General features: G+C 41.2%; 1 protein-coding gene across 2 annotated transcripts; it reads right to left on the bottom strand.

Annotated features, from left to right (window-relative positions):
• Positions 1–1812: 1812 nt before the first annotated feature.
• TAF1B (TATA-box binding protein associated factor, RNA polymerase I subunit B) lies at positions 1813–53319 on the bottom strand. 2 transcript variants are annotated; one of them, XM_044418282.1, is made up of 15 exons: positions 53262–53319; positions 52606–52704; positions 51992–52079; positions 49042–49139; positions 46094–46192; positions 44845–44977; positions 38657–38810; positions 30360–30459; positions 14353–14500; positions 13158–13335; positions 12512–12558; positions 10752–10842; positions 6101–6171; positions 4942–5116; positions 1813–2499 (listed from the first exon to the last, which is right to left on the bottom strand). In XM_044418282.1, the coding sequence occupies exons 1-15, from the start codon at positions 53277–53279 to the stop codon at positions 2298–2300; spliced, it is 1701 nt and encodes a 566-aa protein (XP_044274217.1). In that variant the 5' UTR covers positions 53280–53319; the 3' UTR covers positions 1813–2297. The 2 variants fall into 2 exon arrangements, with proteins under 2 accessions (XP_044274217.1, XP_044274209.1); XM_044418274.1 differs by having other exon boundaries at positions 4942–5167.
• Between the last annotated feature and the right edge of the window lie 18770 nt (positions 53320–72089).

A 72089-nucleotide genomic window follows, 5' to 3' on the forward strand; every position in this document is an offset into this window, starting at 1 on the left:
ATGTACAGCCATTTTTATTATTTATTTATACCACACCAATAATTCTGCAAAGAACTCAAGGTGGCTTACATACTCCTCTGTTTTATCCTCACAACCCTGTGAGGTAGGTTAACCTGAGCATCAGTGATTGGCCCTAAGTTGCCCATGGCAGAGAGGGACTAAACTCATTCTCATGAGTCCCAGTCCAAAAACCTAACCATTATACTACCCTGGCCAGAATGTTTAAGCTCATACTGCCCACAAATTTCCAGCTTTTCTCTGTACTTAACCTTTTACAAAGCTGGGATACTCAACCCTATACATGAGTTATCAGCTTCTGTGCTGAAGAAATATTAACTTGTTTGGTCTTTATGTTCAGATGTCCTAAACTTCTTGAGGACATCTAAGAATTCAAGAATTAATCTCCCTATTCTGGAAATGGGTATAGGATCATCAAATTGTAAATCTTAAAACAAATGATGGAACTCAAGGGTAAGCCAGGAGGAAAAATCCAAAGGGAGAAATGGTGAATTAGATAATTGGCTTTTAGGCTCTTCAGAGATTACCACACATGCACCCATTTATTCATTTACACTGTGGAAAACATCTAATCAAACTTCTGCCTTAAAAGCTCAGGCCAAAATCTTGATAGGTGTCTCACTTTTTAAAAGAATATTAAAGTTAAAGCATTGTTGATGCAGAAAGGCAAACAATCTCCAAAACCTTTTGTAAAAAAGAAGGAAAACACTGCTATAAAAGTACTGAAAATACAGTGGTACCTCAGCTCACAAACACCTCAGTTCACGACCAAATCAGGTTGTGAACAAAATGACAGGCATGATCGCGGTTGTGCTGGGGGGGCGGGGAGATGGCCACGCTTGTGCTCAGGGTGTGTGTGTGGGGGAAGATGGCCATGATCTTTGTTGTTCTTTGTCACTTTGCTTCACATTTTTCTTACAGAACGGATTAACCTTATTTACATTGATCCTTATGGGGAAATTTAACTTGGCTCACAACCAATTTGGGTCATGACCAGAGTCCTGGAACAGATTAAGTTCGTGAGCTGAGGTACCACTGTATATTAAAAATTCTTTTATTCAGTAGTGTTATGCAGCAATCTTCTGCCATTACAGAAACAAGGAATTCTACAAAAGAGCAGCCTGAGGCATTTGAAAAATCTAAGTAGCTGAAAAATCTAAGTAGTTCTCTCCATAACCTATTCCCACCTTGGATTTAAAAAGTGTAGTATTAGCTTGCAACTGCCACATTTGAAGCAGGCAACTATGCCTTAAGTATCAGCCACTTTTTCTTAACAAAGAAATATATTTAAACGGCTTGGGTCCTGGTTACCTGAAGGAGCGCTTACATCCATATATGCCCGCCTGCCCCTTAAGATCAGAGGGAGAGGCCCTTCTCCGGGAACCCTCTGTGAAGGAAATTAGGAGGGTAGGTACTCGGAGGAGGGCTTTTTCTGCGGTGGCGCCCAATCTATGGAATGCGCTCCCCAGAGAGGTCCGCCTGGCGCCGTCGTTATTTGTTTTTCAGCGCCAGGCGAAGACCTTTTTATTTAAGCGTCATTTTAATTGTTAACAATATTTGTTTATTTATCTGGCCAGGGCAACTTCTTTTATATTGTTATTTATTTTATATTGTGAATTTTATATTGTTATTTTTGTATTTTATTGTATTTTATTTTGTGTGTGAGCCGCCCCGAGGCTTCGGCAAGGGGCGGCATAGAAATGTTTTAATAAATAAATAAATAAATAAATAAATATTGCCACCAAACTGTAAGATCACAACTTTAGAACACTGAACATGAACTTGACAATTTGGTTTGGAAAAAAAAAAACACTTTTATTTCAAATAGGTGACACTTTGATATATTAGCATCTATATATCTGACAGAAAAAAACAGAGTATATACAAACAGGTATGAACTGTAAGGTCCAATTCACATGTTGCATTTCCAGTCCCATAGATTTGATATTCTGGTTTGTTGTGTGGCATTCAAATCAGATTCATAGTCTGGGAGATACGGGAAAGTTTGGTTCAACAAACCATCTTCTTCTATGAAGTTAGAGGAGTAAAAGGAAAGGCAAAAGTGAGAGGTAAGAGGGAGTGCTCAAACACACAGTTTCCACTCCAACAAACTGTGCTGTGTTGGATCAGGATCGTGCCATCTGAGCCAAACCCAAATATAAACTAATTGCAGAATGGGCACAACTGTCTTGTCTTCTGAGTTCTGTTTAGGTAATTGAAAGTATGGATTAGCTTCATAGATTGCTTTAGTTGCTGTAAATCTTCACTCTTTCAAGCCTTTATGACTTTCCACTTTTATGAACTTTGAAAATTCTGTATTTCTTATGAAAGCGTGAGTGAAAGAGTTTATGTTCTATGGCACACACTTCTTCATGGATGAGGGAGGGCTTCACCCGCAGGAGGAAGGCAAAAAGATTTAACACAAACTGGTAGGTATGGGGAAAATCTGATTCTCTATAGTGTGCCAGATGGCCACACACCCTATAAAAAGAAGTGAGAAAAATATCAAATTGATTTTCAATTACAATATCCAGAAAAAAGGGCCTATCCTATGAATGTTAATTTAAACTTTCCTCATATCAATACAACTACAAACATTTAGACAGCACTCATGATCTTTGCTACACCTGCCTCCTAAATAACTCTGTTAAGTCTTAGTATCTGTCTTATACTCAGGACTTAGGCAAAGCCATATAATTAATCTGTTAATGCGTAATTTTCTTAACTCCATTCAAAAGTCCTAATCAAACAAATGGGGAATGGGTGGAGTAGAGGCTGCCTAACATAAATCACACGGCAAGCTGTGCTCAGTGGCTCTTGCGCAGATCTACCAGTTTTCACGCTCCTGTTGAAAACCACCCATGTTGGATGCTTATATCAGCATGATGAAACCACCACCACCACCCTCTGCCTGATCCATGTGGAAAGTTTCTTTGGATGCAGTGCGTTCAGCAGTCTCTGGGCCATCTAGATTTCAAGCAGGCAGCATGCTATTGTTTTCCTGAATTATAGACAGAATCTTTTCTGTAAGAGCGTCCAGATGATTAAAAACTTGCCCAGGGGAAATCTCTCTGCTTCATATTTCTGTTGCACTGAATTATGACTTGTGCTCTTGGTTTTATTTTCCCTCTCTCTGTGACATCAATACACACTCACAGCTGTCTGGATATGCTATTGTGTAGAAATTGTTTTATAGTGCCTTATTCAAGCATTAGGGCACTTTGTTTATTACTAATAAAACCAGAATTAATGCTTTGAAACAGATAAGCCTTCCTACAAAAAATCATGGTTGTGGATATATTTATCTTTAAAGGAAAAAAGAAGAGTTTTGTCTTGGCTCTTTTTCAAGAATGCAAAACCTGGCTACAAGCTATGGATTATATTGGGAAATAAGTTGCATAAAAATATCCTGATTTACAGTGACTACAATGGTTTGTTATTACTACAAAACACAACACTACATTTCCGTAACAAAGGAAATGGGCTCAGACCAACACATATTCAGTAAGCTAAGTCAGACAAAGGATTTTGCAGCCAGGCTATTACAGAATAATATACAAAACCCAGTTTTGTTACCAGCAAGAAATTAATAGTAGCTTGAATCATTCACTTCCCTACACGTCTTTTTCACTTGCTCACTACTGGTTGACAGAATTTAACAGCACTGTGAATAGCATGCTCCTACTTTCTCATACATAAACCATATTTTTATTTTTCAGTTCAAATAATAAATGATGGCTCCTTGTTATCCAATTATCCACTATCTGTAGTTTAAATATTTATGTAAGTCATGTATTAATAACTGAAAAGCCACATAGCACAAAGTAATGTCTTTACTACAAATAAACATTTTTCTTCCCTTTCTTTTGATGGTTTAGAAAGCAATCCTGTGGCCCCTAGACAGCATCCAGGGGGTTACAAGATTTGTTGGATTCTGAGATCCAAGGTCAGGTTAGGTGGGCTTTTTCTCCAAGGCTGTAAAAGTCATCTCAGTGATGAAAAAGGGGCCCATTCCAGGGGGCAGGGAGAAGACACAGGTCACCAGGATACAGCATATCCCAGTCTCCTTCTCTACCTGTCTGAAGTGTCGAAGCCTCACACTCCTCCTACTTTGCACAGAATGTTTGAAATACAGGCAGTCCCTGTGTTACGAACATGTTCAATTCCTGAGAAAACTGAAATTTGTCTTTAAGTCAAATTTGTATGCAAGTCAGATCATGTATAGTTCGCCCTCCACATTCACAGGGGTTAGGAGTGCAGGACTCTTGTGAAAGTGGAAAAATGCAAGTATTGCTAGCCCCCTCCCCACCCAAACTCACCAGTTCCTTGCAGAAAGGAAATGTGGAGATTGCCCTTTCTGGATGGGCGGGACAGGAAGGTGCGCTTTGGAGGCCTCCCTCTCTCTCCTTTCATCTACCCTCTCTCTATGATGATGCTTTGGAGGCTCTCCTTCTCTCACCTTCCAATTCTCCCCTCTCTATGGTGATGACGACTTACTGCAGTGTTTTTTTAGTTAATAGACTTTATGGAAGTTTGTTGTAAGTATGGGTTGTTTGTAACTTGGATGTTCGCAACTCAGGGACTGCCTGTGGTCCAAGTTCAGAGGCTTATAGGCATCCCCATTGGATTGCATGCTTAATCTAGAAAAAATAGCATCACAAGAGAAGAAGGAAATGTCTATCTCAACAGTGAATTCTATCACCAACATTTTCTTTTTAGCTTCACAATGTTGTTACCATTCTTCTAACTCAAGAAGGATCCAACAAAGATACAAACTATGAAACATAATTTAAAGGAAGGAAAGTGCTACTTTTATGTAGACTTTTTAGAGCCTACATAGTCTACAATTGCTTTTTTTCATAAAATGTCTTACTATAAAGTTGTTTTTAAAGCCTACATTTTCAACAGTTATCAAACACATACCTCTCTTTGCACAGTTTAGTTGTACACAACCAATAGTTTGTATTCAAAGTTGTAAATATACTGCCTTTTTGTTGCAAAACTCCAGCAAGACTGTGGCCATGAAAACAATTCTGTGCTGTGTTTTCGTTAGTCCAGTTCAGCTGGAAAATGGAAGGTGTCGGCTTCTCCGTAGGTTCTGTGGAGCCAGAAAGTGCACGGAATTGCCTTTGAAGGTCCACTACCATTTCTGTTAAAAGCAAAACACTACAACAATAAGCCACAAAATGTTTTTAAGATCCTTCCAGGAAGATAAAGCCTAAGCCATTTGTATGAGGAAAGCAATCTTCACATCACACATTTGAGTGCTGTCTAAAAGTTATTTCCGAAAGTTTAGAAGAGGTGGTGAAGGTAAAGTAATAACAAAACTTACACTCTTCTTGAAGAATCTGGCTGTCTCACATGAGGAACTTTTAAGTCAATATGTAAATATTCTACAACTCAAGCCCAAAGATGAGATGAACTGAAGACAAAGAACTGCAATCTCCTCTTTAGCTAGGAATGCCCTAACTCTGATACTGTCTGTGTGAACATGATAGGAGTATGGCAAGGTCTTTCCCTTCATGGAGTGCTGTAACCACCTATTTTCAGTGTAGGTAGCTGAGCCAGGAAGAATTCAAGGGGTAGAAGCCAAAGGTGTGGATATCTGCTCATACAATGGGACTTGATTCCTCCCCTCAGTCCCCCCCTCACCCTCCACAGCAGTTTTTGAAGGCTTGCAGGTGTTATTTATTCATTTAGTATTACACTTATATTCCACTATATTAGTCCAAGGGCTCTCTAAGTGGAAGGAGGGAGAATCACCCGTCCTCCAGGTTCTGCTGAGAGAAGTTCGGTCAACAAAAATACTTCACTAGATTTCACCCAATCCAGAATGATAATTCCATGGAAATGCTCAGCTACTACATATGCTGGTCAATGGGAAGGCCGCTGGCTACCCATTCCAATTTGTCTACTTACCTGTTTGGGAATTAATGCCCCAATTCCCCTATGTAAAATTGTCATGTCTCACACATTCTCGTAATCTGGTTCTAAAACCTAGTGAAGAGCAAGTTCAAATTGTCTGAGAAAAGGTGTCATGCTCATTGCCTTAGAACAGAAGGAATAAAATAATTATACTTACGCCTTTTCTTGAGAACAACAGACATTTCCCTTGCTGTATATAATAGTGGCTTCTCACATCTCCATAAATACCTACAGATGAAAAAAGGCAGGGTGCTTACATGTAACTGTTGTTCTTTGAGTGGTCATCTGTGCATTCACATATATGGGCTCTGAGTGCATGTAGAGGTAGCTGTTGCTTGTGTGGAGTGAGTGCGTCTCAGTCCTGAGGGATGGAGCCCGGAGAGCTCATAGGTGAGGGCAACAACCCATTTTGCCAGCCTCTGTGAGGAGATAGGGAACCCTGTATTTGCACAGCCGTAGGCAATGAAGAGCTGTTGTGAGCATTGGAGGGGGGCAGTTCTGTCCTTGTAAAAGGCCAGGGCCTGCTGGATGTTGGGGAAAGGAGCTCTGTCTCAATTGCATAGGCTGGTGTTGCAGGGAAAGCTGGCAGCACATTAAGATGGAAGGAGCAGACCACTTTGGATTGGAGACCCACTTTGTCCTTGTGGAAAGTGAGGTCCAGGGCATCAGACTGGTGGGTGGCCAGGCCACTTGTGCATCAGACTGGTGGGTGGCCAGGCCACTTGTGCATCAGGCTGAGATGATGACCACCAGGAAGGCGGTCTTCCACCACAGCAGGCACAGGACTGTGGTGGCCATGGGTTCGAAGGGATTTTTTGTAAGGGCTTGGAGGACTTAGATAGGCCTTATGGGTGTTGGTGGTCTGGCTGAGGCCTCTAAGGAACTGTTGAGAGAAGGTGAGAGAAGGTAGAGTGGCCCTGTATGAGGGCATGGAAGGCTGAGATAGCAGCCATGAACACACAGATGGAAGCTGTCTTGAGGCCCCATCAGAAGAAGGATTTCAGGAAAATGAGCACCTGGCATATGGAACAATTGGTGGGTTCGAAATTGTGTTGTGTGGCAAATGAGGTAAAGGCTTCCACTTTGTGTGGTACCAAGTGTCCTGTAGCAGACCACCTTCATGCTGTCCAAGATGATCTGCATGTGGTGACTCAGAACAAGTTTCTGGAATGTGATGAGGGTCTTTTGCACTGCCAGCATCTCCAAGTGGTGGATGTGCCTTGACACATTGTGGGGATCCCACTTGCCCTGGATTACTGAGGGACCCATATAGAGACAGAGGTCTCTCTAGTGATAATTAGGCTCAGGTCTGGAGGAGTAAAAGTGGAGCCAGTGCCAATATTCTGACAGATAGTCCACCACTGGAGGTCGTTAGGATGAGATGAGATGGGTGGCTTCTGACCTGATGTCATTGGCTAGGTGCTGTGATTTCCAGGGGTAGGCCTCACATAGAGGAACAATTCTGTTCGACATCATCAGATGGTACCTGGTCATGGTGGCCGGGTAATTCACCGTCTTGATGGTTAGGCTGACTGAAGAAAAGAAATGGCACCCCATAGCACCTGCCCAGCAACCCTCCTTATTGGCCAGCATGGAGTGCTCCATCCTGGATGGCCCCTCGGCAGACTCTACAATGATGGAGTTTGGAGACATTCCTGTGCTGAGACAGGAATGTTGCATCTTGTTCCTGCACTGGGTACATGTTCTCCAGCCTTTTGGGTGTTGGGGCTCCAGAGGGGCAGCTGACTCCCATTCCAGTCTCACCAGGATCATCAATGTTAGTAGGGCAGGTATAGTCACAGGGCCTGTTGGCTTGGTGTACACTGCCTCAAACACCAGGTCTTTGGCTCTTCCCAGTTCTTGTGGTTGGCCACCCGCAGGACTTGGTTAGAGAACAGTACTGGGTCTTCCAATGGAGAGGGAGTGTCATAAGGGGTCATCTGGCAATGCTTCGGAGGGCTGGTCTGGTAAGACTCCAAGTTTGATGGATAACTGTACAAGTCTAATGCTTGGGATTGAGGCCTGAAGATTGATGATTATGGGCCTAGTGCAGGGACTTAAGGCAGTTGGGTCTGCTGGAGGGTGGGTAGAGAGCATTGGGTCCTAGCTTCTCTGAGAGACCTGGACATGGATGGCCTTGGTGCAGCTTGGATTTTCATGGTATGTTTGAGGACTGTTGGAGTGTGCCGGACCCCAACACAGGCACTCTGGCCATCTTGAGTAGGAGGCCCAACACTCATGGTGGAACTCTGTATCATAGTCCCTTTTTGTGTGGAAGTGTTGGCCATTCAGGTCTACTGTTCCGGTGAGTGATGGGGGTGCAGGATCAAAAGCTGCACCTGTTGGGACCAATGGAGCAGGCCACACTTGGGATTGGTGAAGGAGGGGAGGTGTTCCTTGGTCCCAAGGTGATGGAAGCTAGCTGCCACCTAGGTGAGGAGGGTTCTTTAATCTTGTCCTCTGAGAAGGATGTGCTCATAGCCACTGGGTGCATTGGTGTCAAGGTCTTATGGACTAACCTCAGTACTGGTGAGGAGTGCCGAATGTTGGGCCCTGGCACTGCATCTCTATTACACAGGAGGCCAGAAGGGGGCATCTTATCATGGTGCTTTGTGCGCTTACTGCCACCTTTGCCCTTGTTTGAATTAGCCTTCACCCTTTTTGTTAGTTTCTTGGGTTTGGTGGTGTTGGCAGGTTTTTGGCTTGCTCCCTCTGCAAGGTGACCACAGGGGGTCCTGCTGCCAGTGCAGGCACGAAGGATGTTGTGGCTGCAGATGTTGATGGTTGCTCTGATAGCTGAGAGGAGCTATTCTCGTGGAAGGCTCTGCTCCAGCTTTCAGGCAGTCAGCCCTGTGCTTCTTCATCTGTTTGGTGAAAGCCTGGCTGCGGTAGCAGGCCTCTTACTATGTGACTCTCCCCCAGGCAGAAGAGGCACTGTGAGTGCCCACTGGTTGGGGGAAGTTTACTGCTGCAGTGTGAACAATTTCTAAATTGTTCTTTGAGTACCATGACAGGGGAAGGCGAAGCAAAGTTGGATAAAGAGAGGAATGTGACATGCGGTGCAGTGAGGAAAGCAGGTGAGTAAATGGTGTAGCAGAGAAGAACAAACAGATACAAACTTCTCTTTTTTCTCTCTCAGAAAGAAAGGCTGCAAGAAGGATTTGGAAGCAATATTGAGTGAGATGTAGTTGAAAAGCAAGGACTCATGCAGGAAAAAGTTAAGTGCATAGGTAGGAGCAGAAGAGGAACTTCCTGATGTACCCACAATGGTGGTCGATGAAGAACTGAGGACCAGGAGGGAGCCCCCCCTCTCACACCAAGGCAGGCCCAGGGAGGGGCTCCCACCAAATACTAATTAATTAGCCTTGGAATCTTCCTGCACAGGGAAAATGTATGCATGCAGAGCCCATATGTGTGATGCACAGAAACCGTGAAGAAATCGAAATACTGGTGGATAGTTACATATAAATAACTCCCCCGCCCCAGCCCCCAGCCATAAACTTAAGTAGGATCAAGACCTTAGGGAAAAGCCTAATACTCCTTCCTATTTAGTTTCAACAAATAGTTTAGTTTCTCTGACAAACTCTCCTCAATTAATATTATCGTGTTTACTTGTGATTAAATGAGAAAAAATTAATAGGTACCCTAACAGGTCAATTGCAGCACATGAAAAGAAGTTCTTTTGCAGTCTGCTTATATTGATCTGAAATTTTAAAACTGCCATTGCTCTGGTTTTTTTTTTTAATCTTTGCCAATTTGGACTGGATTTTTTAAAATGCTGCTATATGCATTTTCACATGCACATAGCATGTGAAAATGCACATATGCATTTTCATATGTGCTTTTAAATTGTCATTTTAAATAGTGTTTATGGTATTTATTGAGTTGGATCCAGATTTAGGCAGAACAGCAAGGATTGATGGCAGTGAACACCCCCTCCCCGGAACTGCCCTACTTCCCCCTCTGGGGCAAATGCCACACCAAGAGAAACCCTCTCATGGAAGGTACGTATCTATGCCACGTAGGGCTTCCCCAGTTTCCTTCCTCAACCTCCTGCATTGCATCTGTACAGAACTGGAAGGGCTGCTCAAGGGACAAGAAAGCAGGGAGGTCTGCTTCCACCAGCCCACTAGAATATACATGGCTAAATCTGGATCTAGATTTAGCCATGTATATTCTAGCCAGGCTAGAATACATTTTAAAATTGTTTTTAAAATGTATTCTAGCCTGATTGTACTGTGAGCTGTTTATTGGCTAATTGCTTCGAAAAATAGGATATAAATGTTTCACATAAAGAAGTAAATGAACAAAACAGCTGATAGTTAGGAAAAATCAGACTGCCTTCCCATCACAGCAATGGTTCTGACTCCTGACATAAATCACGACTCTCCCCCTTTGCTATGGCTACTTCTTCAAAAAAAGTCTAGAGAGGAAATGCAGCAGGGACCTCTGATCATCTCACCTAGATAAGGCCTGAGGCTCATTTTTGATTTTATCTCAAAATGATACAGATAACAAATCAGCACTTAATGTATTTTAAAATGTATTAATTATTTAAAAACATTTCTTCCATTCATTATTTTTACTTCTTTTTCAATAGCAGCAGTGGTAGTATAAGTGGAAAGAACCACCCACCAAAATATATTTAAAAAAATTTACACATAAAGAAACAGATTTCCCAACAAAACATATTTGGTGTACCAATTTTACTTCTCATTCTCAAGTATTACTCAGTATTATCAATAACTTCACATTTCTCCAAATCAAAAATAAAAACATAAAATAAAATAATCAATCTCTGAACATACCTGATTTTTTTTTCATTAAATTTCTTCTGCTCCAAATCTAAAGTGTTCTTTACAACAAAGTACCATTTTCTAATATTGAACACTGGTCTGCCTATAGTAAAAATAATTTGTTATTTGTTAATTTTTACCTCTCCCTTTGTTCAAGAAACTTAATAGCAACATTTCAACCTAATGAGAATTGTGCAAAGTAGAGTAGGCTGAAAGAGACTAGCTCAATGCCAAACTCAAACACTCCATATTATATTGATCCCCTTTAAATTGTGATTGAAAGTACTGTATTTTTTGATATTTTAGGGTAACTTACATCAATTTCAATTAATTCATAAGTGCAATTCAACTGGATGTTCTCTCTAAGAGAGGGATGTTCCGCATTGTGCCCTAAATCAAAACCATTTTATCTGCTTTGTTACCCAAAGAACAGATGTCCTTCTTCACTCTGTGATACCCCCCTGAGGGACAAGACCTACTGCTGACCTACAAAATCTGGAAGACTTAAGTATATGACTTAGTTCATGTAAGGTGAGGGTGGTTGGTGAGCTTCAGTGACTCATCACCAGCTGATTTCCCCTCACCGCTTGCAGGTTGTTGTAATGCCTGAACCTCATGAGGGTGGGTAGCTGCAGTGGCAGCGAGTGGTTGTTGGCCACCCCAGCTTCGCCAGGTCCGCATGCCATAACCAGGGTTGTGAAGACCTGGCCACAATCTGGCTCTCTTGCACTGCCAAGACTTCTTTCCTGTACTTCACCCTGGCCAGAAAGTGAGCCAAGCTAAGATCAAGTCTGTGAACACTTAGGGAAGCTAACAAACCCCTTCTCTGTGCAAAGTACAACATTATTTGGGAAAGTATGCAAAGTACGTAAGTTCATATGCATGAAAACAGAACGCTGCTCACACAGCAGGCATGCAGGTGGCATGTGTGCCCGGTAACTTTGCTTGGTCTTGTTTCCTGACAGATGTCCCTGGAAACATTTAGCATGAGGTGAACTTGGGGCAGAGAGAAAGTGGTTCAAGAGTCTGGGGAGCCACTTCAATCCAATCCAATCCGATGGATTCCCACCTTCAAACCAGATTCTTCACACATCACTAGCCATGAAACTTGAAGAAGGTAATTAGGGAACGCACCAGCAAGCAAGGGGTGTTAACAAGCCACTGGGGCCTATCAACCTTCTCCCTGTCATGTGGACTAGCTCTATTCACAGTTTGAACATTACTCATAGTTAAAACTAGCTCAGAAATGTGAGGAAAATTTGTATTGGGGAAGAGAGGGGAGAAGAGAAGGAAAAACATGATCCTGTACCTCAGCCTAGGCAACCAGGTGCTGCCTAGATGTTTTGAACTGCAACTCCTATAATCGCTGAGCACCAGTATGCTAGCCAGAGATGATGGGAATTGAAGCCCAAAGCATCTGGGGGATGCCAGGCTGCCTACACCTACTGTAGCCGGTCCCTGATCCTTTCACTACCTTTAAGAAATAGGGTAAGTTTCATATGCATGCACCCACATGAAAATCTTGCATTTCTGAAACCTGAATCTTTAGTATTTGATATACTACTTCTGCATCTACTTAAAATCTAAATGACTGCATTTATTCAGATCCGGCTTGGAAGCCATTTGAAATCATGAAATGTTCAATTTTGTGCACAGATTTTGTTCTTTCTTCCATACATGAAATCATACAATGGAATGCTTTTCAGTTCACACAGTGTAAACAAATCAATTTCACAACTGTCTCACATGTACACTACTAAAATGCTTGGTACCTTCTTCATTGTTCTCGTTTTCTTCTTCAGCATAGTTTGCTAGTTGCCTGAAAATGATCAGATTTACTGTTTACTGGAATCGCAGTCTACATTCTTTAAAGGTATTTAAAGATTCATGATCTGAATGATTTTAACCAAAATATTCAAAGGTCTTATTTGTAATGATAAAATATTGCTTACTTAATGTACAGCCCCCAACACCTACTTCCCTGTATGTGGTTTTCCAGCTGCCTCAGGCTTTGGAACGGGAGTCTATCCACTTGCACTGAACCCTTCTGTGGCAGCACTTGCTGTCCTCAGAAGATGCAACACTGGTGTAGTAAATGGGGCAGAAGAGTTGCGTCTCACTGCTTCCAAATGGGTTAAGAAATATTTGAATCAGTTCTGTGTCCAATAAAACCAGCCCTTTATAAAGTTTTAATAACCACTGTTATTCAATGACCAAGCAAATAATGGGAAATGGGAATCTATGTGCCATGTACATAAATAATAGGGGGACGTTACTATTAAGTGATATTTATATTTCCCGTAATGCAATAGTTATTTGTTTATTCCTTGATAGTTAAGGATTTATCTAGTGTTTTTGTGACTCTGAGCCTGTAGTAAGTTATTAAGTTTTGTTTGTTATACATTAATGCACACTTACCACTCATATTGGTCATCCAGCAAGTACAGAATTTTCAATACTACTACAATAACAGCCATAGCAAGAATATCATATTTCACTTTCTGAGATGATTTATTCCCTGGATGAAGCGTCAAGAAGTCTGTTTCACCAACGCCAGTTTTTTTTACTACCCTGCAAGTCCAACTGTGCATATCATCTGAAATAAAAGATTTTAAAATGAGGACAACTTTGAACATGGTAACATTTCAATACAAAAAAACAAGTTTGGGGACAGAGTTAACAAATCTGCATGTAAAGCACCACCCATGACAATCTGTCGCATGAATTGCACACTAACTTTGCATGCTTCCATGTAGGAATTTTGTCAAGTTTGTATGAGCCATACAGTGGTGAGCTGAAGCACGCTAGCCTGAAAGGAAGTTCTACTAACATGAATGCAATGTACTTGTAAATAAATCTGCTTATTTCAGGTTTATTCAACATGGAAAGCCCCTCTCCCAGTTAATAGTGTAATGGGTTTAACAAGCATTATTTGACCACCCTGAAGCACTTTGTGATAAGCAGCAATTTACTATATTTATGATATATTGCAGATATCATTAGTGTAAAAGTATATATGTACCTTGAACATATAGTGACTCCACTTCAGTGCAGCCTTGAGAATAATCCAGCCTAAACTAAGTACTGTAAAGTTTCACTGATTTTAACAGGAGAGAGATCTAAACAGGATTAGACTAATGGGACACTGTAATTCTTGAATTTTGTATTTTTCATGTTCCATAGAAATAAGATTTGAGCAGCATTCATGTCAGATCTATAGACTAACTTGTATTTTAGCATTAAAAAGAGGGACCTTCATTTTTTATTTATTTTTTACACCAGTTTAACAGTAGCTACCATCCACTGTTTTGCTGTACAGGTATTTTCAAAATTTCTTACTTTTCCAGTTTAGCAAGGATGTCATGAATCAGCTCTCTCACTGAATTCCAGTGAGGCTTCAGTGCCATATAGGCTGAAGTACACAGGTTCACCTGCCTATATTTGATTCCCAAAAGGCAACAATTGTTTCTGCATTCTATCAGTAAACTTGGCCCCTCACCATTTCAACTTCCACTTTTCCCCCCCATAACATTCTGAAGAAGTACACCCGAGCTACTAAAATAAGCTGCTGCACACATAAGTACTTCTCAATCCCAACCAAATGTGCCCTTACCAGGCAAGTTAAGTTCCATCAAATACTTGATGCAGAGAATGTTTGGATGAAGGAAGCTACTGTTTGTTATTTCTGGAAAACAAGGTAGCTCTATATAATTTACAAGAGCATGCATTTTTTTATGAACCTCCTCATATGTTGGCCAGGACTAAAAGAGAAAAGATGGAAAGTATTAAAAGATGCATTTTATTATCTAGAATTGTTGCTGCAACATTATTCTACTGAACACACATTTTGCTCTGCACAGCAATCTAAGCTGGTTTTCAGCGACTCTGCAAAGCACCAAATATTGTGCAGGGTTGCTCTTTTGCCCTGGATCTTTGACATTCTGCTGATTTGAAGAACACTTAGCCAAAACAAATAGAACAGCAGGATGAGCATAAAACTACTAAGATCTATTATCAGTTAAGTCAGAACTGCTTTAGTTCTGTAACTGCACAACACTGCGGCATTCTTCTTTGAACTACTTCAAGGAAGACACATATAGGTGTATTTTGGGCAAATAATACAAAATGCAGGACAAATCTCTGAATTGATTAGAAAGGTATTTGAAAAACAAGTTACAACTCAGCATAACTTATACCCTGTTATTATCACATATATTTGTTTTAAGGTGAGTTCATTTCAAAATAAAGGCATAGCAGAGGCTACAGGTTTTTAATGCATGGATTTATACAGTTGTGTGAGATGCACTGACTTATAGTTATGTAAGGACAGTAAAATAATCCTTCAAATATAAAAAACTACTGATGCAGAAACCAATTCCATTGCAATTTAGCTAATTGTATGATGCCTTCAGGTTGCACTATAGCATCACTACATTTTTATCCAATACTTTGTTTTACTTAATCTTTATCCAGATTTCTTCTATTTAAAGCTAGAACAAACATAAACATATTATCTGCTGTTTTCAGAACAGACTTTTCCTACCTTCTACTGAACTCCTTCCCCAAAATGGAAGGCTTTCTCCATCTAACAAATTGAAACTTAATCCAGACAAGTCAGAGGTGCTACTGATAGGTGGAACCCTAGTGCAAAGGGAGCAAAGCTGCCCTGTCCTGGATGGGGTTGCACTTCCCCTACATGACGGAGTGTGGAGTCTGGGGATGCTCCTGGACCCAGAATCGTCCCTGGAATACCTGGTGGTGTCTGTGGCCAGGAGCACCTTTTATCAACTGCAGTTGACATATCAGTTGTGCTCTTACCTGGTGATCCATGCACTGGTAACCTTACATTTAGATTACTGCAATGTTCTATACATGGGGCTGCCATACTCTCCCAAATGTAGAAACACATCATTTGGGAAGAGTGGAGAGGAAAAGAGCATGAACACATGAGTGTTCTCATGTGGACTTATTATCCTCTGTGGACTTTCCACTCCCATCTCCTCCTATTTTCTCCAGGGACAAGTTGAGGGGTTGGCGGGCTCTTCTCCCACTTGTGTTGGAGTACAGAGAAGCTAAGGTGGCAGAAGCTTCTTTTGAGCAACACAAAAGACTTCTGCCTTTTCCTACCTTCTTTTCAATGTGCTGTCAATTCATGGGAGGAACTGTATATGCTGCAGGATCGTTCTCACCAGGGGCCAAGGGCACTTGACCTTGGTGAGCGAATTTGTAAAGGCTGGCCAATGTCCAAAGCTAACTGTATATTGCTTAAATGTGAGTCTAAGTTTACAAGTACCCTATGCATAGAACATGCATGTCTATGTCTTGCTGAAACAATCTTACAAGACTCTGATGGAAATGTCTGTGAGTATGAGACACTACTGAACTGGGCACAAGACCGGGAAGGAGAACTTGAGTAACAGGAAAACAAAGGTGGTTATTTTCAATGCAACAGCATTTGTTTTCCTTTCTTTTTAGTTCATTTGGGATTCTGACAATAAAGCATCCATTCAGAAGTCTAATATTTAGTATCATTTCCATTAAAGAAGCATAATTCTCAGGGATCTAGGGAATGCATGCATTCCAGCAAAACATTTAACCCCTGCAGGTGTATGTTTACAAACTGTCTTATGCTTTCACTATTTCAGAAATGCAAGCTGTTTTTCCCCTAAAGTAACCTTTCCACCTGAAGGACTTTTCTTGAAAAACAAGTAATGCGTGTCTTACTGGACTGTTGCACATTCATTAGTCTTCAGACATTTCGGACAGTAGTCGTAATACAGGATGTATTAATGATGAAAGCCACATATGCGTCCCTTGATGATATTCTACACATATCAGCCCCAAGACATAACTTTCCAAGTATAAGAAAATTAAAAATATGGCCCTTTCACAGTATGCAAGTGCAAGAAAACACTCAAGCAGATTTTGAATTGAATGTGTTGCCAACATTTTATTCTTCCGGATGTAAGGTAAAACAGAAAGTTATCCAACACTACACCACATTAGAAACTAAGTCCATTAGGGCTACTGAGACAAGCTATGGCCTCAAAGCAAATTTAGAAGGGGTATTTTTAAAGATTTCTAATTTAAGGTGCACCTGAGACAGTGAAACAAATTGCCTGGGGAAGATGCAGAACCTTCTTTTACGGAGCTTGCCATTGCACAAAGTCAGGGTCTTTCCCCAGTTGAGTTCACTTTAGAGCCAGCCAAGGCTGAAAATATCTTATGCAAAGTGGTCTCTTTTATTAGTGATGGCACTGTGCATGTGCTGGACCAAGTCTAACAAATTATCCAATGAATATTCTAAACAAGGATGTTCTTCCCGTCACAACTGCCGTTCTGAAACATTCTAAGACACTGCACATTTGTTTTTTATTCCCAATACTAGGCCGACTGCACAGTGACCCAATACTGTGGGGGGCATTGGTGAAGCAGAACCAAGCCCAAAAAATGCCCCTGAGAATGTAGGCAGCAGCATAGTGGTTTTATGGAATGGTACAGCTACATGGGGCAGTAGTGCTGGCCTTCTCGAATCTAGTCAACACAACATTCTCTCATCCTTCACTTGCCCAAATCTTTTATCCCAATTTACAAGAAAACTGTAGTCTAGATTAACATGAAATAATTATAGCCGTGTAAAAGTATTTTCTTAAACATGCATACAAATATTTTAACTACTTCAAAGAAATAACTTAAACTTTTTTCAGATCTGTTTATTTAAAATAAAACAATTAAATGTGTTAAATCTGCCATAGGTCTTAATTTTATGGCAATGATGTGGAAGTGTTTTTCAATGCAAATAACTTTCCAGATGATTCTATCATGTAGACACAGCCATTGGTCCTCCCATCACTGCCTTCTACTAAAAACAAGTACCACACTGCTTTCCTTGTAAAGGAGTTTTTGAAAACAAGAAGATAACTGAAGTATGTTCTCAGCCATATAATTTAAACAGAACTGGAACAAGCAAGAAATGGAGAGAAGCAAACTTATTCCACCCAAGGCTAGTCTAAGGTTTCCTCTGTCAAATATCTAACAGCAAGATTTTATTTATTTATTTAAAGCTTTTATAGAGTGCCCATCTACTGATGTCTCAGGATGGTTTACAACAAGCCACAGCAAGATGGCTTGCTACAACAAGATGTTCATCAACTATTTATTAGTAGATAACAATAACCCTTCAACAGATGTACTTATGAGGAGACAAGTTAAATGCTTTTATTTACTGATGGTAGAAGCCTAGTCCAATTTTTCTATTTGCATATTTGTGTATATTTGCATATTTGTGTATACTTATGCATGCATGCACATGTGAATACATGCACACACAGTGATCAAGTGTTATCTTGGTGGGGAAGAGGTTTGGAAAAAGTAGATCTTCAGGAGTTCTGGATTTCAACTTCCAGCATTCCTGACCTCCGACCATGCTGGCAGGGATATCAGGGAGTTGACGTCCAGAACTTCTGGTGATCTACCTTCTGCCCAACCATGTAGTAGGGCTGTGAAACAGGGCTGCCTAAAGACAAAGTAAAGGTTTCTACCTAAGTGAGCAATTTCTCTGGTATGCCAAAAATAATATTTTACTTGAGAGAGAGAGAGAAAGAAGAGACATGAAAAACATTTAAAAGGTCATATAACCTGATTGAAAATGGCAGCATGAAAAGGGTAGAAAAGAGCATGTATATCAGCTGTCAATTAGAGTGGGACAAACATGGAAATTGAGCTACAGCAAACAAAGTTTTTGAAGAACACTGTTTTCACTGTATATTGCCTCAGGCCCTTATTGAAGCAAAAAAGGTTCAGTTTTAAAGTGGGAGAGGGAATTAGGCCCAGAAAGGCCTGTTTCCTGCCCTCATGGCTTTGTACTAGGTAAAAATGAACTCTTAGAGATAGCTTTGGTAAGGAGGAAGTCTTCTATTCACTTGCTATAGTGACAGCCCTGAAAGGTTCTCTCTTCTTATACACTTAATGGTGTATTTTCTTCGACTTCTCTGCACTGTATTGCTTAGGATATAGTTTGATCCCACCATGTAGGAATGTGTGTGCTTGTGTGAGAATGTTTACCAAGAAAATAAACAACATGTTGGTGGAATATTATCTGCCTGAGTGCCATATTTTCCAGTAGAAAGGCAGGGTACAAATACAAATTTGATCGATAAAATCAAAGAGCTGGCTTCCCTTATGAAGTAAATATCATGCCCAAAGTTAATTATCAACAGTGAAAGTATTCAGCTTTCACACTTTTTATAATAACTTTGGGTTATGCAGCACTTTTCAGTTTTATGGAAACTACTTTGATCAGCGGGGCGAGGTTCAGTTCTTAATCTGTTCTACTGAGATACTAATACTAATAAATAATACTGTTCCCAAGTTCTCTCATGGTTAGATTATTATGGATTCCACATATACTAGTTGCTTCTGTAGAACAGTTTAACTATTATGGGAAGCATCTTTGTGTGTCTCAACTTGTTTTTAGTGAGAAATATCTGTGACCCACAGACAGATTTTTCTAGTAATATTTGAACAACATGCATTTATTTTATTAGATTTATATCCCCCTTTTTTCTTACAATGAATTCAAAGTGGCTTAAACAATTCTCCTCCTGTTGCTCACAACCTTATTCCTATAACAATCCTGTGAGTTAGGCTCAGATGAGAATCTGTAACTGGTCCAAAGTCACCCAGTTGGCTCCATGGCTGAACTGAGACCAGAACCTGATTGCCTGAGTCCCAGTCCTGTGCTCTTAACCACAAAACCACACTAGCTCTCTATATGCATACAAATATACATATATCATGTGAATGTGTGTGTTTACTTAAAAATATAAATATACATACATTTAAATGTATGTTGTTGTGCATTGCACAGTCGTGCCCCAATCTTTGCAACCCCGTGGACTATAGTACTCCAGGTCCTCTTGTCCTCCACTGTTTCCCAGAGTTCACCCAAATTCATGTTTGTTGCATCAGTGACAGTATCTAGCCATCTCATCCTCTGCCATCCACTGCTTTTGCTTTCAATCTTTCCCAGCATCAGTGTCTTTTCCAGTAAGTCCTTCCCTCTCATTATGTGGTCAAAGTATTTGAGCTTCATCTTCAGTATCTGTCCTTCTAAAGAACAGTCAGGGTTATTTCCTTTAGGACTGACTGATTTGATCTCTTTGCAGTCCAAGGGACTCTTCAGGAGTCTTCTTCAATGTATACCAATTTATTTATATATTTTTTAAAAATGCCCCATCTACACCTACAATGGGTCTCAACGAGTCACAAAACAATAACAGCACATTAAAATAACATATACAGAGATAAAATTCCAATATAAAAGCCCATCAATCCTTAAAATGTTGGGAAAATAAAAGGGTTTGGGCCTGATGCCAAAAAGAATACAATGTCAGAGCGAGGCGCACCTCTCTGAAAAGCAGATTCCAGAGCTGAGGCACTACTACAGAAAAGGCCCTCCTCCAGGAAGCCATTCTTCTAACCTCTTTCAAGGAAGGCTCCCGAAGAAGGACCTCAGTAGAAGATCTTACAGTTTGGGCAGATGTATACAGAAGGAGACACTCCTTCAAATAACCAGATCCTAAACTGTTTAGGATTTTATACGTCAAAGTTAAAACCTTAAATTGGGCCCAGACTTCAACTGGTAACCAAAGGAGGTGATATAGGACCGGTGTTATATGATCATGTCTGCCAGTCCTAGGGAGGAGTCTTGCAGCTCTTTTCTGTACCAACGGAAGTATCTGGAACGTCTTCAAGGGAAGCCCCACATCATTTGATTGTCCAATTGGAAGCATGGACTACTGTTGCTAGACTCTGTTTAACCAGGTAAGGATGTAGTTGATGTATCAGCAGAAGCTGATGGAAAGTGCACCTTGCCACAGCAGTCACCTGGAATGCCAGGGATAACTCTGAGTCAAGGAGCACTCCCAAACTATGCACCCTGTCCCTTGGAGGGAGTGCAATCCCATCCAGAACAGAGCGAATCTCACTCACTGGGACCAAACAGTCCACCAACAGAACCTCCTCCTTACCTGGATTAAGTTTCAACTTATTGGCCCTCATCCAGAACATCAGACTATCCAGGCATTGATTCAGAACTATCACTGCCTCACCTGAATTAGATGAAAAAGAGAGGCAGAGCTGGATGTCATCAGCATACTGGTAACACCATGGCCCAAACCTCCAGATGACCTCTCCCAGCAGTTTCATGCAGTGCCTCCAATCTCCAACTTGGTCAGCCTATCCAGAATGATACTGTGGTTGATGGTATCAAAAGCTGCTGAGAGGTCCAGGAGAACCTGCAGGGACTCACTCCCCCTACTCTTTTCCCAGCAAAGGTCATCCCACAGGGTGATCAGGGCAGCTTCAGTCCCAAAACCAGGCCTGAAACTTGACTGAAATGGATCCAGATGGTTCAGAAGGCACAAATTTCAGGGCTCCGAATCAGTGGAAAGCACCCCAACAATTTCAGTATGCCATACATCATGCTATTTTTTAAAGCCACTTTTAAGGTTAAATCTGTCACATATAAGAGCATGACTACAACATTAGAATACTGTACATACAGAAACTATGATGCAACAATGCTAGTGAAGCCAGTTGCTAATTATGTAAGAGAACAAACAATGCTGCCAACAATTGCCTGATGCAAAATTTATAGCCACACTGATACACAAAACAAATGACCTAGTGACTCACTATTTTGCAGATTGCCATTTATAAAATACAAATCAGATGAAAATTCCTTTCCTAATTATTCCCTTGTTTTGTATTTCACTTCAGTTTGCTAGTGCTTACATCCTATTTTTATGTAGCTCACACATATAATGCAGTAGCATGAAGACTATTAAAAACAAACAAATCTGAATGACATGATAAACCATGGCCCCTCAAAGTTTCCATTTGTGGCTACACACACCAGTACTTCTGGAATTAAATGTGATTTTTCTGATAATTTCTTGAACCAGAACAGCCTTTCAGATGTTGGACTACTCCCATCAGCAACAGCCACATGGCCAACTGTCAGGAATACTGGGAGTTGTAGTCCAAAACATTTAGAAGGCCCTGATTTGGGGAAGACTGACCTAGGAATTCTAGGTTTACCTTTGCAATTGCTCTTTATGCTTTCAGTGCCTTCTAAGGTTGCAATCTTAAACACACTTACTGGGCAATAAACCCAATCAAACTCATATCTACATTTAAAACATCTGTATGCTTTACAGCTAGGTTGAATGCCTTTTAGGGGTGGAAAGACAAGGCAGCAAGAAAACAAACATGCAATCTTTCCATTTAAGTCAGTATAGAATCAAACAATCAAACCACACTCTTTTCTATTTCATTTTAGTGCAGGTATTTGCAACAGCTTCATGATTTGATAGTGAGAATTTTTAAAAATTAACACTGCAAGAACAAACTCAAATTGCTGTTCTCAATTCCATGGCCCTTTTGGGTGTTATAAGTGAGAACCATTTCAATAACTGAGGGAAATGTAGTGAAATGCACCACCATCACCTGGTTCAGGGTGGGGGCATGCTCATCTTTAACCAGTGGTCATGGCAGTGGCCTTTTACAAAACAAAAAACTTCTATTATTGCATGTAGCAGGAATAACACTGACTCTTACTGTCCAGTGACCCACATGCCAATTTTTTCATCACAAAACTCCAGATGCGACACCATTCTGGGCCATTAGGGAGGAAAATAGTGGCTACCCAGGAGAATTGCTATACTTTTGTGGTGGCCACCACCTCTTCCTCTATTGTCTGAAATAAGTCCAGCATGGCTATTGAACCTGTCAGACAATCAGGCACAGTGGAGGTCCTCAGCCACCTCCTCCCCCACTTAGTCCTCCTGCAGGTATCTCAAGGGACATTTTAGGCACACTGAGCTTTCTTCCTGCTTCTTGTCAGAGTTGTGAGCTATTTGCAGCTTGTTCTGACTTGTCTTAGTGTGCAAAAGCCACTCCTTGGGAAAGTTCTGTGATCCCCATTTCTGGCAATTTAAAGAAAAGATGACAAGCCATGATGAGCCCAAACTGGCTTATGGAGGGAGCTGCCATTGGTAGTTGCCTGCCAGCTTCCTGGAAAGAGCAACAAGCCTTTTGGGTTTGGGGCTTATTGCATCAGTTGGGTTCAGATGATACTGTGAACCCAGGAGTGGCTTATAATCCTACAACGAGCCATGGCTTCTTCAGCATATTGAAGAAGTGAATCCAGTCATTATATTGCTCCAAACCCTTTCTTTAACACTTTTGAGCCAAGTTCTTCCTAAACTTCTTTCCCCAATTATTCTACTTTGTACAATCAGCTGTAACAGTATATATTTTTCAGTTTTTATTGTATGAGCAAAACAGTTTAGTTTTCTGTGTTTTATTCTCAGCTAAGTCATGAACTTTACAATTTCAGCAATTTTCCTCTCTGCTCTACATCAAATAGGCTTCTCAAGGAAACAATCTTTTTCAAAAAGCATCCAAGGGGTCTTTCATTCCCTGCAAAATATCCAATACTTCACCACAGTTCTGTTACAATGCAGATAGCAGGGACAGAAATTTAAAATAGAATAAAACAAACTTTTAAACCCTTTATAGCATGAAAACATCTATTTATTTATATTCCACCTTTTTTTCTGCACATTTGCTTATTCTTCCTCCTCTCCATTTTATATCTTATCTTATGTATTGTAAGCCGCCTAACCAGGCCTCAACAGTTATGGGTGGTCTATAAACACATGTATAAATAAATAAAACAAACACATCTTCACAACAACCCTGTAAGGTATGTTGATTGTCAGTGACTGACCCAAACTCACCTAATAAATTCCACACTGACTGGGAATGGAACTCAGCTTTCTGGAATCTCAGAAAATCCCTATTCTAATCCCATTCTAATCCCATTCTAATCCCTATTCTAATCCCATTCTAATCCCTATGCCACAATGTTACATAACTTTCATTCCCATTTTGCTATTAAGCATAAAGCAAACATTAAAAGCACGGACTGGTGCACAAAGGCATTTTATCTATCTTATCCATGTCTGTATGTCAAAGGGGGGAAATCACAAAGAAAGGGGCTAATTTGCTATGATGATTATATGGGAATAGCTTCTTTGTGATCTTCCTTTCAGAGGTATGCCATCTTATTTGCCAATCATGGTTTACAATCATGATTTGTGGGGATGTTCGTCTTTCTACTTTGCATAAATAATCTATGATTTGCACTGTTCACAAGATGCTGTTGTGATGTCATTATGTTTACACCCTGGGTTCTTCATAAGTTAAACAACCCAGAGGTAAACTTACAACTTGTTGTTAATGGTAGGCTGCTGAATGCATCAACAACCCAGTGTCTGGGTTTGGACATCACAAGAACAACCAATAAACAAAGCACTTATAGGCTATTTTTCTGTAAATTGGAAGTGACTCTCATGCAGCATATGTCTCAGCAAATCATGGGTTAATTAGGTTTGGCACAAGCTAGCCTCCTTGGGAACAGCATTCTACAAACAAGGCACAACAGCTAAGCAGGCTGTTTCCCTTGCTGCTGCTTGCCTGATCTTTGAGGGCAAGGATGCTGATGAAGGGCCTCTGATGGCTATCTTAAAAATTGGGCATGTTGTTGTGGAAGAAGGTGGTCCTTCCGCAACATGAGCTCCAAGCCATGTAGGAGGTTAAAGGTTAAAATCAGCCCATAGATGTTTAGAACCTGACAGTGAAGCAGTTCAGAACTGGTGGAATGTGTTCTATTTGCCCAGTTCGAGTCAACAGCAGAGCAGTAGTTCCAAGTAATCTTTATAAGCAGCCCTATGTACAACACATTGTAGGAGTCTAATCCAGGTGTTGCCAGAACTGCTGGTAACAATAGGTAGGCTATCCATCACTGAAGATATAACTCCTTTACAACTATGTATTTTATGCAGGTAATGGAAACAGGTGTACTTACTGCAGAGCAGAAATGGGGGTCACTTGTCTTCCAAGTAAGTAAAGATTTACATCTCATATCTCCTCTCCTCATTGGCATGCTGCACCCACCAAATATGCATGCCAGGAGAAGATGTGTACACAATTTGGGTAACAATGAATCTGTCACACTACCTTCAACTGTTTTAAAAATAACTATGATATAGCCATTGCTACCTCTGGAATGTATACATTTTTTTCCTGTCCTACTATCAACTCTGGTCAAACAGGTTTAGCAGACTTTTGTAGTGCTTCACAAACCTGGCTGGCCAGCAATGACAGTGAGAAAAGAGAAATGAGTATGCACACCTTGGGCACACCTCTATCACACCACCTGCAACTCTCCAGGAAAAAAAAATCTCTTGTCTCCCACAGAACTTAGTATAAAATTACTATTTGTTGGCTTTAAGATGTTGTGTTTGATAATAATATCCAAAAGTCTTATACAACATACTTGATAAAATGCTTATAATTAAAAAACATCCCTTCATATGAAGACGATCCATTTCCAAATAATGCTCCGCTTCCTCAGTATTAGTTCTCTGTATGTAAACATTTTGGGACTCTTTAAAAAAATCCTTTCAATTTTTGTGTCCTGCTCTTCCTTTCAAAAGGAAACCCAAAGCAGTGGACCGTATTATTGCAAAGCAAATACAATCAAACTATATGCTCATTGCAACTGGAGTTTCTTTCCTTCCCTGAGAGGGGCTTCAAAATGCCTACCTTTCTAAAGGGTTATATCCAGTCCTGTGTGTCTGTGAATGGAAGAGAAAGCACTGGGAGGAAGGATTCCATCCCCCTGCAGCCCCTCATGCATCCCATAAGCCCACTCCAAAAGATTGGGGGTCCCTCCAGAGCAGATAATTGAAGTAGAAAGCAAGAGAAAGTCTAACTACACAAATGAAGATTTGCCTGTATGACTATGGGTATAGCCTGTTATATATACACATCTTATTACAACCCTAATTCACTAGTGATAATTTCATAAAATGGTCTTATCACTCTTAAAACAAACAAACACACTTGCAATTAAATTCAGCCCAATGTTGAAGGATATTTGTTTTCCACAACTGAATGTATTGGTTTTTAAGAAGCTTAATAAGAAGCTGAGAAAGTTAAGGAAAGTTTAGCAAATATAGAGCAGTGATGCAAAGAATGGACATGTATCTTCTGAAGTGAATACCTATGAAGCACATGTTCCTGTTGATGTAATAAGGGAGGGTGTGCCTCAGATTACTAAAGGACAACAAATGGCAGGGAAAAACAAATATGTGGGTGAAACACCTACAGCTTAACTTAAAGAGATGCTTAATATCCTGACTTGCTCCAAGGAATAAACAACTCATGAAGAACGTAACACCCAACAAAGTAAAATACCAACAATGGGAAAAATCCAAGATACTCTCAGTACCTGAAAAAAGCAAGATTGGCAATACCAGTAAAATAAAACTATCTTGGGTAGACAGGAACAGGTGGGCAGAATTTGCCACAGAGGCCACATTTTGGCTAGAGGAGAAAAGATTTGGGGGGAAAATGCTTCTGGCATAGTGGGACATAGTTTAGCCAGGCAGTGTAACTTCAATGGCTAAACTGTGTCTTCCCTGCTTCTTACCAGCCCTCATTATAAACTTGGAGTAGATGTACTCACTGTTCAGAATGTTCTCAATATATCAAAAAGCCACATACTAAGTATGACCATTCTCATTTTCTCTCATACTAACCAGTTTCCCCACAGGTCAACTTACACAACTCAAATCACAGATCGACTCATGCAATCAGGTTATAAGCAAACAACTTACATACAGTATTCATACAGAAAACAGTTCTAAATTATTCACATACTGATATATTAACATGAATTATACTTGGCAGAATAGTGATCACTGCATAGTCCCAAGAGACAGGCCACAATGAACAGTTTCAAACTAGCAAAAATGTAGGGAAACACAGAACATCTATTATGATATCCAATCGCATCTCAATATAAAATATTAAAATACAATTTTAGTTTGAATTTGACCAACATTTCAATAAGCCCATTTTCTTTTCTATGAAGCAATGCTTCAACAGGTAAGGACAAGTCAGAGTTTCTGTTACACAACAGCAGATTCCCATGATAGAGCTGATTACAATAAATGTCAGAAGTGAACTTCCTCCTCAGCTCTTTTTAAAGAGCCTCACCCTTGCTGGTTGTCATTTCTGAAGTCATTTCAAGAGAGAAAATAAGATACTACGTATCCACCTGCTAATAGTTAATTATCCCTGGTGGATTTCTTTAAAAACATGAGACTGAATAGAAGATGTTCAAGTCCTCAAATGTTAACCAGACAAACAAGCAAGCTGCTATTTATGGCATCAAAGAAGGGGGGAAACTGATAACTCAAAAGTTTAGTCTTGCATATCTCATATAAACATGACAAGTAAGTAAGATGGTCCAAAATCCATAAAACCTTAAATATAAATTACCCTTCTAAGTAAAGAAAGCAAAATGTAACTTAGAAAAGCATGAGGTTTTAGAATAAAAACAAAAAAACAGAATCCAGAATATCCTGTTTGCCTGTAAATAACTACCACCGCACATTGAGCTCACACAACCATCTCTGACAAACTACAAGATAATGTTGATATGAAACTTGACTGAGTTCAGTGCAGGTGGGAATCACAGGCAACATAAGAGTTGCTGAATTTAAGACTTACTGAATTCGTATCAACTGGGAGAAGGGGATGCTGGGGGTATTCCACAGGTCAAGGCTCTGGAAATGTAAAATAGAATGATGCCAAGAGAGAAGAGTAAATGAAATTTGAGCGAAGGAAGTTAAGCAATGTGCCATGGACACCGCAGCAGCTCAGCCATGGATGAGGCAGGTGGCAGTGTCTTTCTAGTAGCCAACCCAAGAGGAAGGAAACAAAAGGACACAAGCACTGCAGTTGAAAATGCTCCTTCAGGAGAAGGCCTGCCTGGAAGTAAAGGCCTACCTGTAAACAAGGAGCTATTTCTCCAGCACATGTGGGGTACAGCAGGAAATCAGTGTGTTTGGGAGAGCTGTCTACAAGAGTCAGGAGGGACAGACAAAGAGGAAGGCTCTTCTGAGACTCTTCCAGATATAGGAGAAGCAGAGATGATAATCATGAGTGATAGCTAACCTTCTTTCCTCCTTTAAAATATGGGTGGGCAACTTAGAGCCCTCTGGATATTTTGGCCTACAACTCTTGGTATTCCTCGCAAGCATAGCCAGCAGTGAGGGATGATGGCACTTCTAGGCAAAAAGATCCGGAAGGCCAAAAGCTGTAACTATCAACCCCTGGGCTAAACCCTTTGGACAGTGGTTGCAGTGGTGAGAAAAGGCCTTAAGGAAGTGATGCAAAGCAGCCATTTTCCTCCATCTAGTGTGTTTTGCAAATTCTTCATCAATTTCATTACAGTGGAACAACAGCAGCTACATGAATGAATCTACTCCAAGTGTTTAATTCTTACATTTAGTTACTGCTGTTCCTTCTCAAAAGATACTGTGAGCAGTTTTTCTTTTCTTTGGTGGGTTGACCAAAACTGAATACCACCAAGGAAGCATTTGATATCTAAAATGAGAGGGCGAGGCACATTGAAGATGATAGTTAATTAACAAACTGTCTCAACTTCTCCAATTTTCAAACAAAACCTGCTCAAAAACATTTAAGGAAGAATATAAAAAGCTTCTAATCTTTCATTGTACAGTTTCTAACCCTCGGTTAAAGCAGCTTAAAGAAATCTGAGGCATGGTATTTACCAGAATCCTTGAGATGAAGCCCAGCAGTATATGAAATACACACAATCTGATTCCTTTTATGCCCAGTTATGATTCACATACTCATATGCTTCGCTTATAACTAAAATGTGCCTGAAATTTTATGGCAATGGGCCAAACAAATAGGAATTATCCTTCTAAAACCCTTAAGAAGGTTTTATAACTTCTATGCATAAATTGAGACTTAATTCAGATAAGAGGGAGGTCCTGCTGGTGAGCAGTTCAGCTTTCTGGGTGAGTGATATCAGCCCTGTTCTGGATGGATTTGCACTCCCCCTAAAGGACAGGGTGTGAAGTTTGGGTGTGTTCCTCGATCCAGAACTGCCACTGGAATCTCAGGTGGCAGCGGTGGCGAGGAGTGCTTTTCTTCAGCTTCAGCCGATTTACCAACTGTGCCCTTACCTGGATAAGCAATGCCTAGCAACAGTGACCCACACCCTGGTAACTTCCTGACTGGATTACTATAACATGCTTTACATGGTGCTGCCACTGAAGATGGTCCAGATGCTTCCGTTGGTTCAGAATAGAGTTGCGAGGATATTAATGGGGACCGGCAAGTATTTGCATATAATGTCGGTCCTTTCCCACTTACACTGGCTGTCAATTGAAGTTCAGGCCTGATATAAGGTGCTGGTGATGACCTATAAACCCCTATATGGCTTGGGTCCAAGATACCTGAAGGAGCGCCTCCTTCCCTATACATCCTTGTGCTCCTTGAGATCTGAGGTGGAGGGCCTTCTTTGGGAGCTCTCCTTGAAAGGGATTAGGAGGCTAGTTACCTGGAGGGTCTTCTCTGCGGTGGTGCCCTGATTATGGAATACGCTCCCCAGAGAGATTCACCTTGTGCCAACACTTATTTCTTTTAGGCACCAGGCAAAACTCTTTTTATTTTCCTATTATTTTTACGTTTAATTGGTTTTAATGTGGTTTAATATTGTTGAATCATATGCTGTGACATCTTATTTCCTGTTTTACTTGTTGCTTGTTGTAAACTGTCCCAAGATGCCAGTAGATGGATGGTCTATAAAGGCTTTAAATAAATAAATAGGTAGAAATTTAGAATGATTTAGAATATGAGAAGCCCATATACTAAGGGTTTTGGCTTCCTCTGATATAATAGGTTGCCATATAAAGCTCATGAACTACATATAATTATCCCAAAGTTTTGTTACATTCTATTCAGAGTCTGTGTGGTGTGATTGTTAGAGAGCTGGACTGAGGATCTGGATTCTAGTCCCCATTCACCATGAAACTCACTGGGTGACTTTGTGGCAATTACTCTCAGCCTTAGCTACCTCACAGGGCTGTTGCTGTGTCAATAAAATGGTGCTATGTAAGCCACCTTGGGTTCCTTGCAAGAAGAAAAAGGGCAAGATATGCTATGTAATCATTATGGATAATAATGTAGTTCAAATGTATCTACCAATGGCCAGAAAACATCTTGCCTCCCTGTAAACATGAGCCAATAAGGGTACAATCCAGTGCACCTTTATACAGAAAAATGTCCTACAACCCCCAGTATAACCAGTTGCCCATGCTGTTGCAGGATTTTCTTCTATCTAGGACTGCACCCTAAGATTTCTATCCAGAACCCTGCCATGATGTTGAGTTTATACATAAGTCCTTTTTCTAGGTGACATAGGTCCCAGCCATGGGCCTTCCCTACAAGATAAATGATAAAATCTTAATAAATAACTGTATCAAATATAGAATCTTGACATAAGTAGCAAACAGAGAAAGGGTTATTACCAGCAATATTATTATAAATTATAGAGTAAGTTAAGAATATCCACTTTAAGAGTATCTTGTAGAATATGTACTTTAATTCATCAGAGCCACCATACATGCATGTAGTGCATAAATCAGATGAATGAACAGAAATCACCTGTACATGAAAGATCTTGAAATCAGCCCCATACATCTTCATCTTCTCTGGGAAATCTTTATAAGCATTCAAGTAAGGAATGTGACCATCCATTACCAGTCTGAGCAAAAGGGAAACAAGTAAAATCAGTATGTTCATGGCGATTTAGTTCAGTAGGCACAGCTAAATTCAATTACAAAGCTAAAACGGGCCGGAGCTGGGACTGGACTGGGCCATCACCTTCCACCGCCGCCCGCAGACACCGAGGCCGACCTGCCCTGCCCACTGATGCTGCAGCTGCCCAGCGTGGGACCAGGACCGGGGGACGCTACTGCCAGCATGTGGGCCCTCCATTGTCGTCGGTGAGTTTCTCCGTGGCCACCCTTGCCCCCCTCCCCCGTCGGCATGGGTGGCAGCTACGCCGAATAGGGGGCGGGGCGCAGGGAGGGGCCACTGGCTTAAGTCACTGGCCGCAGCCGTGGGCCATGAGCTGGAGGCCAAAGGGCAATGGCCTAAGGGCGGTGACGCCGTTTGGGGCCGTTCGGGGGCTGGGCTGGCCATAGACTTTGTGTGGGTGGCTTTTTGTAATTGGGTGGTTGGAGGGTTTTATTGCATTTTAAATTGTATTTTAACTTAGATTGTTTTAATGGATTCACACCTGGCTGCTACCATGAGGTTGCCTGGGGAGCACGTGGGTGCTACCATTGGGGTGGTATTGGGCAATGGTCGTTATGGCGTTGGGGGTTTAACGTGTCAGTGTAGAAGGAGGAGGGACAGATGATTGACACCTGTTCCCCCTTCTGGTTATTCCCCCAGCCGGAAGGTTCCGGGTATGCTTATCAACTGCCCCTCGGGCCTGACGGTGCTGTTGCTTAATGCCAGGTCGGTCCACAACAAAACATCCCTCATCCACGACCTGACTGTGGATGAGGGGGCCGACCTGGCTTGCATAACAGAGACTTAGGCGGGAGAGGGGGGGATGTGTCGCTCTCTTTACTGTGCTCACCTGGGTATCTGGTCCAGCACCAGCCACGCCCGGAGGGGGGGGTTGCTTTAATTTATCGAGCTTCTATCTCCCTTGCGGGGCTTCCTGTTCTCTCGAGACTGGGTCTAGAGTGCCTCTATCTGGTGTTGGGCGACTGAGACAGATTGGGGATTCTGCTGGTGTACGGTGCACCCTTCTGCCCATCAGACTCCCTGCCTGAGTTGACGGAGATCGTCTCGGACCTGGTGTTGAAGACCCCCAGGATGTTGGTCCTGGGGGACTTCAATCTCCATGCCGAGACTGTTCTGACCAGGGCAGCTCAGGACTTCATGGCCTCTATGACGGCCATGGGGTTGTCTCAACATGTCATGGGCCTGACCCATGAACGTGGACACATGCTGGACCTGGTTTTCTCACCGGGGCAGGAAGAGAGTGATCTGAGGGCAAGGAATTTGTGTCTGATTCCCGTCATGGTCAGATCACTTCCTTGTGAGGTTTGAGTTCGATGCTGGCCTTTCCCTCTGTAAGGGTGCGAACCCTATTGTGTTGGTCTGCCCTCGGAGCTGGATGGATCCAGATAGATTCCTGAAAGCTCTGGAAGAGTTTCCGGTTGATAAGGCTGGCATTCCTGTCGATGCTCTGGTTGAATTGTGGAATGGAGAAATGGCCAGAGCTATTGACATGATCGCTCCTAAGTGTCCTCTCCCTTCCGACAGAGCCCGTTCATTCCCTTGGTATACACCTGAATTACGGGCGATGAAGCAGGTTGGGAGACGTCTAGAGTGTAGGTGGAGGAAATCACGGGATGAATCTGACCAAACACACTTACAAGCTCACTATAAAGCCTATGCTGTGGCGGTGCGTGTGGCGAAGAAGAAATTCTTCTCCACTTCCATTGCCGCCTCACAATGCTGTTCAGCGGAGCTCTTTCGGGTGGTACGGTGGCTGGTACATCCAGGCCCTAAGAAAGATCCCGTACCACTCTCGATGGCCCACTGTGATGACTTTGCCAAGCATTTTAAGGAGAAAATTGCTCAGATTCGTCATGAGCTGGACTCCAGTAGTGATTCAGATCCCTTAGGGGAGGTGCCAATGTCTCCGTCTGGTCAGATATTATTGGATGAGTTTCAGTTATTGCGGCCTGAAGTGGACAAGGTGCTTGGACAAGTACATCCCACCACCTGTTTACTCAACCCTTGCCCATCGTGGCTACTGACCAAAGCCAAACACGGGATTGGTGCCTGGATCCTGGAGGTCATCAACGCCTCTCTGAGGGACGGCTGGGTGCCTGCCCCTCTAAAGGGGGCAGTAGTCAGGCCGGTCCTAAAGAAGGCGTCCCTGGATCCAGAGATGGCCACCAATTATAGACTGGTGGCCAACATCCCATTTCTGGGCAAGGTGTTGGAATGGGTGGTGGCGGGACAACTCTAAGCACTCTTGGATGAGACTGATTATCTGGACCCATTTCAGTCTGGCTTCAGACCCGGGTATGATACTGAATCTGCCTTGGTCTCCCTGTATGATGAGCTGTGCAGGGAGAGAGACAGGGGGAGTGCATCCCTGTTGGTCCTCCTAGACCTCTCAGCATCTTTCAATACCATCGACCATGGTATCCTTCTGGATAGGCTAGCGGGACTGGGAGTAGGAGGCACTGCTTTGCAGTGGTTCTGCTCCTACCTCAACGGCCGATTCCAGAAGGTGGTGCTGGGGGACTATGGCTCTGTGCCATGGCAGCTATGCCATGGAGTACCACAGGGATCCATTTTGTCCCCCTTGCTATTCAACATCTACATGAAACCGCTGGTAGAGGTCATTAGGAGGTGTGGGCTGTGGAATCATCAGTACTCTGATGATACCCAGCTCTACCTCTCTTTTTCAACCAATCCAGGTGAGGCAGTGGCTGTACTGAACCAGTGCCTGACAGAGGTAATGGGCTGGATGAGGGTCAATAAACTGAAACTCAATCCAGACAAGACAGAGTTCCTGTTGATGGGTGGTTCGGGCTCCTGGGTAGGTGACTTGGACCTTGTCCTGAATGGGGTTGCACTCCCTCTAAAGGACAGGGTCCGCAGCTTGGGAGTGCTCCTCGACCCAGAGCTGTCTTTGGAAGCTCAAGTGACTGCGGTGGCGAGGAGCACTTTCCTTCAGCTTCGGTTAATCCATCAGCTGCGTCCCTACCTGGAGGACGATTGCCTAGCAACAGTGACACATGCATTGGTTACTTCCCGATTGGACTTCTGTAACACACTCTACGTGGGGCTGCCCTTGAAGACAGTCCAGATACTTCAGATGGTGCAAAATAGAGCAGGCAGGTTGTTGATGGGGACTGGGCATTACTGTCACATAACCCCAGTCCTCTACCAGCTTCACTGGCTCCCCATCGAAGTCCAGGCTCAATTCAAGGTGCTGGTTATCACCTACAAAGCCCTTAACGGCTTGGGACCTGTATACCTAAAGGAATGCCTGCTTCCATATTTGCCCTCCCACCCCCTGATATTGGCAGCAGAGACCCTCCTCCGGGAACCCTCTGTGAAAGACATTAGGAGACTAAGTACCTGGAGGAGGGCTTTTCTGCGGTGGTGCCCCAGCTATGGAATGTGCTCCCCAGAGAGCTCTGCCTGGCGCCGTTATTTGTTTTTCGGCACCAGGCCGAGACCTTTTTATTTAAACAATATTTTAACAACTTTTAATATTATTTATTGGTTTTAATTTTACAGCCAGGGTGAATCTGGATTTTATGTGCAATATTTATATGGTTTGTTTATTTATTGTATGGAAGCCATCCCGAGGCTCATGTGAATGGGACGCCATACAAAAATTCCAAATAAACAAACAAACAAATAAATAAAACACAGTACATGACTGAACTCTCGAATCCCAGCAGAATATTACATTTAAAATATCCTTAATTTGTAAGAATGAGAGTACAACCAGAAGGGCAATTGACTGTAGCCCTCCAGCCTTCACATCCTGCCAATACTGCATTATTACATGGGTGTATCATGAAACTTGGACATATTGGTGAAAGTTAGTGGTCCAATGTAAAATATTAACTGGCACAGAGGGAGGAGATAGTCTTTTGCTTAACTCTGGATCACTGCTCCTTCATGGATCACTGCCTTGTCGTGGTGAAGGGGCTTGCGTAGCTCAATGAAGCTATGAGCTATGCCGTGCAGGGCCACCCAAGACGGACAGGTCATAGCAGAGAGCTCTGACAAAACGTGATCCACTGGAGAAGGAAATGGCAACCCACTCCAATATCTTTTCCATGAAAACCCCATGGACAGTACCAAAAGGCAAAAAGATATGACACCGGAAGATGAGCCCCTCAGGTCGGAAGGTGTCCAATATGCTACTGGGGAAGAGCAGAGGGCTAGTACTAGTAGTGCCAGAAAGAATGAAGCGACTGGGTCAAAGCTGAAAGGACACTCAGTTGCTGATGTATCTGGTGGTGAAAGGAGAGTCTGATGCTGCAAAGATCTTTACTCCATAGGAACCTGGAATGTAAGATCCATGAATCAAGGCAAGCTGGATGTGGTCAAACAAGAGATGACAAGACTGAACATCGACACCTTAGGAATCAGTGAACTAAAATGGACAGGAATGGGTGAATTTAATCCAGATGACCATCGGGTATTCTACTGCGGGCAAGAATCCCTCAGAAGAAATGGAGTAGCCTTCATAGTCAATAAAAGAGTAGGAAAAGCAGTACTGGGATACAACCTCCAAAATGACAGAATGATCTCAGTTCGAATCCAAGGAAAACCATTCAGCATCACAATAGTCCAAGTCTATGCCCCAACCACTGGTGCTGAAGAGGCTGAAGTTGACCAGTTCTATGAAGGCCTACAACACCTTCTAGAATTAACTTCAAAAAATGATGTCCTTATCATCATGGGGGATTGGAATGCTAAAGTAGGAAGCCAAAAGATAACCGGAATAACAGGCAAGTTTGGCCTTGGAGTACAAAATGAAGCAGGGCACAAGCTGGTAGAATTTTGTCAAGAAAATAAGATGGTCATAGCAATCACTCTTTTCCAACAACCCAAGAGACGACTCTACACATGGACATCACCAGACGGTCAACACAGAAATCAGATTGACTATGTGCTCTGCAGCCAAAGATGGAGAAGCTCTATACAGTCAGTAAAAACTAGACCAGGAGCTGACTGTGGCTCAGATCATGAGCTTCTGGTTGCAAAATTTAGACTTAAGTTGAAGAAAGTAGGGAAAAGCACTAGGCCAGTCAGGTATGACCTAAATCATATCCCTGATGAATATACAATAGAGGTGACAAATAGATTTAAGGAATTAGATCTGATAGACAGAGTGCCTGAAGAACTATGGACGGAGGTTTGCAACATTGTACAAGAGGTATCAACTAAAACCATCCCAAAGAAAAAGAAATGCAAGAAAGCAAAATGGCTGTCTGAGGAAGCTTTACAAATAGCTGAGGAAAGAAGGGAAGCAAAAGGCAAGGAAGAAAGAGAAAGATACAAACAATTGAATGCAGAATTCCAGAGAACAGCTAGAAGAGATAAGAATGCCTTCTTAAATGAACAGTGCAAAGAAATAGAAAAAAACAATAGAATAGGGAGGAGCAGAGACCTCTTCAAGAAAATTGGAGATATGAAGGGAACATTTCATGCAAAGATTTATTTTATTTATTTATTTATTAAAACATTTCTATGCTGCCCCTTACCGAAGCCTCGGGGCAGCTCACAGCACAAATAAAATACAATAAAATACAAAAATAACAATATAAAATTAACAATATAAAATAAATAACAATATAAAAGAAGATGGGCATGATAAAGGACCAAAATGGCAGGGACCTAACAGAGGCAGAAGAGATTAAGAAGAGGTGGCAAGATTACACAGAAGAACTATACAAGAAAGAGCTTAATGTCCCTGACAACCACAATGGGGTGGTCACTGACCTCGAGCCAGTCATCCTGGAATGTGAAGTCACATGGGCCTTAGGAAGTCTGAGCAACAACAAAGCTAGTGGAGGCGACAGCATTCCAGCTGAGCTCTTCAAAATCCTAAAAGACGATGCAGTTAAAGTGCTACACTCAATATGCCAGCAAATTTGGAAAACTCAACAGTGGCCACAGGATTGGAAAAGGTCAGTTTACATTCCAATCCCAAAGAAGGGCAATCCCAAAGAATGCTCAAACTACCACACCATTGCACTCATTTCACATGCTAGCAAATTGATGCTCAAAATCCTACAAGCTAGGCTCCAGCAGTATGTGGACCGAGAACTACCAGAAGTACAGGCAGGATTTCGAAGAGGGAGAGGAACTAGAGATCAAATTGCCAACATACGCTGGATCATGGAGAAAACTAAGGAGTTCCAGAAATATATCTATTTCTGCTTCATTGAATATGCTAAAGCCTTTGATTGTGTGGATCACAACAAATTGTGGCAAGTTCTTAAAGAGATGGGAGTACCAGACCATCTTATTTGTCTCTTGAGAAACCTATATGCGGGTCAAGAAGCAACAGTGAGAACTGGACACAGAACCACTGATTGGTTCAAAATTGAGAAAGGTGTTTGGCAAGGCTGTATACTGTCGCCCTGCCTATTTAACTTATATGCAGAGCACATCATAAGGCGGGGCTAGATGAATCACCAGTTGGAATTAAGATTGCTGGGAGACATATCAACAACCTCAGATATGCAGATGATGCCACTCTCATGGCAGAAAGTGAAGAGGAACTAAAGAGCCTCTTGATGCGGGTGAAGGAGGAGAGCACAAAAGTTGGCTTGAAACTCAACATTAAGAAAACTAAGATCATGGCATCTGGTCCTCTCACTTCCTGGCAAATAGATGGGGAAGAAATGGAGGTAGTGACAGATTTTATTTTCCTGGGCTCCAAGATCACTGCAGACAGGGACTGCAGCCAAGAAATTAAAAGATGCTTGCTCCTGGGGAGGAAAGCTATGGCAAATCTAGACGGCATACTAAAAAGCAGAGACATCACCCTGCCAACAAAAGTGCGTATAGTCAAGGCTATGGTTTTCCCAGTTGCAATGTATGGCTGTGAAAGCTGGACCATAAGGAAGGCTGAGCGCAAAGCGATTGAGGCCTTTGAATTGTGGTGCTGGAGGAGACTCCTGCGAGTCCCTTGGACCGCAAGGCAATCAAACAGGTCAGTCCTAGAGGAGATCAATCCTGACTGCTCTTTAGAAGGCCAGATACTGAAGATGAAACTCAAATACTTTGGCCACCTAATGAGAAGGAAGGACTCCCTGGAGAAGAGCCTAATGCTGGGAACGATAGATGGCAAAAGAAGAAGGGGACGGCAGAGAATGAGGTGGCTAGATGGAGTCACTGAAACAGTTGGTGTGAGCTTAAGTGGACTGCAGGAGATGGTGGAGGACAGGAAGGCCTGGAGGAATGTTGTCCATGGGGTCACAATGGGTCGGACACAACTTCACAACTAACAACAACAACAACAACAATTTTTCTGTATCAATTAGTAAAGAGCAACTGAGAAAAGGGAGTACACTGAAAGTGCTCAGAATGCATGTTTCAGGTTTATCCTTCATTGCTATTTCCCTCTGCTTTACAAACAGTGGGGAAAGGGAAGAAAAGAAAACTGGCAGATGAAAAGGCTGCTACTGAGCATTAGAAGCCATTCCGAAATTCAGAGCAGGAGTTCAGCTTGGTTTATAACAGCTCTGCAATTTCCCAACTGAGTGAGTTTATTTCAGACTCTGCCCCCATTTCTGAAAATTGCAGTCTGGGAAAACTTCAAAAGCAACACTAGTTCCAGTGGAGCGACAGGCTACAAGCCACACATTCCACTTCAACTCAGTCAGGGATCTATGGCAAGGTTGTAACCTGACATTTGGTGAAACATACCAATAGTACTGTACCCATATAGATCAGTGAAAAAAACTTAAGAAATGGATTCTAAAATGCATGGTTAGGCAAAAAGCGGGTTCCAGGTCTAAAAAGATTCAAGACTTCTAAGGTATCACTGCAGAATGTTCTTCTCTAGGACAACCGTATGTACATTTCATCAATTTCTTTTCCAGGGCTAGTGAAATAACTTTATTCCATTGGGTGCTTCAGGATTAATACTTTATCTATTTTTAATTTTTGGTATTAAATTATACTGTTATACTGCTTTTATGAATTACGTCTTTGCAATCCACCTTTCAAACAGCTCTCTGCTAAAACGCGGCCTACAAATACTGCAAATTTACTTATTCACATGTGCTAAGTCTTATATAATATAGTCATACAAAAAGTTTTATTTAAATTGGAAACGGAATGTAGGCTTAAAAACAAAAGGCTTCATTAGGCATCGTTCTTACCTTAAGAGATCTGATAATGTTATTGATTCTCTCAGCCAGAGCAATGCCAAATAGCAGAAGGCCAGGGTCATTGGCATTGACATTCTCATGTCTCCTTTCTTCCTTTTCCCTATGTATGAGCTACCATCCACTGATCCAGACCAGACAGATTTTTCTATGGAAGTAATTTAGGAAATGTAAAACAAGCTATCTGATGATACTATCCTGAATCAATATGCACATCATGTTTAAAAAGAACACCTGCATAATCATTCCAGCACAATACATTTTGTCCCAAGTGGCAGGTTACATACCTTGAGAAAAGCCTGCCATAAGCAGAGAAAGAAACAAGGCAAAACAATTGAAACAAGTTTGGCAATAAAGTCAGTCTGCATTCTCTTTAAATTCGTAAGAACGTATGGAGAGCCATGCTGGATCAGATCAAAGGCCCTTCTACTTAGATGCCTATGAGAAGCCCATGAGCGGGGCATGAATGCAATAGTACCTTACCACTCATGTTCCTCAGCAGCTGGCATACAGTGACAGACTGGAGCGAATATAGACATCATGACTAGTATTCATGGACAACATCATCTTCGATGAATTTATTATTTTCTTCCTTTTAAAGCCATACTACACTCTAGTTCTAGCAAATTCCATAATTTAACAAAACTGTGTGTGAAGAATTATTTCCTTCCTCTTCCCTAAATTTTCTACCATTCAGCTTCATGGGATGACCCTAAATTATAGCATTATTTGAAAATGTCAGTAAACACATGGACAGGGGTTATTTGGTTGATATTGTTTATTTGGGCCTTGGCAAAGTCCCTTAGACTCCTGAGTAAACCTAACATTTATGCAGTAAGAGGAATTCTCTTATGGATCAGTAACTAGTTAAAGAAGCCTTTCTCAACCAGAGTTCCTTGGAACCCTAAGGCTTTGCAAAGGGTCACTGGGGATTCTGCAAGGGATCATGGAGAAATTGATCTATCAAATTGTGTTTTCGCATTTACAAGCTATTGCCTGAGGAGTCCTTTGCTTGCCCCTGTTGCCTAGGAGGTAGGAGGGGGCCCAGGGAGCATTCCTGCCCATGAGGGAAGAGACCAGGGCAGAAAGCCTTTCCTCTCTTAATCTATAAAGCAATTTATGAGAAGGGTGGCAGGGTGGTATGCCACAGTAATAAAATAACAATAAAAATTAAATTGTGGTATTTCTGAATGCATGTGCACAGGCTGGACCAAGGGGATGATGATGATGTTATAGCATATTTATAATTATTTATAGTGATTTTTATACAGAGGTTCCCTGAGACATGAAACTTATTTCAAGGGTTCCTCCAAGGTAAAAAGGTTGACAAAAGCTGGGTTAAAGTACAGGGGGAAAATAAAAGCTATTTTTCCCAACAGAGGGATATAAGCAGTGGGAGTCACACATGAGTCTATACTAGGACCAATACATTTCGATTGATTCTTATATGATCTGGAATTAGGAGCAAGCAGTAAAATAGATGAGTTTGCTGATGACACCCAAATATTTAGGGTGGTTAGAACCAAAAGGGATTGTGAGGCAATCCAAAAGGAACTCTTCAAGCTGGGAAAATTGGCATCAAAATGGCAAATAGAGTTCAAAATAAGCATGTCTAAAGTAATGCATGCTAGGGCAAAACCACCACCACCACCACCACCACCAGTACCATCCAACCTCAAATATAAGCTGATTGGGATCTGAGCTAGAGGTGACTGACCAAGAAAGGCATCTTGGGTTTGAGGAGGAGAACTCAATGAAAATGTCAACACAATGCAATACTGCAGTGAAAACAGCAAAATCCATGTTTAGCATACCCAGGAAAGGAACTGAATATACAACAGCCAATATCATACTGCTCTTATACAAAACTAAGGTGACTAAACATAGAATATCACATACAGTTCTGCTTACTACATCTAAAAAGGATATTGCACAGTTGAAAAAGCACAGAAAAGAACTAAAATGATCAATGGGTTGGAGCAACTCCCCTATGATGAAAGGTTACATTGGTTGAGACCATTTAACTTAGAGAAAAAAGCAGCTAAGGGGAGACAGGCTAAAGTTGCATGTAATTATGCATGGTGTGGCTAAGGTAGATAGGAAGACACATTTTCCCTCTCCCATAATACTAGAAACTGAGGTCATTCAGGACATACAAAAGGAAATACTTCTTTGCACAGTGCACTGTTAAAATATAGAATTCACTTCCATGAGATGCAGTGATGTCCATGAATTTGGAAAACTTGAAAAGGTTACTGGACAAATTCATGGAGGAGAAATCTATCAATGGCTGCTAGTCCTGATGGCTACATGCTACCTCCAGTATCAGCTATCTACATTAGTTGCTCAGGAATTTAGGCAGAAGGGTGCTACTGTACTCATATTCTGCTTGTAGGAACCTGTGGAAAGCTGGTTTGCCACAGTGTGATAGAACACTGGACTAGACAGCTGGCTGGTCTGATCCAGCATGGCTCTTAAGTTCTTAAGAGAAAGGAAGAAAAACATTTCCCTTTCCACTTTCTCCACATCTCTTATTTTATACACTCTTAATTTTTCTATATTCTGTCAGGTCTCCTGCACTCTTCTTTTTTCTAAACAGCTCCAACACCATCATCTTTCCTCAAAGTGGAGTTGTTCAACCCTCTTGATCGTTTTGGTTACCTTTTCAGTAATGTAAACGAAAACAAGAAATTGGGGTCTTTACTTTCAAATCTTGTTAGCTAATCTCATTGCACCAACACAAACATTTCCCCAGCTACACAGATGAGAAATACAGAACGAAAGAATGAATAATACTGCTGAAACCACAAATTAGAGCTGGCTCAAAAGGTGTGTGCGAGTATATCAACAGACTACACCTCTACAAAAGATTTCACTTCTCAGCATAGCCAGGAGGATAGCAAAGAAACTGATGTAATCTTTACAGATTAAAATGAAGTATTAAGCATAAGTAGGTCTTCTTAAAGTACAACTTTCCATACAAGTTAAACTTATGTTAGGTTAAAAATAATTTACCATGTGGACCACATAGGAAGAATTTAAGATTTTTTACTCAAATAGCAGGAAAAACCCCACAACATAAAAAAAGTATAAAAGTTATGTAAAAAAGGTTTAATCAGTGAAATAAAATCATGCAACCACAAGAATGGTGGGAGAAAGCAGCAACTTTTTTTTTCTGCAGCCATACCATTAAAAGAAACATTGTAAATCAACAGGTATTACTCATTAGGGATTCAGAATTTATGCTGCAAATTGAGCAGGTGAGACCAATATTCTGTAAAGAGCCTGCACAAATATGAACATATTTTATACAGCTCCAAACAATCTTTCATTATCATAATGCCTAAACTTTTCACACACATTATTAAACATATACAGTATATTTGTCAATATGAAGTGCTGAGGAACAAAAGGTTATTTTTTGACAGTTATTATTCTAAGCTCTTTTGAGGATCATTGTTTATTACTCCTGATATCCTGTCCTTCCCCGCAAAGAGTACCAGGAAGATTACACCCTGTTACACCCCTATTTTCTTCTCACAGCAGGCTGATAGGGTGAACTGAAAGACAATAACTGGCTCAAGATCATCTAAGGCAGTGGTTTTCAACCTTTCCACAGCTGGGGACCAGCACAACCAGGAAAACCTCCTCAGGGACTGCCAAGGCAGAAACAAAAACCACCATACACATAATGCAGTATTCTGTGCATTAGTTTCCAAACACAGTTCCAGAAAAATGAAAAATTTCCAAAAGAACCAGAAAGTGAGCAACAGTGTCAACAAAAGAACAAGATACCGAAATCATAGAAACAGAGCGAGTCAGAACGGGCCTCCTGAGCCATCCAGACTGACCCCCAGCTCCAGTTGGCTCCATTCGTGAAGTCAGTGCAGCGTGGCTACACACTGAGTTATCTCTCCCCTCCCTGGAGGCACCAGCGCACTCCTTGTGAACGCAGTGCCAACTGAGGAAGAGGCAGTGGAGCACAGCCAGCCCCTGCACCAGTCTGCGGTGAGTTGGATGCGGCCCTGCTGTGGACCGGCAGGAAGTCTCCTATGACTGGCACTAGACCCCATACTAGTGCTTGAAAATCACTGATCTAGGGCACTTTATGGCTTACCCTTAGATCTCCTCAGTCCCATGCCAGAATTCTAATCAATAAACTTCTTTGGCTGTTTTGTTTTTGAGGCAATTAATTCAAGCTACAGCGTGAATAACTTTAAAAAAGCAAAAAGGATGTTACATCAACCCTAGCCTGCATGCAGAAAACTTTGTATTGACTTAGCAAGCACTTTATAAACTCCTTATGCACTCCTGATGCATTGTGTTGGACTGCTTTCCCAAAATATATTTCCTACAAGAATGTGGGGACACATATGTTCCAATTATTGACATTAGCCATTCCACCAAATTTAGTATTACTTTGCCTTTACTGGTGTTAAACAAAGCAAATGAAAGTTGTTACTCAAAAACCACCCTTCAGTACGTGGCTTTGAAAAGCTTAGAAGGAAATACAGGAGCACCTTTGAATGATGACTGTATAAATGTGAGTCACAGAACAAAAAGTATGAACCTCACTTAATCCTTTCAGTCATCGGTTTTGCCTTTTTCATGTATGGGCTGTGTCTCAAGAGCACTGATGATAGAAACTCTATTCCTAACTCCACATTCAGCCAGATTTACAATAATCCTTGTGTTCTATTCGTAACCATCATGTTAAATACAGCAGCTTTTCATTTTATTTGTTCTAGATTATGCAGGGCATATTAGAAAGTCAGCATTAAACCTAACACAACATACAATTTAAGACATGTCATAACAACCTACAATTTTAATAGGCTTCCCAAACAGTGTCTATATACTGCACCAAATGGAGGGTTTCAACCTGCCAAGTTGGAGAACAATGACATGATAGTCAGAACAGATAAACATCTACAAACCCCAAACATCCTATAATAAGCAATTGTTACAGAAGCAGATTTGAAGTTCCCATTTTTTCAGTCATTAGCAGTAAGCTAAACTATGCAGCTCTGAAGTTATAGCAATCATATTTCTGTCCCATTACTGTTCACATGCATAAACCTCTTATACAGAGAGTTGCTCTCGAGATCCCACAGTGACAATGACTTTTGCCCAAGGTTCTGTTAGGCCTTGCATAATAAAGAATAGGTATGCAACAGGTGTTTCCACATTTATGCCTGATCAACTACCACTTGTTAATCCATTTGAGGAATTATACATTTCCAGTCAGAAGAACCGAATTCATAACAATGAATTCTAAAGGATCCTTATTAAGAAAGGCATACATTCTACTAGCTCCACAAAAATCTGTAGCAGATCACATCTCCAGATGCCATCATGCATCCAAATTGCCCCTGTAAAATCCACATTACTCACACAGAGGTAATTGGATCCCCACTCCAACCTTTACAAAATATTCTATAAATCTCTGTATGCTTGTCCATGCCCAGTCTCCTACATCCTTCCAACCACATGAACCTTCTTCAGTCCAAATTCTCCACCTTCTTTAACCTCATGACTTGAACAGTCTTGCTTTATCCTAGGGTACATTTCAGTGCAGTATCTTATGTTTTAACCCATGCATTACTGAGACTGAGCACAAATAAGCAAGTGCACTGTTTCTCACCTACCACTTCCACTTTTCATCTCTTTTCTGAAACCCAGGAACACCCACACAGGTACACACCAGTTCCAAGGTTGTCACTCATGACATCCAAATGCCACACTGAGCTGTTGAAGGCAAAACAACCCAGTTTGAACCTGTGCTGTTGAATTTTAAAAATATGTGTGTGTGTGGGGGGGGGGGGGGTTAAAGCCCACATTTTTTAGTTGCTTAATCTTGCACGACTCAGAATATGTCAGGTTTGGATGTCACAACGAACAACTCAGAAATTGAATGTTCCTGGCGTGCTTGGAATGTGGCAAGCAGGCACTGTCAATCTATGAATTGGTGTTATATTCAAAAGAGGTCAATATTATCATGTTTAGGAATTTTCATTGTGGCTACAATTTCTTTTTTAATGATTATGAATATAGGCAATTTTTTGGGATCAATATATACATTAGTCAAATATTCTAGGTGTTTAACTAGAACAAACAAACCATGTGTTTGCATATCTAAAGTAACTATATAAAAACTCTGCCCAAGGTATATTTATTCTTACCAGATATTTTGCTAGATGAAATTCCTCCAATGCTAGATTCAGACAACAAATCTGTATCAGTTGCAGAGGAAACCAAGTCAAGAAGTTTAATAAAATCTGGCTCCTCTTCAGTATCTGTACTCTGTAGCTGTTTCTAAAATTAAAAAGTAGTGTCAGACTCCAATTACAGAGCTTTCATTCAAAATGTTACATTTAAACTTTTTAAAACTCTGTTAAAACAATCTTTATCAGAAAAACATTTGGTTAACTTGTACAACTCAAGAAAAAATGCCTAACAATATCAATCTTTAAGGATTATGCCTCTTGCATGAAGATAGGCTGGATTTGTGGGAGAAATTTCATTTAAAAGGAGCACAATATCAAACATAATCCACCACGGAATCATCTGCAGGTAAAACAACTTCTTTCATACCAACAGATTCACAACCAATTTGATAAGTGCAGAGTCACAATTTTCTTGAGACACTAAACCTTAACTCAATATTTTCATGCAGTTACTACCATCTTCAAAAATCTTGGGATAAATCAATGGACTGGTTCGGATAGTGATCACAAGATCATGCGCACCCTTCTAGAGCTCTCTTACCATCTCTTCTCACTGTGACTGGTCTAACATGAGTATGAATACGCTATCCACCTGCTCCAAGTTAGGTTAAGATAATTCAGAGGAGTATCTGGGTTCAAACTAAGCCAGTATTGGACTAAAATAGAACTTATAAGGGAAAACTGTACACTCTGTAAAGGGTTATAAAATGTTACCTTAGCCAAGCCACTAAGTTTTTTGCTGGCATTTTTAGAATACGATTTCTGAAAAATAGAAAAATTCAGCTCCATCTGTTGGATTTGATGCCCCAGATAGCTAAAATTGCAGAATATTTATAATCAACATTAATCTGAAACAAACAATTAAAAATACTAAGCATACTCCACTATTGCTGATGGCTCTACTTCTCACCAAAGAGTTGGATTCTTGCATAAACAAAGACTTCTATTCCACCCTAAAAGGTAACTAATTGTGTTATAGTGCAACAAGTCACTGTTGTTTTGGCTGCAACAGACTAACAAGGCTACTGCTTTGGAAATATTTTATTTTTTGTAAGGAGTTGAGTTTCATAGGATAAATATGAGATTCAAGCACTGCCATACCTTGGTCATGTGAATACTCATTTATTGATCTGGTGCATGCATATTTTTCACCATATCAACATAGAAAAGATAAGTATTCATCAGTTCTGAACTTTATACTTACTGGTGAAGTACTGTACGTAGCATCACTAAAAGGCTTGTCACAATAAGCCTGCTTGCTCTTCTGAAGGTATCGTCTCCAAAAGTTAGCCAGAACACCATCCTGATAAAAAAAAAAAAAACAAATATTCAGCCAGGTTTTTACATATATTGCAGACACACTTTAGGAACTGAAATACCCCACACTACCTGTGCACCTCTGCTAACTGTGGCTGTAAGCAAAGACATTAGGAGCTACAGAGGAGTTCAGTACAAGTTAATTGGCTTAGGAGACACTCCAATTGCAAAGGGTGAGGGAAAGACTTGCTCTCCTAGGCTTATCACAGAAGACAGGCCCAAGGATATCTGGTTAGAGCCATTACCTTGGACAGCAATGATAAGAACTGCTAGCAGCTGGGGAGGGCTGGCTGGAATGGTTAGCTGGTATCACTCTATTGCCAGGACAATGGGGCTGAAAAACCCCTGACTTGGGAGAGTCTTTGCCTTCAGATGGATACTGATCTTGTGAAAGGTGTCACTCTCTGACCATCTGCCAAAGTCTCCATAGCAAGGGAGACCAGCGCTAGGAGACTCATAAGAGCAGGAATAGCTGTATAGTTTTCTTCCTGTGGTGTAGCAAGGAGTTCAGATGTGTGGAATCAGGGCATTAACTAATTTCAATATTTTGTATTATTGCTGCTATCCACTTGCCCTTTCCTCCCTCTCTGATTGATTGGTTGATTGCATTTGTCTGCTGCCCCATAGCCAGAGGCTCTCTGGAAGACTCACAGTGCAATATAAAGATACAAATAAAAATATATAACAGTAGCAACCAGAATCATAAAACATAATAGGATTAAAATAAAATAGAAATACAACCATATAAATAGAACAGAAGTAAGTAAACACAATGTAACCAATAAAACAGCAACCAATAGAACAATAAAACAATAAACCAGCAACAAACCAATAGTCCACTCTAAAAGCAGATACTAAATAAAGTCTTAGCTTGGTGTCAAAAGCAAGATAAAGTGGGTGGCAGTCACAACTCCCTTGGAAGGGAATTTCAAAGGTGCGATGTGATGACAGAGAAGGCCCTTTTCCTCACTGATTCCCCCCTCACCTCCTGGGGAGGGGAGTCGCGAAGGAAGGCCTCCCTTTGATGACCTGAGTGATCTGATAGGGATATATGGTCACAGGTGTTCCTTTCAATTCTTTTCTGTAGCCCAGACTTCCTCTCCCTCTTTCTACCATCTTAATACATTCTTTTGCAGGAAGTAGTGTTTGCATGAGTTGTGGTGCTAAATCCAGTGGCTGCAGGGACTGACCTTTGTTAATGGATGAGTTTGGTCCGGCAATGGTGGGTTGGAGAGGGGGTTTCTCCCATTACAGTGGCACAGTGGGAAGCTAGTGCTTCCCAGAGCAACTTTAGAAACAAACTGTCAGTTTCCATAACAGGACAAGCTGGCAAACCTCCCTCCTCTCATGTTCTAGAATAAGCATTTGGGCTCACTTCAGGCTGCTTTATGCAAGACTAACGTTCCACTGTGCTAGTAGCAAGTTCCACGGGTTCACAGGTAGAACTGGATACTGCCCCTAGTTTCTGAATTCATGTATGCTGGAAAGTGTTCAACCACTAGAGTTAATTGATAGATGTTCAGTCACAAACCTTTTACTGCTTTACACATTATATAATCCTACTTTCTTAATGTTCAGTCTGGAATAAATCTACCATTAATATTGTTTCTTTAGTGTGAAAAAAATATCGATTAAAAAAAGTATGACAATTTTGCCATGCAATGAAGGCCTAGAGACAGAGATGCTTCCAGTCAAGGTTATTCATACAGATAGGTATACACAACATTGTATCAAATCATTCTGATATAACAAGATATGCAAGCAGGTATGATTTCTCCTTACCTCCATTTAGCCAACTCAGGTAATACACCCGATGCTAACCTAAATACACAATGTTTCTCCTGACAGTAAATATGGTATGCATTAGCATCACAACATAATAGTCAGATATTTTTACTGCAACCTTAAAAAGAAAATGCACAGCTCTCCAAACATCATTTCAAGACAGTCCCTATAAAACCCATTATGGTAATCTAAATTGAAACTGATCACTGCAGCCAGATCTGCCTTTCCTAGAAAGATAGCTTTCACACCAGCCAGAATGGGGCAGAGGCATCCAGACTATGACCACTACCCAATCCTCTAGTATTGGATCCAAGAGGATTCCTAAACTACAGACCTGGTGCTTCAGAAGAGAACTGTCCCAACCAGAACAGGCTGTGCTCCAAAACAATGCTCTGCTGACAAACAAGCCCTTTGCTCTGTCTAGCTGCACCTCCGTTTTTGCACTCACATGCAGACCTGCACCCAGACAATGGCTCACAGCCCCTGTGACTTTCACAACCTCTTTGGCATGAGAGAAACAGAGCTGAGTATCATCTGTACAGTGAGGAGTCCCAACCCCGAATCTTAAATGTGGTTTCTTGAAAAGATTCCAGTTTCATAGCCAATAGTTTGGAAACTGCTTGTTTCAACCAAGCAACACAGTTTTGTCTCAGTGAAGACATGTAGCATGTTGGTTAGAGTGTTGGACTAGGGATCCAGGAGATCTGGGATTTAGTACCCACTCAATCATGAAACTCAAGGGGTGACTTTGAGCCACTCATTCACTCTAGGCCCAATCTTCCTCATGTTGTTGTGAAGATAAAATGGAGCTATGTAAGCTGCCTTGGGTTCCTCACAACAGGAAGAAAGGTGAGATATAAAGGCAATGTAATACCACCACCACCACCACCTCCACCAATAATAGCAATAAGCTGAAATTAAAACTAAAGCAGAAGTGAAAGTTTCCAAATGTCTCTGCTAGAGGAAGGTGGAAGTGTGCAAGCCAGAGGTTTGCTCCAGCTTGCCCTTGGATGTCTGAACAAAGCCACTATGTTCATTAAGTCAATGTACCTTCATCTGTGAAGAAACTCCTAAAGATTGCAATGCTTCAGCTTGCTTCCAGAGAATATACTGAAAACCCTCACAGACATACCATTCCCAGCCTTTATCTAAAAAAAACCAAAAGAAATAAAATTGAATGTTAGTATTAACAGCTCATATGTGTCCATGCCAAAATTAGGTTAAACATACTTACAAAGGAGCAAGTCCTACTGAACACAGTACTGTGCTATCTGCCTAATTACACATGAAAGACTGGTTATGTGTTAGGCAAACCATTTTTGTTGTTCAAACTGCTCTATCCAATAAGATAGTCTTACCACCTTTGGAAAGTTATTTTGCTCAAATTATCAGATGTGAGCTTCCAGACAGAAGCAAGAAATGGTTATTAAATTACCTCCTTTTAAATTACCTCCCTGAAACTACTTATGCAAGGGGTGGGCAGCTTTTAGCCATCCAGATGTAAAAGCTGCCCTCAGAGCAGTATGAAGACTCCTTCCAAACAGCCCAGTCACCAGGGCTCCCCTCAACACTTGCTTGCTATTTTGATAATACCATGATGATACTATGAAAATACACTCATTGAAATGAACAAAAATGTTATTACAGCATGAATGTGTGTGCTGTTGAGACAATCCCTTTTGCTCCTGTTCTTAAATATTTCACATGAGTATTAATGGTTTAGACTGGGCAGGGAAGAAGCAGGATGTTTTACCTTTAAATTTACTGAACAGGTTTAGGTAAGTTTCAATGAAACCTATTTAAATTATTTTAAAGGGAAAACAAATGATTCAAAGCACCTTGTATCTAAAAAGTGCCATAGGTGGAAAGTGATTAACTAGGGTAGGAATATCTTCCTTCAAATCTTTCTGTGAAGAAGAGTGAAGAAACCTATTCTGATCCAAAAGGTAGCCCTGAACTCTAAGTTAGGGTATAATCCTTTGCCTGTTTAGAAAGAGAAGAGACCTACAACTCCTAGCATTTCCCAGCTAGTATGACTGTCTCAGGAATACTTGGAGGTGTAGGATTTTCCCCTTTCTCAATATGCATAGAATTCACCCTTAATCTGGAGATGCCAGAACTAATTTGCATAAGGTAATCCCCAGGTTACAAATATTCAAGTTATGAACAACTCATATTTATGAATGCACAGACTGCCATAAACTCTATATGAATGTCTCCAGGAAAAAGTCATGAATATCTCTAGGGAACTACGTGGACACTGAGAAAAACCCATCATACCATTCCTTAGAGATGTCACAGCTTTTCTCTAGATATATTCATGGCTATCTGTAGGGAACTATGTAATGAGTTTGGTGACACATCTCTCAGTGGCTATGTAGTTCCCTAGAGATAGTCACAGAACCCCCCCCCCACCATTTCCTTAGGCCAAATGTTTTCAGCTTGCTCTGCAACACCTCAGACAACATGCTTATGTGCTCCATCAGGACCTGAAACAGGAAGCTCAACAAAAAGTCAGCCAGCTCTGCTGCTGTACATGGACCTATTGAGACAAATATGGCATGGAATGAAGAATTTTGGATGAAATAAGCAGGCAACGGGCTATATTGTCAGAGAACTTCAGAAGATAATGAGGAACTGGTAAATCACTTTTAAAGATTCACATTATTTTCTATGGGGCTTTATGGGACTTACATTAAAATTAAAGATGGACAGATAATGAACTCAAACACACATTAAGCCAAGCAAGTTATGACAACTTTTTCAATATTGTATACCTACACAAACATAGATTCTCTCTCCCCTCAATATCTGTAATTACTTTATTGTAACTGTATTATCATCATTATTACATTCTATATTGTGTTTAAGATGTTTTAGTAAATATGGAAGTTTTTCTTAAGTGTTTTATATGAATAGAAATGTAAAATATACATATATAATAAGACAAATGTTTGGCTTACTCATGTGATCTGACTTACATACGTCCAGATATGCCCTCCTGCCCCTTGAGATCGGCAGCAGAGGCCCTTCTCCAGGAACCCTCCATGAAAGATATTAGGAGGGTGAGTACCTGGAGGAGGGCCTTCTCTGCGGTGGTGCCCCACCTATGGAATGCGCTCCCCAGAGAGGTCCGCCTGGCGCCGTCGTTATTTGTTTTTTGGCGCCAGGGCAAGACATTTTTATTTAAAAGTTATTTTAATTGTTAATTTATGAATTGTATTTATGGGATTTTTATGCACATGCTGAGATGTTTCTGGTTTTTTAACTCTAATTGTATAAAATGTTTATTTATGTTTATTATTGTTGTAAGCCGCCCTGAGGCTTTTTGCAAATGGGGCAGCATAAAAATGGTTTAAATAAATAAATAAATAAAATTCAACTTAAGAACATTCTCAAAAACAGAACTCATCTGCAACCCAGATACTACCTATTTTTTACCCAATACACCAATAATTCTTCATAAATTTATGGAAAGAACATTGAATGCCATTTCTAGGTGCTGCCCTCAATGCAATTCTTCTTGATAGAAAGGTTACACATTAAATAAGCACACATTCAAATGATTTATTTATACTTTCATCAGTAGCAAAAAGCCATCCTGATGCATTGATCAAAAGCACTATACTTTGAAAGTATTTTCCTCAATTTTGAAAAGTTGGTCAGCTCTTGAAAAGATTAGATTGCAAATCATAAAAATAATAACAAACATGACCTAATTTATATATGCTTCAGAAATGCTTAATTTTACTTGCCATTCTAATTTCCAGCATCTCCCTGAAGCCATTAGGACAAGAAACTCTGCTCTGAATCCTAAAGCTGGGATTTTCAGAGCTTCAATGCCCATAACCTATAGACTTTGCAGTTATCTCCTTAAAAAAATTAACACTAATGATCATAGCATATTGATTAAGGCTACCTTGTAATATTGTTGTGCTCCAGATTCATATGGTGAGACTATTCCATGTTTTTAAAACCGACTGGCAAAAAGAAAACTTACCAAGTTTATTCTTTTTTTTCAGTCCTCGAGAGATAGACTGTGCCCTAGCATTTGAAGTAACATCGCCAGTTAAAACTTCTCTAGTCCTCTGTAAGATATTTTCAAAACATATAAGGTTAACAAAACAAAAAAGCCAAACAACTCTTTATATATGCACCAGTTAAGCAACAGAGGGTTTTTTCCCCAGGTATTTTTTTCAGGCCTCTATGTATAGAGCTGACATAGACACAGAGTTACATTTGGATGATAATCTCTAAGATGCATTACAATGCTCTTCTGAGTTCCTGAAATACCAGGATGAATTTTTCCCATGTTAATACATACCCAGGGCTACTAATTGTTCCATGTCACTAACTGCAATCCAATAGTTAAGAAAGGTGTATATCATATTGAGTTACTTCATCTTTAACTAGAGCAGGAACACAAAATCTTTGGCCCTTGTTGAGTTAGAATGCCTACCACCTATTACCACTAACTGTAAGGGTTGGGCTTGATAGAAACTGGTCATCAGCAACTTGTGGAGGGCCACCCAACCCCTGAAAGAAAGGCTTACACTTAAAACTGAGAGAAATATGGGAATAGAAAAAAGAAAGGACAGCAGGATTAATGCTTACTTCTATAACAGTGTGGCAAGATCTGCAGTAAAATTTGCCTTCTTCTGTAATACCCCAGCTGACAACAGAACATTCCACACAAGGTTCATTGTAGTCTCTCTAAAAATAAAATCAAATTATGAACATGAACATGTGGTTTCTTCTCTCCACTACACTAACACTTCTCAAGCCCTAACTCTTCCTCCCATGGATACCTCAGTTTTTAACAGCTGCAAAGTGGGCATAACATTCAGCAAATGTAGCTTTTCATAACATGGTGGAGGGAAAAATAAGAGTTAACCAGATGAATTTCTACCTATGATACAACTTTTTGATACATTAGAGGCCTACCATGAAAGAAGATGGGAAGCCTAAAGCAGACCCCGATACAAACAGGCTCACTGTCCATTTATTGATTGATTTAATTTCTATACTGCCCATTAACCGAGACGTTTCTCTTATGCCTTCCCCAGATATTTCAACCTAGAATTCCCATGATCCGTCATCACTGGCTATGCCCAGAGTTATAGGCCAAAACATTTGGAGGGTCACAGGTTGCCCACCACTCTCTGTGCTAATTCTTCCTCTGCCCTTCCTTATATTCCACCTCACTCCCACTCCGCCTTCAAAGCTGCCTGTCTCAACCACGAAAGACACCGCCTGCGCCCCAGCCTCACCGCCTCCTCTTCCTCCATCGCGCGCTCCCTTCCCGCCTGCTGTCAATCACCGCGCCTGCGCCATGGCAACCTCGCAGCCGCGCAGGAGTGCTCCCCAAAACACGATCCGGGCGGGAAACGGAAGCTCCAGCACTTTGGTTCTGGCGTTGCCGATCCCAGATGTTTGTAACTTCTGCTGCTCTCCCTAGGGAAGGCAGGCGACGAGCTGCTGTCGTGGTACGAGCACGAAAATTGCCTACTGTGCTTTTTCCCTGCCCAAAAAAAATCCTTCAATGGAAAGCGGAGTCGGCTTATTTTGTGGAAGTGCACAGCCCCGGGGTCCGCTTTCCCTGTCCTAATAGGTGAAGCACTTTTTAAAAGAAAAAGCTCCTGAACCTGCTCAGAGAACCGTTCGTCAGGCTTATGCTAAGTCTGTTTAAACCGAAGTAAGGTGCGCTGAATTCATTGGTTAGATTGTTGAACTGGGACTTAGGAGACCTGTGTTCTAGTGTGCACTCAGCCATGAAGCTCATGGGTGACTTGACCAAGTCTTGGACTCTCAAGTTTAGCCTACCTTACAAGATTGTTCTGAGGATAAAATGGAGAGGAGAGCCTTGTATGCTACCCTGAGCTCCTTGCAAGAGGAAGAAAGGCAGGGTATGAATGTAATGTAATAAACATACAAGAACAGGATTGTAGCCTTAAAACCCAATCCTATTAAGATTTATTTATTTTAATTATTTAAAGTTTTTATATGCCATCCCCATTGCTACATAGCCTTGAGACGGCTCACATCAACAAATAAATAAATAAAACAGGACAATTACAATTCAAAATTGGAAACACACTGGCTGCACAATTAAAACTAAATATTAAAAATTATTAAAATACTGTTTGAATAAAAAGGTCTTGACCTGGCACCAAAAAACAAATGACGGCGCCAGGCGGACCTCTCTGGGGAGCGCATTCCACAGATGGGGCGCCACCAGAGAATTTACACAGAAGTGAGCCCCACAAAATGCAAAGACACCTTCAGACTAAACATCCATCTCCCTGTTATGAATAAGAACCAAAGCTTCTGGGGCAGATTAGTTCTAGCCAGGCATTAAGCCAAATGTTACTTGATAATGGGTAAAGAAAGTATTACTGTAATTTTAGGGTCAGTGAAGCTAAATGTTTTTGTTTCTAGGACAACACTAGGCACAAACAAAGATTAGTTATCCCCCCCCCCCCATTAGTTGTGTGTGTGATCCCTTTATATTATAAAGTTTATAAGAACCATCAGGAATGACTTCAGAAAGACTTCTTCCTATATCTACACAGGGGTCAAGTATGGGAAAATCAGTGCTGGCTGGGGAATGCTAGGAAATGTAAAACTTTCCCATCTAAATATGCATACAATTGCCCTTTAAATTACTTAGCAGGCTTGCAAAGTGAGATTCACCTCCTGTATCTTTTCTAGAGCATCCTACAGCCCTGCCAGGTAATGTGTATCATATGTAATTAAAAAAAATGTTCCTAAAAGGTAGCAGATAATAAAACACAACTGAGCACAGCTGGGGCATCTGCTGTGTTTAATTTTCTTGGAGTTTATTTGCACCTGTTATGTTGCCCCTATTTCAGTTTTTTATTTTAACACTGCTACCAGCCTGCTGGGTGGTTTAGAGAAAAGAAGATGAAAGCTAATATTTGTGCTAGGATAACCCTATAAGTTAATAGTAATCCTGGAGCAGCAAAATATCATAGACTAGCTTGGGACTTCTTCCTCAGGACCAGGTATAATTTACCTTGTTCTCTTAAGTTCCTGGGGTGAGGGAGCATTCAGTAAGCAAGTTGCTTGCCTTTGCTCCCACCCCAATTTACCAAGGAAAAAGCTTGCTCCTTCAGGAGTGCATTTCACCTCATGTTTTGTTTCCCCCTGGTACTGTTACTACAAGTTTTGGATGGTAAATAATACTGATCTGTTTATCACTGTTTTTAAATATGTAGGATTCCACACTGTGTTGTTTAGTGTAATATTCTGCATGAGTTTCAAACTCTGTGGTTATTTACCTTGAATCCTTGATAGGATAGAAAGAAAGACATTAGTTTCAAACTCAAGCAAGTTTGAAAATTAGGAAAAGGTGGAACACCTTTAATAACAAAGTTCCAGAATACTATATAATTATCATCTATTTTAAATAAATTATTCTTTGTCATTTCAAGCAAACAGGGAACTGTAGTTAGTTTAAACTATGGTTTGATCATGTCTTGTTTGAGCAAACTAAAATTTCAGCTAACCATAAATTGCAGTTAATTTAATACAGAAGCAAATCATTCCAATCTCCCCCTCACAAATATGCAACAGAAAAGAAGGAAGCCCCAGAACCCTTTACAAAGAAGCATCCAAATGCGGAAGCTTAGAAGTTGCTGCTGCTGCTACTGGCAGGATGGAAGGAGCAGTGGAGGCAAGCCTCTCCATCCTCCTTTCCATGTGATCTCAACCTGACAGGTCTCTGAGCCTGTTTAGAGGAGGTGTGGTACAAAGTGCTGGGTACAGAGAGACCAGAGGGATATTTGTATCCTGGCTGCTCTCCTCTTTGCACAACAGAATGTGCCCTTCTTGATTTCTCTGAGGTCATCAGAGATCATTTGTGCAATCACAAAAAACAGGTAGATGGAATGGAGAGGCAGAGAAATAGAATTTTCTAATTTTGATAGGGAAAACTGGAAAAAATGCAGTGTTCCTGGGAACCTGGGATTTCATCCTAAAGAGATGTTTTACCAATATGCCCAAATGAGTTGAAAATAAGTAAAAGATAAGCTTCTGAAAGAATCATACAGAAATGAATGCTTTTTTCACCCTGCTGAGCTTAATATTACTTACTTTCAAGTAAGTTGCAGCCTTCCTTGCTAGTGACTAGAACTGCATCATTAAAGAGCTTTGAGAACTGTGAGAACAGACTACTGTGTCTATGCAATAACATCATTAAATGTTACATTTAATTAAAAACTCTTCTCACACATATTTGTATTGTAATTAAATATAATTGTTTTAATTAAATCAATTATAGTAAACAGTTAAATCCTAGCTTTTTATGAAATGCAACTCAGAATCAAAATGTTAAAAATGCTTAGTATAAATAACATCAAACCATTAACAAAATGCAACAGGCAAGACAAAATCAACAGCCCAGGCTCAAAAGATTATAGAAAGAAGACAGCCTTCTCCTGGCTCTTGAATAATAGAAAAATGTTATGTTTCTGGGCAGAGTACTCCAGAATAAGCCAGCTCTTAAGCCACCTTTTGGAGTGATATAAGGTTGTGTTATGTTGTGCAAATCTAGCCATCATGAGTTACCCAAGGATTTAACAACCTTCACAGAACCTACTAATAATCAAAAGTTATGGGATGGTTGTTTAACCCTCAAAATAATCTAGATGACTGAGTTTACACAACATTGCATGTCCCCCAATCTTCTCAATTGGTGGCTGCATAATGAAAACAGCAGCCACCCACACCCAGCAAACGACACACTGTAGTTTATCATGAATTAAATTACCCATGATGACCCAGCTGTGTTGGTGAACTACCACAGAAAAGGCTCTGCCTCCGGTTACTGGATACCTGTTCTTTGAAAGTATAGTGGTACCTCAGCTCATGAACGCCTTGGTTCACAACCAAATCGGGTTGCGAACAAAAATTTCATGACAATTTTGACATGGGTCGCAAACTCCACATTGGGTGGCGACCAAGATCGCAGCCATCTCCCCACCCACCCCCCAAGTGGGAGATGGCCACGATCACAGTTGCGTTCGTGCAGGGAAGATGTGCGTGATCACGGGCGCGCTCCTGCAGGAAAGATGAGCGCAATTTTGGCCATCTCCCCCACCCCCAACCAGCACAATTGCGGCCATCTCCCCACTCCCCAAGTCTCTCCCGTCTCTCCCTCCCTCAGTGCACCCGCGATCGCGCCCATCTCTCTCCCCACCCCCAGAATGCCAGGATGATGGGCGTGTGCAGGGATGACAGGCGCAATCTCGGTCGTGCTGGGGGGGCAGGGAGATGGCCGCATTTGTGCTCGAGGTGGGGAGGGGGAGATGGCCACGATCTTTGTTGTTCTTTGTCACTTTGCTTCTCATTTTTCTGATTTAAAAAATGGTTACAAAATGGATTAACCTTATTTACATTGAACCTTATGGAGAAATTTAACTTGGCTCATGACCAATTTGGGTCACGACCAGAGTCTTGGAACGGATTAAGTTCGTGAGCCAAGGTACCACTGTACAGGTACATGGAGCAATGCCTTAAGAGAATATTCTAAGCGATCAAAGAGGTTTGGGGGAAGGCAGTCTGTCATTCAAAGCCTACAATGCAACCCTATACATGTCTATTCAGAAGAAGTAAGTAAATAAGTTCAGTGGTATGCATTTCCATGAAAGTAGGTTTAGGATTGAAGACCTAATAGCTTTTAAAAAATCCAATATAAGCTTACAGATTGTGACCTCAGGGGCTAGAGTATTTGTGCATGCACACGCATGGGGTAGGTAGTGCCTGGCAGGGGCCTTGACCTTCTTGCAACTTCCTGACAAGCAGAAATTTATGGCATGCAGCTTCTTTTGCATAGAGATACGGTGATGTGAATGTTATTTTATAATATAGTGTTGTATTATTCACATAGCATGTGAATGTCATGTCAGTCAGATCACTGTGAAAGCACAGGGAACTGTCAAGAAAGACAGCGGCAAGCTCACTATGTGGAAACTATGCCACTATGGGTTGGAAGGGTTGAAGACTACAGACTGGGTCTTCGATCTGAAGTTCTGCAATCACCAGTTCCACCCTGGAAACATAGGGAAGCTTTATGCACATAGTTGGACTGTATGCACAGAATACTGCCTCATACCAGTGAACAGAGCGATCTTGTGCAGTGGCGCTTCTGTGCCAGCACCGTAATGTTTCAGTTGATACATCCTCCAAATAGGGGAAACAATGGCCACTGTTTATTTGCATTCCTTTTTAAAGTATGCACATTTAAATTGTCAATTGATAGCAGTTAAGCTGATCTTAGAAAGTGGTTGGGTGTCTGCTAAGCTCAGTCTTTGAGAGGGCTTTGCCTGTTCAGTGACAGGTCATACTTTATCAAAATTCACTGCTACAAGTTGTGGTGATGGCCATCAACTTGGCTTTAAAGGAGGAACTAGATAACATTATGAAAGATAAAACTTGCAGTGCCCCCTAGTCATGATTTCTATATACCAGCTGTAGTGCTCTGTCTCTGAGGAATAAAAATGGAAGAGAACAATTGCCTTCATGTCCTGCTTGTGGGCTTCCCAAAAACATCTAGTTGGGTACTGTGGGAAACAGGATGTTGGAAAGAATGGTCTGATCCAGCAAGGCTGGATTTTACCTTTGTTATTTATTCCAGGTACAGGTGAAAGGGTGGTAAGGACCTTTGCTTGATGCTCTGGAGAACTATATTCTTCAAAATCCACTACAGGTCAGTGTTGAGAATTCTTCTGATTCAGCTTGAAGGCTGCTTTTGTTATGTCCTTAACGAATCCAAAGCCAGTTTTGAAAGACAGCAAATCCTAGGAAGGCAATTGCTTAATAACAGATAATTCTTCTTGCAACAGCTGTGGTTGCTTTAATGCATGGGAACAAACAACAGATCTGGGGATGGAAGAAAGCTAAGCTAATGATAAAGAGGAACTGTGACTCTGACTAGCTAGAAAGATCTAATCACACTGCAATAGCTATGGGCTGTGAGCCTGAACACCCTTTGAAAGGGAGCCCAAGTACCTGAATTCTTTGTAGCTTGTATGGAAGCACAGTTTTACCTTCAATGTCTTGGTGACTATTCAGGTTTAATGAGTCGAGGGAACATTTATTTAGACCTGTGATCTGTGCAAGGCTGTTGCATATTTTGTGCCTGCCTTCTTCTGCATATTTTGATATCTGTGACCAGCGGTGTGATCCTGAGCATGTTTACTCAGATGTAAGCCTCACTGAGTTCAATTGGGCTTATTTCCAGGTGTGTCTGTGTCAGGAAACAGTCTGTATGGGTTTCCTGGGGCTGTACAATCAAAGGAACATTGGCAGTCTGTTCAGACATACAGGGAAAGTATGTGACATGTAGGCAGTCCCAGAAGAAGCCACAAAGTTGGAGACTGTAAAGATGCTTTTATAACATACGGTTACATACACAGTTTAGAGGAGGGTGGGGGATCACGTAGGTAGTTTGCTAGAGACACCTGAGAATAAAACAAAAGGGTTGAATGGATTAAGGCAAACAACACAAAAAGAGGAAGTTTCAGGACAGGCATATATTAACATATCTAAAGTGAACCAAAAGGAACACATGCACAAAACTTGCAGTATGCCTTCCTGATCAGACCAGGATCCCACACTAAGTCTAAAGCTGTACTTACAGTGTCAGGCTTTCCGCAGCCATATTATGATAGTGCTTTCGTTCATTTTAATCCTGTCATCTGCATGGAATTGCAGTCTGTTAGGCTATTTTCTTGCTGTCTGGACAAGTGATTCCAACAAGTTTCAAGTGTTTTTTTCCTTCCTCAAACACACACACTGAGAAAAGAACAAAGGACCTGCCAGAGGCAACTAATTACTTACTGAACTTCATGAGCCACAGGTAGCCTTCCAAAATGAGCACAGAAATTTAACACAAGAAATATCTAGAAACCCAATCTATTTTGACCTCTAAGATTTTTATTGTGGCAATACTACAAAGAGAGCTAACAACATAGACCATGAATATTACACAATACTATGTGTTTTAAGAATCTGACTTCAATTAGTACACAATAAACAACCTCGGTTTTGTTAACTATGGGTTGCTTGACAGAGTGCTGGAATAAGCCACTGTGGTAGTGTGCTTGCTTACTCTTTTGCTTTGCTAAGCACAACATGGCATGACCAGAGTTCTACCTTTATGTTGCTGAGAGGAAAACATCCAGAATGTTAACCCATGCTTTGTTTATTGGTTAAAACCTTGGTACCTTTCTGAATAAGCCACAGTTTGTCTTCGTTGCATATGAACCAGGTTTCTGCCTTATTTGTGTGTTCATTATTATATTATACTGTTTTTATCCTTACACAGCAAACCACTTTGGAATAAAAAGCAATAAGTTGCTGTTATAGTAGGTCATATGCCATTCTTTCTTTAAAGCAGGGGTGTGCAACTTGTGCCCTTCTGGGTCTTTTGGCCTACAACTCCCATCAAGCTTAGCTAGTAGAACCAATTGTGAGGGAAGATGGGAACTGTAGGTCAAAATCTTTGGAGTGTCAAAAGTTTTCCAGCCCTATTTTAAAGGAATTAAAATCAAACTTTGCAGTGTGATCATCATCATGTTTGCTCAGAAGCCCACTGGGTTCACTGGTGCTCACTCCTTGCAAAGAAAGGCTGGCATTAACATCTTTTTAGGTCCCAGTGCTGATTCCCTGTATCTACCCACGTCTTGTTTTTGACCTGCCATTGTAAACAGCACAAAATGGCTGGATTTAGCCAATCTTTTAATTTCCCACATTGCAACTGGCCTGGTAGCGCTCTAAGGCATTGAGTGGTAAATATCTTAGAGTGGTAGCACTCTTAAGATATTTAAAGGGCAGCTCAAGTCAACTACCCAGTTCTGTTCTTTGTCATGCCCTGGCAGCCATGCAAACCAGTAAGCCCACCAGCAAACTTTGCTTGAGGTGTTTTCAAATAAGGTTCATTCAGTCTTTATAGATTTATATTAACATAGATGTTTTCATCAATGCATCCATTCCACTGGTAAAGCAATGCAAATGATAGAGGTGTCAGTCTGCAAACTTACCAAAGACTTAAGATCTATCGACCACAGTGAGATCTGCAACCAAGTAAACATACATAGAATTGCACATTAAATAAAACAATGTTGTTTCAAATAGCAAGAGTTGGTTTGTCAATCTAATTGCTTGATAACCCTGTAAGTAATGACTAAATTAACATTTCTAGGCCATGCTGTTTCTTACTGGAAGGTAACAAGTAGGGTATTGAAGGCAGTTGTGATCCTCTGTGTGTTGGCCACAGCATTAATATTCAGAGGTTGCTGCAAACGGGGGTTCCACAGTTTTAACAGGGCCATCCTGGCACATAGTTAATTGTTCCAACCATGAATTCAAGAGAGGTTTCCTGCATAAAATGCAAGCGTGGACCTGGTCGTGGAATGACCCTACTGTATGTGCAGAAGTGTGCATGGGGTTCAGGTTGCTTATGAACAAACATTTATGATTTATACTTCAGCAGGATTGTTCTGTTTGTTTTGTTTTTTGCTCCCCAGAAAATTGCAGGACTATAAACCCTTAAGACAGAGCATACCGATGCAATGGGAAATGCCCATCAAATGTGGAACCAACTTGCAGTGCTGATGTATCACTTTCAGGTGAACAGGAATGCTAAATATTAGTTATACATGTCTCATCTCATTCAACCTTAAAAAGTTCAGGTTCTCTATTGTCAAAAGGAAGGAACAGGATGATCAGGTATGGCCAGTTGCTCCTTAAAAATCAAGAGTAATTGTCCATACATGTCATGATTCAGTGACATAATTACTCATGTGCATTGAGGAGCAACTGCTTTTTAGCATGCCATTGACTTTGTAGACGTGAGCCTTCCTGGACTGAGCATAACGCCAGATGTGACCTGGGAGATCTGTGAAGACATTGTCTAATGCAGGAGTGAGGAGTCTGTGCTTTTGCAGATGTTGTATTTTCCCCAAACGCTGGACATGCTAGGGTCTAGAGGGTTAGATTTTGAAAGTACCAGCAGGACTGCAACTTTCCTGCCCCTAGTCTGAGGTTTCTTTCCTTGGTTAAAAACAGTGCCAGTTCCTTTAATTAAAAAGCAGTTGCCTGTTTTATTCCTCTGTTTTTCAGCTTCATAGCTAATTACAGCTTGGGAGAAGCACCAACATTGAGAAAACTGCAGAGTGAGGACAGGAAAAGGTTAATCTTCACCTGTGCCAAGCCTGATCCAAATTGCCTCCCTCAGTGACTGATTTTAATTAAAGACAAAAATGTTGGGAGATTTGGATCATGGAACTCCCAGGTTAGGCTTAGTCTGGCTCTGTTTTAATGCCGGGATGTGCCAAGGCATAATAGGCCTGTTGCTCTCATCATCAGCTATTGTTTCTTTGAATATATCAGCCCCGGAGCACGTTAAGTTATACTGTTTATTTGAGGTATAGCAGAAGGCTTCTTCTTCTTCTTCTAATCCTGAATAACCCACCACCCAGTGTATTTTGGAGGAAGAGCTATTTCAGTGGTACAATTAAAAATTATCTTCTACATTGTCTTTCATAACTGCCTAAAACCAGCTAACCAGAGTAGTATTGTCTTGCCTCAGATACATTTTAAGAATTAGAAATTCAAAGAAACATTGAAATAGCTTTCATTAATTCCTCTCCATTTACGTTGAAAAGGAAATGTAACCCTATGAAATTTGGCGTACAACTATATGCATAAGTTAGATTTGTTTAACAATATTGTTTCAGTTTCTCTTTCAATGTCCAGCTTTCTGAACTTTGTGATGGCACTTGCATCTTGTTAAGAATGCTGATCACTCTGGTGGGGCATTTGGTGCTAGAAAAGCCGGGGGACAGACTCATGAATAGGCCAATTGGAAAGAATACTAATCATTTATACATCTTCAGCATAGAGGAGACACAGAAGCAGCTGCTCTCTCCATCCTCACTGCAAAGAGACAGAACTAATGCCCCCAATGCCACTGCTCACATCTGGAGGTGGGGGGTAACGGCAAGGTTGGAAAGTGGAATTTGGTTCCCTACTAGTCCATCAGTACTGTTGCTGGGAGAAGGAGGCCTGCGTACAATGGAAAAACCTTTGTGGAGGTTGAGGAAAGGGAGGATAGGAACAACTTGCCAAACTGCCCACTGGCAGTGAGGGGCTGAGAAGGAAGGGCATCCTGAGTTTTCTACATGACATATTTGTCACATGTTTGTCACTCTCTATTCATGGTCGTTTACTGGTTCCTTAGATAACAATGTGACACCCCCACCCCCATTGTGCAACAAGCACTTTTGGCATTTTTTAAGAGCAGGGAAAATGCAGGATTTAATTATGAAAAAGTGGAAAATTTTATTGGGTGTTTGCACTATTCTGCTGTACTATTATGCCACCTGGAGTTTATGTAGCAGTAAAGCAGGAAAGAAAATGCTCTTTCTGCAGGGCTCATATCTCAGTTCTTCTATGCAACTGAAAAGAGATGCAGTTCATTAGTAGCCTTATGTAGAAAAGCTTCTCCTGTCAAGCTCAGAGCAAAACAGCAGTCATAATTGCTGGGCTGAAGACATAATCCCACAAGGATTTATTCTGAGAAAGCACTGCCTCCTCAATGGAGGTAACATTCTGTGATATTACATACCTGATACTGGGCTGCTTGGTTCACTCATCTGAACTGATCAGGGTAGACAGTTGGTCAATTCTCAGTCTCTCTCACTCAGCTGTGGAAAGCAAGGCTCACCTTTAAATAATGCCCTGTACATAACCGGTTATTCAACGTATAAAAGTATGTGTTAACCTTTGTCCCTAATTACAGGTTACTCAAGCATACGGAGACATTGATAGGAATATGATAATTTTAGAGTTAGGAGACAGCCTGTCTTCTCCTTTTACTTCTCTTCCCTAATTAAGTTTATTATATGCAGTGCACTCAGGTTGATACACAACTCAGATAAAGACAAACCTAGTGAATTCTATCAGGCTTTATTTCTAATGAACAAGCTTCCACTGCTAACATTACAGTTCTTATTCCTGCTTTCCAACATCAGTGCAGCTGAATATGGATATCTCACATTTATCATAAAGCAATCTGTCTTAACTATGCTAAAGTTGTCATTGCATTTGTGTCCACGACACACAGCCAAACTTTACAGCATCCCGAAGAAGCATCCCCAATTCTCTCTTGCCAAATACTGAGAAGGGTTATAGATTAATTTACATTAGGAAATCCTGCATATTTTGGACTGATCTATGAAGATGGAAAAGGAACTCAGAAGTATCTCCACCCAATTTTTTCTGATATTGCAGAATCCTCACAAAGCTGTTTTTGCATTTCCACATCTCAAAGCTCCTCTCAGAAGCATTAATCTTGCATTTGGGCTCATTGCCTGCAACACCTACAGCCCTATTGCTATCATACGGCATAACAGATAAATATGCCTATAATAAATAAAAGCTGCTTTTTATTTGTTTCTGTTAGACAAGTAACAATACTCCAAACATATTTCCTCTTCTTTTCAGTCATCTAGTGGCTTAACTACTCAGTATTAGAAAATTAGACACATCATTACATTGTTATGGTCTATTTCATTTTCTTTGCTGCTTCTATTCTTTGAATGCTCTGACAGACAATCTGTGCCACAAGTTACATCCAAAATGAGTCTGACAGTATGTGTGAACCAACTGTGCATTGGGATGGTTTTGTCCATTGACTGTTATGCTGTAGAGATGGCAGCAGTGCATGGTGGAAGAGACGAGCAGGAGTACTGTGCTGGGCATCATGCCAGAGCGAGGAGTCGGGACCCTGCTCTAGGCAAGGCATATCGCCAGTTCCCTATGCCACTGCCCAGCTGACAGCCTATGGAAAATATCTATAGATTGCCCCAGTTTGGCTGCATAATCTTGGCCTGGTGAACTAAACTTTAGTAAGCCTAGAATGAGCATTCGGCATAGGCCTGTCTCTTCGTTTCGTTCCTTTATGTACTAGTAGGACAGTTTGGCTTTGCTTAAGCTATAGTCCTCTATTATGTTGAAAACTAGGAATTGTAGTTCGCTGCCAGATTATTGAGTGAGATACCAAACTCTGGTTTAAGATCATAGTAGGCTGACATTGAACCATAATTCTTGGTTTCAAACATAATGAGAAACTAATTTAACTAACCAGGGTTGGTGTGCTGACAAAGGGAAGAAGCTGGGCAGAGCTGGACGTGCAGTACTGATGCTTGTTTCTGGCTTGTTAAATTATAGTATAACATAAAAACCTACAGAAATATGTCTCACTTGAATGTTTTGGTATGATTGAAACCATTAGGATATTCTTTTCATGTCTGCAATATGAAGAAAAACAATAATAGAAAGGTATTTTCTTAGAAAGGTATAGGACTGCAGTCTAAATATAGAAACTGCATACCCTAACTTTTAACACTACTGGTAGATCAGTAACCCCTTCACAGATCACTGCCTTGCCTTGGCGAAGGGGCTTGCATGGCTCAAAGAAGCTATGAGCTGAGCTGTGTAGGAGCAGCCAAGACAGAAAGGCCATAGCAGAGAGCTCTGACAAAAGCTGATCCACTGGAGAAGGAAATGGCAACCCACTCCCGTACCCTTGCCATGAAACCCCCATGGACATTTTTTGCTTCCCCCCCCCCCCAACCATGGATAAATCGAAGAAAAGTTTCTGAAGAAAACCAAACATTTAATGATACGTGGGTAGATTCATTTGCTTTTACTGCTGACAAATTTATGGGGTTTGCTGTTTAATGCATACAGCCCTTTAGCACTGACTGACTCTGCAGGAAGCTGTTCTCCTATTCAAAATATATGAAAGGAATCCTACTAGTTTATAATGTAAGGTTAAAAATAACAGTTTTTAGTGACTGAACAAGAGCTGCAGCTAAATCATAATGAAGATATAGATCTACTTCCTTGTTTTAAGAAGATTCTTATGAAAATTTCAGCAACATTATTACATTGGAAGAAGGATGTTTGTTCAATATTTTACCACGTGATAAAAGGATGAGGGCACACAGAAGCAGACGGCATTTTTGGTTTGCTGCAGGTGGCATGTTTGGTTTGCTGCTGGTGGATAATTCAAGTTCGGCTTTTTATTTCATAAATACGAGGAGGACTCAAATAGACATTGACTATTTGATTTGAAAGTAACCTTCAACCCAGTGTCTTTTTTTTTTTTTTTTTTTTGGAGTTCAAAATGTTTTTGTTGCATGCAGAAAAAAAATTGTTTTCTCTGTAGCAGTCCATTGATTTCATAAATACAACACACTATAGTTTTTTTATACATAGCATAAAGGTAAAAAACTATATATGCAGTGTTATCTTCATTTTAGATGTCAAAAGGGTTTTGCGGCTCCCAGTGTTTTCTGTGGGAAATGGGTCCAAATGGCTCTTTGAGTGTTAAAGGTTGCCGACCCCTGGGCTAGATGAATAACAAATTGGAATTAAGATTGCTGGGAGAAATATGGACAACCTCAGATATGCAGATAATACCACTCTAATGGCAGAAAGTGAAGAGGAACTAAAGAGCCTCTTGATGCAGGTGAAAGATGAGAGCTCAAAAGTTGGCTTGAAACTCAACATCAAGAAAGCTAAGATCATGGCAACCGGTCCTCTCACTTCCTGGCAAACAGATGAGGAAGAAATGGAGGTCGTGACACATTTTATCTTCCTGGGCTCCAAGATCACCGCAGATGGCGACTGCAGCCAAGAAATTAAAAGACGCTTGCTCCTTGGGACAAAAGCTATGGCAAATCTAGACAGCATACTAAAAAGCAGAGACATCACCCTACCGACAAAAGTTCATATAGTCAAGGCTATGGTTTTCCCAGTTGCGATGTATGGCTGTGAAAGTTGAACCATAAGGAAAGCCGAGCGCCGAAGAATTGAGGCCTTTGAATTGTGGTGCTGGAGGAGACTCCTGCGAGTCCCTTGGACTCAAAGTGATCAAACTGGTCAGTCCTAGAGGAGATCAACCCTGACTGCTCTTTAGAAGGCCAGATATTGAAGATGAAACTCAAATACTTTGGCCACCTAATGAGAAGGAAGGACTCACGGGAGAAGAGCCTAATGCTGGGAACAATAGATGGCAAAAGAAGAAGGGGACGGCAGAGGATGAGGTGAATAGATGGAATCACTGAAACTGTGGGTGTGAGCTTAGGTGGACTCCGGGGATGGTGGAGGACAGGAAGGCCTGGAGGAGTGTTGTCCATGGGGTCATGAAGGGTCAGACATGACTTTGCAACTAGCAAGCAAGCAAACAGATCAGTAAGGGTTTTCAATTCTCAATGGTTGGACAATCACTATGAGACAAAGAATTTCCTTTTCTCCTGAATTAGTCTGATGAATCAAGAAAACTGGCAAGGTAGAAACAGAAATGGATTTACATGTGAAAGGAGCGTCATTTGTGACCCTGAAAAGAAACTGAGCTAGAGGCACTTTCTTTACCAGTTGTATGTCTGCCTTCCTGAGCCACAATTTCGCAGGTAGCTCTCACTGGATCAGTGGACCTCAAAACTCAGTTTGGTTCAAAAACAAAGTACATCTCACAAGCCTAAAGTATGCCCCCTATAGCACAGGACTTAAATATATAACAGAGACAACAGAGCATGCTTTACTCATCCTTTTCATGAAAGGGAATGATTGCCACCTTGTGGAGCTGGCATTTACTGAAGCAGGATGCATAGCAGTAAAGTGGATCTCAGCAGGAATTCTTCTCACAGACTGAAATCTTAACATGGTGTATATATAACAATGGGAATATGAGACCATTTATTATGTGGCACCCTGCTTTTTAATTAAAGCTTCATTTAAAAACTGATTTGTCTTTTAGTGTTGATTATCTCATTGCTTTTTGTTTAATTTCAGTTAAAAAGAACAATAAAAAATAACTAGGCTATCCTTTGGATTCTGGTAGAAAGTGAATAAACTTCATGAACAAAAGTTCTTCAACATTTACCAATGTGCATATTCTTTTTAACTAGCTGCTTCTTTGAACTTATGTACATATGCAAGAGCATACATGTACTTTGATGTACCATATCTTCCATGTCACTTACCAAAGTGCAGAATTTGAATCTTTCTTAGTCATTTTCAGATGAGTGACTGCTAAGAAAAGATATCTGAAGTTGATATAGTATGCAAATCTATCGCACATGATGTAGTGTTAAGGAAAAAGGCCAATATGAATATCTGCTGAATCATTTCAGGATATTAAGAGGCTAAAAACTGATGCCATTATACTTAAAGGCAAACATGTTTGCTATGAACAAAACAGATTTAAGATTACACTGGCTGAAAACATTGGTCTTTTGATATTCAACATATTTTAAATTGAAGGGAACTACAGTTTCTGTATTCTAACACTCTTTTGTGAGATGTGTCTGCTGTTATCCATACTTTTCACCTCTGGGCCTTGTCTGTGCAGGAGTTGATTGAATTGTTTTCCAACAAAGATTCTTTAGCTTGGGCCCTGACCTAATTTTATCCAATTCACCTGATCCTTCCTTGTCCTTGAGTTCATTCCATATTCCTTCCCCTCACAGCATCATCAGCCTGGCCCTGCTCAAAATGTTTCCTCTTCCTTATGTGCAACTGACAGGGAGAGCATAGTCAGCCAAAGCTGCTGGCTTCCTTCCTGAAAGACTCTCAGCAGTGTGCAAAAGAATGACAGCAGCAACAAAAAAACACCTTTTCAGAGAAAATGTTTGCACAATTGTTTATATTGCCCCCTCCCCATTCCACTAATAACATTGTTGGTAAACTGGATGAATGAATATATATTACCATATTAAGCTTCCTTAATGTGTGTCACCCCTTCGAGGATCACTGCCTTGTCATGGTAAAGGGGCTTGTGTAGCGCAATGAAGCTATGAGCTATGCTGCGCAGGGGCACCCAAGATGGACAGGTTAAACTCTGGTTTAAGATCATAGTAGGCTGACATTGAACCATAGCTCTTGGTTTCAAACATAATGAGAAACTAACTAACCAGAGTTGGTGTGCTGACAAAGGGAAGAAGCTGTGCAGGGCTGGACGTGCAGTATTGATGCTTGTTTCTGGCTTGTTAAATTATAGTATAACATACAAACCTACAGAAATATGTCTCACTTGAATGTTTTGGTATGATTGAAACCATTAGGATATTCTTTTCATGTCTGCAATATGAAGAAAAGCAATAATAGAAAGGTATTTTCTTAGAAAGGTATAGGACTGCAGTCTAAATATAGAAACTGCATACTCTAACTTTTAACACTACTGGTAGATCAGTAACCCCTTCATAGATCACTGCCTTGCCATGGCGAAGGGGCTTGCATGGCTCAAAGAAGCTATGAGCTGAGCTGTGTAGGGGCACCCAAGACAGAAAGGCCATAGCAGGGAGCTCTGACAAAAGCTGATCCACTGGAGAAGGAAATGGCAACCCACTCCCGTACCCTCGCCATGAAAACCCCATGGACAGTACCAAAAGGCAAAGAGATATGATGCTGAAAGATGAGCCCCTCAGGTCGGAAGGTGTCCAGTGTGCTACTGGGGAAGAGCAGAGGGCTAGTACTAGTAGCGCCAGAAAGAATGAAGCAACTGGGTCAAAGCCAAAAGGACTCTCAGTTGCAGATGTATCTGGTGGTGAAAGGAAAGTCCAATGCTTTTGCACAGTTTTTCACATTTAGATGGTTAGCAGTAGTCTTTGTTTCACTTTCTTGGTCAGTACTGGCAGAAAGTGCTTTAAACTAAAATATTCTGGTATTTTTTGCCTCCCCTCCTCCCCCGTGCACTACTGTTGCCCTTTCTTTTTGCCTTTCCTGCAATAGAATGTAGCCCCTGATATCTCTAAAGATGAACTTGATCCTCAGGCTGAAAGAGGTTTGATACCTCACATGCTTGCCAAAGACTGGGGCCTTCATCCATGTGCCAGGGTGGCAGCAAGGGGAGAGCTTCCTCTGGGCTGACCAGTCTAAGATGGCCCTCTCTGAGGCCTACAAAGACTTGCACGGCAACCCAGGGCTTTGAGGGAGATCACCTGGTGTTTCGCAGAGTCACCAGGTGATCCTTCTTGTTGTTTCTTGCTATTGTCTGCTTTTATCATCTGTTTTAGCTGTTTAACACTTTTTAACTTTTTTAAAATTTTGATCTTTTTATTGTGTTTCTATTGTCTGTTTTTATGGACCGTGTAAACCACCCAGAGAACTTCAGTTGTGGGGCAATATAGAAATGATTTCTTTGCATCCCTCTGCATCCATGCCCTGAGAAGAGAATTTTCAGGTTTTGGAACCAGAACCTGAAGCCAAGGTTTCTGATCTTCATGCCTAGCTTGCAACTATCTGCAAGCATAGCCCAAAAGGGAATTCCCATGCATGCAGAGGTAAGTGGATCGCAAAAAGTCCTCTGTGTGTCTGCTATGTTTGGTAAGAGAGTACAGACAAGGGGAGGGTAGCTTTGGAGCAGAAGCATGGTCTAGGAGCAAGAACAGTAGCAGGGTCCTGGAGCAGAAACAGGAGCAAAGTACAGGAGCAGAAAGAGTACCAGGGACCCAGAGCAGAAATGGGCTGGTGTAGACCCACAGTGCAGAGCTCGCAGCCAAGGATTCATCTAGCAACAGGAAACACCACAACTTGTCACTGTTGAAGCAGTTTCTGGAGGGAAGAGCCAGTGGTTATATAGCTCTCAGGGCTATATAAGGCTCCCAGGTGATGTTCGTAAAGGCCTTGATAACTGCAGAAGGCTGTGGGTCCAATCCTGCAACTACCAGGGATGTTATTCTGGCTGTTGGTCAGAAGATGGAGCCCTGAAGCTGTCTTAGTTCTTGACACATTGATTCCCAAGCTCTGCAGGTGTGAAGTGTGCCTGGGTTTCCAAACCCTAACCCTAGGGCCTAGGCTAAGATTTTCCCTGCAGTACTTCCTTGCCTTCTACTCCATGGAAACTGAGACAAATACAAACTGCACCTGTCTGCCTCTGTCCCTTTGACCCTCTGCATCTGTACCTTCAATGGGAATTTTCAGGTAGCAGACCATTACAAGAGGCCACTTTGGATTTGCATGCCCAGCCTGTGGATATTTGCAAAGAAAGTGAAATAGGGAATTCCTGTGCATTCTGCAGCAGAGGTAAGATGGGTAGCTGACAGTCTTCTTTGTGTCTACTGTGTTTGGGAGCCATCTCCCATCGATTCTCAAATGCTCCCTTAAGGGAACAGTTGTCGATTGGCTGTATGAAAGGAGCAGGGGGTGCAGTTTTTCACTTGCCTCAGTTTCCATGGACTAGAATGATGTGGAAGTACTGCAGGGAAAATCTCAAAATAGGTTTCCGGTTCAGAAAACATTGCAACTATTGGTTGCTTTGTATCACCGGCTTGCAGCTGAAGAGAACCTTGGCACTTCCCTGTTTCTTTGGCCTGTAGCTAGTCAGTCTCAGTAGGAAGCCTGGGGTGGAAGGGTTCTGGAAGCTTCCCTCTGTTTCTCAGGAGGGACTCTAAAATCATATTGTGTTCAAACAAAACACAGTGGACACTATTTCTTTTCAAGGGAATTCTTGAGGTCTTGTCAGAATGGAAGATCAGAAAGAAACATGAAAAATCATTCATTTTCATCATTATTTTTCATCAAAAAGGTAATTAATTAGATAGTCTGCTAACTTGTTAAAAGCTGCCCATAGAATCGTAATTCCATGCTCTGTTCTGATGGAAAGTGGCATACTCAAGGCTTTACTCAAAATATTTTTTATTAGAAAGAAATGAACAAATTGATCACTAGAAGTCTTGTTTAATCAGGCAGTAGACTTATTTTGGACTAATGAAAGATTTCGAAGTTTAACTTTTTAGGTTGACATTAGAGTAGTGATATTCAACCACTGGTGTTTGGACTGGCACCGGTCCACCAGGAATTTCCTGCCGGTCCGTGGAGGAGTCACATCCCGCTCACCATTTTTTCACCCAACTCATTGTACCTCACTATTCCGAGCGTATTCCAGTCCTTAAAAACATCAAAAGCACCCTAACCCTACCCTGGATTTCCATCCTAACCCTTGGATAGAACCCAATTTACAATGCCTCATACCGATTTCGAAAAGCCTCATATGCCAGAGGTTT

Source organism: Varanus komodoensis, unplaced genomic scaffold, assembly GCF_004798865.1.
Source record: "Varanus komodoensis strain SLA01 unplaced genomic scaffold, ASM479886v1 scaffold10, whole genome shotgun sequence".
Lineage (NCBI taxonomy): Eukaryota > Metazoa > Chordata > Lepidosauria > Squamata > Varanidae > Varanus > Varanus komodoensis.

What these genes read in the sequence shown, in the direction of transcription:
- TAF1B (XM_044418274.1), bottom strand. An exon ending in GAGTTTCTTCACAGATGAAG is followed by an intron (nt 46,193 to 49,041) that starts GTACATTGACTT and finishes TTTTTTTATCAG; the next exon opens with GATGGTGTTCTGGCTAACTT. An exon ending in TCAAGATCTTTCATGTACAG is followed by an intron (nt 14,501 to 30,359) that starts GTGATTTCTGTT and finishes TTTCTCTTTTAG; the next exon opens with TCCTGGCCAACATATGAGGA.